General features: G+C 38.7%; 1 protein-coding gene across 2 annotated transcripts; it reads left to right on the top strand.

Moving 5' to 3' along the window:
* Positions 1 to 21042: 21042 nt before the first annotated feature.
* MCIDAS (multiciliate differentiation and DNA synthesis associated cell cycle protein) lies at positions 21043 to 46381 on the top strand. Of its 2 annotated transcripts, XM_044064500.1 has the most exons (7): positions 21043 to 21221; positions 21621 to 21693; positions 21773 to 21852; positions 29491 to 29563; positions 32428 to 32645; positions 38424 to 38534; positions 45216 to 46381. In XM_044064500.1, the coding sequence occupies exons 1-7, from the start codon at positions 21120 to 21122 to the stop codon at positions 45684 to 45686; spliced, it is 1128 nt and encodes a 375-aa protein (XP_043920435.1). In that variant the 5' UTR covers positions 21043 to 21119; the 3' UTR covers positions 45687 to 46381. The 2 variants fall into 2 exon arrangements, with proteins under 2 accessions (XP_043920435.1, XP_043920436.1); XM_044064501.1 differs by lacking the exons at positions 21043 to 21221; positions 21621 to 21693; positions 21773 to 21852 and adding an exon at positions 28542 to 29402.
* Positions 46382 to 72089: the final 25708 nt, after the last annotated feature.

Here is a 72089-nt window from a genome sequence, read left to right as displayed (position 1 = left end):
ATGGGTCTACTTAAAAACACTGAAAATCCACTTGTTCGAAAACGAACAGTGGATTCTCGGTTTTGCAAAAGTGCACTCAAGCGAACATCAGTTCAACAAACCGATAAAAACAGTATAACATGGTTTTTGCAGGGGGCAAGCCCCTCTGCACTCCCCATGTGGGGGGCTGTGCCCCCCACATCCCCCCTACTTAAATATACCAACTCCAAGATCGCACGACAGTGGGGAAACACATAAATTCCCTTTCCCCACTGTAGTGTACTTCAGCACCCATGTTCCTTAATGGTTCATTGAACCGTTCTTTGTGGAAGTGCACTTTTGTTTAAGTGCAATTTCACGAAACCGAGAATCCACTGTTCGTTTTCGAACAAGTGGATTTTCAATGTTTTTAAGTAGACCCATATATATATATATATATATATATATATATATATATATATATATATATATATATATATATATAAAACTATGATACATATTCTTTTAGAATCGTTTATTTTTAGAAAAGAAATGAGAATTTTGGCATTACAGAAATGTAGAATAGAATTTGAGTATGGGGTTATATTGTACGTATTAGGGAAAATAAGTGCAATACCACCTCCTTTTTATGAAGTCTATCTGACCTTATTGCATTGAAGCCTGGATGGAGAAATTCAGAGTCTTTTCTCAGTAGTAGCAATGATATCAGGTTGATTGCGCAACACCCAGGCATGAAAGTGAGTGATATTTTTACAAATTCATTGGAAGTTTAGTGTAACAATATTTAAGATTTATAGGAGTTAGTAGAGTTAGATGAAAATGAAGTGGGTCCTGGATTAGGATGGACATCACTGCATAAGGGTAAGTTAGAAAATATGGGAAATTAATTAGTCGGTGGTTGGTTTCTTTTTAATGTGCTAAGGAGACTCTGATGGTAGTGGGTAGTGCATTGTGAAGGAAGAATTAGTTTGGGGAAAAAGTAGTGAACTTATTTGAAATAGGGAGGGGGATATATCTAAGTAGCTGTAAGACGGGATAGACTAGAAAGACGTGATGGATGTGGGTTTAGAGAGAGAGAGGAAGTAGAGTTGAGTGCTGTATGATTTAGCAGTAGAAAGAGAAATAGGGTTAAATGAGTGAGACACAATATATTTATACTTGTGAGGGACATTAAGAGAAAGGTGGTAAGAGTTTGCTCTAGTGAGATAATTGGTTGACAATTAGATTGAAACAGCAGTCAAAGTGTAGTCGTATAAAATAGAAGAAGAAAGGGGGATGCAAATAAAGAATGTGGGCAGTGCAAGCAAATTTAGTGAAAAGATGTTGAATATGATGGAGAGATATACTTAGCTAGGGGACACTAGGTGTAGTGGATGAGAGATATGAATTGAAGAGTTGGTTTAGTTCATGTTTAAGTACATGTGAGGTAGTAGTGGGGGGTTGGTTACTTCTTCTTCTTTCGGCTGCTCCTGTTAGGGGTCACCACAAAAGATCAACTGTTTCCATTTCTTCCTGTCCTCTGCATCTTGCTCTGTCACACCAACCACCTGCATGTCCTTTCTCACCACATCCATAAACCTTATCTTAGGCCTTTCTCTTTTTCTGTTACCTGGCAGCTTCATCCTTAGCATATTTTTCCCAATATGCTCTGCATCCCTCCTCAACACATGTCCAAACCAATGTAATCTTGCTTCTCTGGCTTTGTCTCCAAACCTTCCAACCTGGGCTGATCCTCTAATATACTTATTCGTAATCCTGTCCATCCTCGTCACACCCAGTGCAAATCTTAACATCTTCACCTCTGCCACGTCAAGCTCTGACTCCTGCCTTTTTGTCAATGCCACTGTCTCCAACCTATATAACATAGCTGATGAGGGATAATTGCTGGAGAATATTAATTTATTGATAGAGTATGTGTTGCAGTAGGAGATTAAGTATAAAGGGAAGTAAAGAATGTAGTATATGAATAAAGGAAATGGAATTGGTGAAGTGGGGCTAAGAGGTACTTGTCTTTGTGGAGATTCATCAGGTTAGGAATAGTGGGAGGAGTTAGGAGTTATAAGTTTAGGAGTAGTGGGGGTGGTTGGAAATTGGGGTATGTTAGGGGAGCGGAGTGAGCCCAAGCATAGTGAAGGCAAATGAGGTGGGCAGCACCTGGGCTGGAAGAGCACCTGGGTTGGAAAAATTGACAGTGGTGAACAAACTACGAGTAAAGTATTCCATGCACTATACTTGTATGTATCAAAAATGCCTGAGGTAATGGGTGGTAAATTATTATAACGTATCAAATAGGGAGTAAGTAGATTGCACTAGTTCCAGCAATACCAAAAGGTACTGTAGAAGAACGTGATTGCTTAACGTGCACGGATAGCTAAAAGAAGGAATGGATGAGAGAAACAAGGAAAACAATGTAAAGGGGTGGTTCAACAGTTAAATGGCATTTAGTTTTAAAGGGATTAGGGGCAAGAGTACTTGGGGAGGGAGAGGAATAATGAACAGCCATGTCTGAGGAACTTGATTATGCTGTCCTGAACACAAGCACTGTACTACCCACATAATGTCATGTAGGTGAGGTACTGTGGTATTCCACTGGTATGTTTATAAGTATAAGAATATTCAGAAATACTTGTTTTAAATGTAGAACATACAAAAACTATTTTGGTACGATTTGGTCACAAACAGAGTGTGGGAGAAGGGCTCACTTTGAGTAAGACTGTGACTGCTGACTGCAGTGGGTGGGCAGGCAGTGGCGAGCATACCCAGCAGAGAGTCCTTGAGTTCTATATAAATAAGTAGAAAGCAGAAGGGTGAGACAAATAAGTCTAGATGCATGAACTAAAAGTGAGCTGAAGATGTTCACAAATAATTTGAGAGTACACTATATTACAAATAATCCAGATTTTAACTAAAATAATGTTCACAGCAAGATGTCCTGAGGCTGGTCCAAGAGACTAGAAGAGTTAAAGGGTGATGTTATGATATGCTATTAGCGTTCTTTGGTCAGGAAAGTAAATTAGGAAAAGGATGAGCTGTTCAGCGCATGTGCACACTGAATTAGTACACTATGGCGAGGTAATTTCAATGGAGAAGTGATGAGCTAATCAGCGCATGTTAGAGTCTGAGCAGGAATGGGTACAGTTAAAATATTAAAGCTGTCTATGGTTAGAAAAGGCTCTATAGATATAGGAAGGGACCACACTTTACAAAGAGAGAGGGGTCAACACAGAGCACTGGGGGTGAAGGGAGAAAACTGGACAGGTTTGCCTGTGCAGAAGAACAGAAACTTATACCATTACATCAAATCAGTGACCCACATAACATATTCTATAGTGGTTTCACTAAACCTAGCTGGAACCTGACAAACACAATAGCTAAGAAACATCAGTTTAACCTTAGTAAACTTTGTAGTACATTCGAAGAGCCAGGGAAACACATTGGTTAGCAGTCAAGTATAGGTAGAGCAATTATAATGTATTAGCAGAATTTACCACACAAACAATCATACTAGCAGATAAATTACTGAATTAAGCTAAGCAGTGTAAAAATATGTTGAAATCACAGATAAGCAGTACAGTTCAGCACCTGCAAAAGTCTAACAAATGTACATAGGTGGCATAGTGTTCCAGGAAGGGCTGTGAGAAGTAAGCAGAAGGGAAGGAGAGGCAGAATGTTGCCAAAGAGGGAACAGATACTTTTAGAATGGCACAAAGGATGGTTGGAGTGCTGGATTACAAATAAATCATATCAGTCTACTTGCATTCTGTGAGCACCTGGGCTGGGGGAAATTGCAAGTGGTAGAGAATAAACTATCAGTAAGGTATTCCGCGTACTATACTTGTTTGTATCAAAAATGTCCGAGGTAATGGGTGGTAAATGCAGGGTTTCAATAATGCATTATTCTCAAACAGTTGCAATTGTGGTCATTATAATGTATCAAATAGGGAGTACATAGATTGCACTAGTTCCAGCAAAGCCAAAAGGTATTGTAGAAGAAAGTGATTGCTTAACGTGCACTCGCAGCTAATAAAAGGAATGGATGAGATAAATGAGTTAAAGTAAAAGGGTGGTTCAACAGCTAAACGGTGTTTAGTTTTAAATGGATTCGGGATAGGATTACTTGGAGAGGGAGACGAATAATGGAAAGCCATGTCTGAGGAACTTGACTACGCTGTCCCTAACAGCAGCATTGTATGTGAGTGCTAACCCTAGAAAACAAAAATGGAGAAAAACTAAGGGTAATACTGCTCAATGCCAGAAGTCTAAACCTCAAGATGCACGCCCTCGAAGCCCTCCTCAGTATGGAGAACATCGATGTCTGTGCTGTGACTGAAACCTGGTTCAAGGCTCCTGAGAGCACCCCAGCACTATCAGGTTATACCTCATATCATGCGTTCCGGCCCCAAAATCCGGACCGAACCACAAAAGGAGGGGGAGTATCCATATTCATAAAGGATGCCCACACCTCCAGGTTAGTGGCAATGCACGAAGCATCGGAGACCATCCAGGTGCAATTAACCATAGGTAAAACTGCCCTACAGTTTGTAACATGCTACAGACCACCTTCTCATACTCAGGAAACCCACACAGCCTTCCTGAAGACACTGGAGAGTATGAATGTCTCTCCAAACACCATCATATTGGGTGACTTCAACTACCCAAACATAGACTGGGAACATTACTCAAGCCCCAACACCCTAGCCCAAAGATTCCTGGAGTTCATAAACTCAAATGCTATGGAACAACTAGTCACCATTCCCACAAGAGGAGAAAATATACTAGACCTGATCATCACAAACATGGGGACAAAATGCTCCACACCGGAAGTATATCCCTCATTGGTGAGATCAGACCATACATTAATCTCATTGGAGATCCACATCCGCCCCAACCCCAGCAAAAAGACCACAGTGAAGAACTTCTCAAAAGCAAACTTCACACTTCTTAAGACTGGAGTGGTATCCTTCAAGGCCCCGAGCCAGTGGAAACCACAACCCACGCTGCTGAAACCCTTACAAATGCCTTCTACAAGCACCTCCAGGAATGTATGGATCAAGCAATCCCTAATAAAATCAAGACCCTTTCCACCAAAGGCAGGCGCCCGGTCTGGTGGACCCCAGCCATAAACAAACTCTACAACAAGAGGAGAAAGCTACTACATGACAGAGCAAAATCCCTAAAAGGGAAGGCATCTCTGATCAATACTAGCAAAAAACTACGATCACTCATAAAATCATCCAAGGCCAACTTTGAGAGAAAAATCGCTAATGACACAAAATACAATCATAAGGCCTTCTTTAGCTATGTTAGAAACTTGGGTGTAAACTCCCAGATATGCTCAGAATTAGTCCAAAATGATAAAAAAATCACTGAACCCACAGACATTGCCAACATACTGGCAGACAGGTTCAGTGCAAATTTCTCCCCTCCCTCCCCCCCAAAAGGAGAAATATCTATCCCACCAGAGTCTAGCCTCCCAAACATCTCAGATGCCCAGGTGAGAGCTGCTCTCTCTAAAGCCAAAAACACAGCATCAATGGGACCGGACGGTGTCCCCGGCTGTGTGCTACATGAACTCAATGAGGAACTAAACCCACACATAAGGCTGCTGTTTAATCTTAGCCTTACTACAGGATACATACCCAAAGAATGGCGTACGGCAACTGTGGTCCCACTCCACAAAGGTGGTGCTTCTATGGACCCTGGAAATTACCGCCCCATAAGCTTGACAAGCCTTGTCTGCAAAGCTATGGAGAGGATCATAATGGAACTCATAAATAAAGACATTGGGGACCTACAGACACTGGATCCTACTCAATTTGGCTTTGTCAAGGGCAGATCCTGCCTCATGAACTTGGTCGACTTTTTCGAAACAGTCACTAAGGCCATTGATGAGGGTAAGGCAGTTCACACAGCCTACCTTGACCTAGCAAAAGCGTTCGACACAATTCCCCACTCGGGCATCATAGAAAAGCTCACCAGCTTAGATGTAAACCCATATGTCACAAGATGGGTTGCAAACTGGCTCAAGGACAGAACACACAGGGTTAGAGTTGCTGGTGCCATGTCAGTCTCAAAGCCGGTCACGAGCGGTGTCCCACAGGGCTCAGTCCTGGGCCCCCTCTTGTTCGGCATTTATTTTTCTGAAGTGCAGGCAAACATAGGGGGATTGTGGCTGACAAAATTTGCAGATGACTGCAAACTGGGCACCATAATTGACACTCCATCAGACACAGACATCCTCCAGAGAGGTCTCATAGAAATGGATAACTGGTGCCAGAGCCATGGCCTTAAGCTAAATGCCAAAAAATGTATAGTCATACCCTTTGGGAAAAACAAGGTAACCCCTAATTACCACATAGGTGGTAATCCATTAAACACGGAAGAAGTTATCAGGGACCTGGGGACTCAAGTTGACAGTAACCTCTCTTTTGACACTCACATTGCCAAAGTGGTTAGGAAGACCTTCTACATTGCCCACCTGATCATGAAGGGATTCACATCCGGATCAGGAGAGGTCATTGTACCCCTGTACTCTTCACTTATCAGACCAATGATTGAGTACAACGCCCCATTCGGAATGTACCTTACCCGACACCTGCAGCAGTTGGAAAGACCCCAAAAGTTCCTCACCAAAAGGATAAATAAAGGGGCTCAAACATATGTCATACGATGCCCGACTGAAGAAACTCCAGCTCTATTCAGTCGCATACCATCTGCTCAGAGGTGATCTGTGCCTGACATACAAGGCCATGTCCAACCCGGAATTAATGGACATGCTCCACCTCAAAAAATCCAAATCCACCAGAGCCATGAGAGCAAGAGACTTAAACCTCAACATGGATATAAATAGGACATGCTGGAGGGACAGATTCATCACCCAGAGACTCCCTACACTATGGAACAGAATCCCAGTCTATGTGAGGCAGAGCCCCTCACTGACTCTGTTCAAGAGAAATCTTGACGAGTGGATGGGAGATCGTAGGTTTACCCCGGGAATCATCTCTGTGTCACTGCTGGACAGAGTCACAGCAAACTAATGGGTATAGTATTCTCATCCTAAGGGGTGGTGAAAGCCACACACACTCTGGCTAGGCTTATAAATGCCCTAGGGCCGATAGCCTAGTATGAACCTATGAACCTATATCAAGAAGGTGAGGCACTGTGGTATTCTGCTGATATATTCATAAACATAAGAATATTCAGAAATACTTGTTTTAAATGTAGAACATAGAAAAACTCTTTTGGTGTGATTCGTTCATGAACAGAGCATGGTGGAAGGGCTTGCTTTGGGTAAAATTATGACCGTTGACTTCAGTGGGTGGGCAGGCAGTGATGAGAGTACCGAGCTTAGAGGCCTTGTCAAAAATTCTTTTGGTGTGATTTGCTTATGAACGGAGCATGGTGAAAGGATTCCCTTTGGGTAAGACTATGATTGCTAATGTCAGTGGATGGGCAGGCAGTAGAGAATGCACCTGGCAGAATGTCCTTGAGTCAAAAACTCTTTTAGTGTGATTCACTCATGCACAGGATGTGGTGGAAGGACTCGCTTTGGGTATGACTGGTTCCCTGGCTAAATTTGCCCTTTTCACTATGAATACTACCTCAAGTCTCTCCTGAAAAAGGCCATTGGTTTAGTGGGACTAACCCTGTCAACAAAGTGTAAACAAAAATAAGTATATCAGTGAATGAATTTGCATTATTTGTTTATTGAGAACTACTCTTATAGGTTCATGGGTAAGTAATAGGCTAGCTGCCCTTGTGGGCCATTTTAAGCCTAGCCAGTTTCCCTTTGGCTTTACCTATCCCATGATCAATAATTACATATTAACCCAATGATAATAACTGGGATTATACCAGAGATAATTTGAGGGGACCCATGCATGGAATAAAGCATTTAGGAGATGCATCGGTCCATGAATAGTACAGGAGACAGACCTGGGTAAATTTTCTGTTTCCCATCCAGAGATCTAAGTTATACTTGAAAATGGACAGGGATTAACTTTGTTTTCTGTGAATGGGGAGTCTGTTCCATAGCAGTAGTATCCTCTGAGAACTATATCTGTCCATCCAAACATTTCTGTTGATGTTTCAGAAGAGGTTTAGATTCCTAGACTGAGTGATGCTGATGCCATTTGACTTGCTGATGTGAAGTAAAATCCATCAGTAATGGGTTGAATAATGCATTGTATGGCAGACACAAGTCATCTTTGTCAACTTTTGTCAACTTTGAGCAATAAGTCCTGGACATAACTTTTACTGAAAAAGAAGTTTGAATGAAATTATTTCCTTAGATGTGATTTTGTTCAGAATATCACTGGATCTGAAGGTTGGAGAAAAAGCTCTGAAATACACTTCACAGCACCTAGAACTCCATGGCATTTTGGTTTGTACTGGTCCACTTATCCCCAGGTTATTTCAGATATTTCTTTCAGTGCTATTACAGTGTAGTCTTTGCCAATTAAGCTGTGTTGAAATGGTTGAGAAAAAAAGATGAAAAGTAAGACAAAGAATGAGAAAATAAGAAAAAAAAGTAATTTGGCTTGTGCAGTAAGGCCATGATGGGGGGAATCCATGGACAGCATGAATGTGACCTGTTGGGGAACGGTTGATGGTAGTGGGGTGCCATGGAGCCTCTACCTAGGACTCAATATCAGGAAGATGGAAGGTGCAAACGTAACTAATAATGCAAAAACATGCACCAAAACCCAGCGGTAGTGCGAAATTAGGGCTAAAAGTTTTGCTGTACTCAAAAGTTGTAGTGAGCAATAACCAGCTCAAAGCAGTAATCCAAAACACACGATTTATTAGGAATGAACCATCCAAAAACCTAACATATAATATCCACTTGTTCTCAAATCTAGGTGTCAGGACGTATTTGTTCTCCCAATAAGCCATAATAATGTTGGCGTAGGTGGGTGCATAATGTGCTCCCATAGCCACGCCCTTTATTTGCTTGTAATATTCTCCCTCAAAGACTAAGAAATTATTTTTCAGTACTATTTCCATTAAAATCAATATAGTTCTAAATTCGTTGTGAGAAATTCTTCTTAGAGGCAGTAACATTTCTTCAAACCAGGCTAAACCTGTGTCATGAGGTATACTCGTGAATAAATCAACAACCTCAAGGGTCCCAAATCCAACTGTCTCCCCATACAAATGAGGCTTTATTTTAGTTAAAAAATGCCAAGAGTCCTTCAATATATTTTCTTTTTCATTAACTATATGCTTAATTTTGAAGTCTATATACTTGGCAAGTGGTGCAGTGACCGAGCCTTCAGAAGAGACAATAAGTCTCAGGGGTGGATTTGAATAATCCTTATGAACCTTGGGGATTCCAAATATAGTTGGAATCCTAGGCTTCTCAACATGTAAAAATTTAAAAGTCTTAAGATCAATCAAACCTTCAAGCACTAAATCATTGAGTGCTGCCTGAATTTTCTTATATGTGACGTTGATCTCATTTATAGAAATGACACTATATTTACTAGTGTCATTTAATGAATTTAACATTTTTCCTTCATACATATTACGGTCCATAAAAACAACGCCCCCTCCCTTGTCAGGTTTCATAACCCGTACTTCTCCATCATTACTCAAGGTTTCTAATATATCCTCTTCATCATTAGTGAGGTTGAAATGTATATAGTCTTTCTTCAAACCATTTCTCAATTCTCTTTCTAATGATAATTCAAAATTCTTGAGTTGAGGGTGCAACGGGGGGTTGAAATGACTCTTACGTACCAATTCATTTGTTTCAGTTGTTGTTTGCTTCCCATTAAAAAATAATTCCAAGTTTTTCTTCCTGATAAACAACTTAACATCAACAAGTAACTTAAAAATGTTAGTTTTACGTTGTGGGACAAAACCAAAACCTTTAGAAAACAGGCCAAAATGGGACTTAGTGATAGTAATATGTGGATAATTGAAGATATTGAAATTTTTGTAGGTGAATTTGTGTCCTTCAATTTTAAAGTGATCTACTGGTCCACTTATCTGCCCTTCCATGTAAAGTGGTCCCCCTTCCCCCTGTAGTTTTTTGAGTTATAATTAACAGGGTTTTTAACCATCAGTCTCTCAGACCTACGTAATGGGGGAAATTCTTCATTATCCACTTCATTTATATTGTGTAAATCCGAATCCTGAACAGGAAGGCCATCATTAACTCTATAAGAGTTGTTCGGCATCTGCCTACCCCAAGACCTAGGCTTCGGGTAGTGTGTGTAAGTTTTGTATTCATGCAGGTCTCTATCAATTTTAGAAAATTTTCTGTTTTGCACTTCAACACAATGCTTCTCAACATCTTTTAATAAATTCCTATAGTGGCCTCTCTGTTCATCAATGGAGAACATAAGGTAATTTACCACAGCTTTATTCACTTCATCAATTATATTATACAATTTCTCCATTTCATGTTCATTATTCAAAATAATAGCACGCATAATGGAAAAACCACATTCATCAAATATTTGTACCAAGTTTTTATGAAAATCTGTTCCTTCAAAGACATTGTTGGGGTATTTACTAACTCTTAACCCCTTAGGAACAATCTTTAAACTAATACAATGTTTTAAGTAGGCATTGTCCATCTCTAACATTTTGTATTTGTTGAGAAAAAAATGTAATTCATCAAGCAACTGTTTGTACGAACCATGACCTTTTTTAGAAGCATTAGCATTGAGAAAATCAAACTTCGTGTTAACCACGTCTTTAAATAACTGTTCAGTACCTTTTGATAGTCTTAGTGCTTCCACAGAGTCATTATGTCCAGTGTTAGCTCGAGGTACACGAGCAGTGCGTCTCTCTTTAGCGTTGTCAAAAGAAAAATGTGGCAATTCATGTAAAATATCCAACCCAGAGCTGGCGCTCACATTGACATGGTTATCGGAAAGTTCATGTACCCTTGGCGTCCCTTCATTCGAAGCTGACCGCCTAAGGGCTTCCTGGTTGCCCGGTAAGGAAAGTGTTGTAACAGCCGTTACAATAGACTGACTCAAAGGAGTCAGCAAACACACAAGCTGCGTAAGCTGTCCAATCAGCTTACGCAATTCTCCGGTTTCGTTTTTCTTGCCCTCAATATCCGAAGCACTGTTAGCTAAGAGCTCTATGATAAGAAACTGGTAACAGGAAGATGGAAGGTGCAAACGTAACTAATAATGCAAAAACATGCACCAAAACCCAGCGGTAGTGTGAAATTAGGGCTAAAAGTTTTGCTGTACTCAAAAGTTGTAGTGAGCAATAACCAGCTCAAAGCAGTAATCCAAAACACACGATTTATTAGGAATGAACCATCCAAAAACCTAACATATAATATCCACTTGTTCTCAAATCTAGGTGTCAGGACGTATTTGTTCTCCCAGTAAGCCATAATAATGTTGGCGTAAGTGGGTGCACAATGTGCTCCCATAGCCACGCCCTTTATTTGCTTGTAATATTTTCCCTCAAAGACTAAGAAATTATTTTTCAGTACTATTTCCATTAAAATCAATATAGTTCTAAATTCGTTGTGAGAAATTCTTCTTAGAGGCAGTAACATTTCTTCAAACCAGGCTAAACCTGTGTCATGAGGTATACTCGTGAATAAATCAACAACATCAAGGGTCCCGAATCCAACTGTCTCCCCATACAAATGAGGCTTTATTTTAGTTAAAAATGCCAAGAGTCCTTCAATATATTTTCTTTTTCATTAACTATATGCTTAATTTTGAAGTCTATATACTTGGCAAGTGGTGCAGTGACCGAGCCTTCAGAAGAGACAATAAGTCTCAGGGGTGGATTTGAATAATCCTTATGAACCTTGGGGATTCCAAATATAGTTGGAATCCTAGGCTTCTCAACATGTAAAAATTTAAAAGTCTTAAGATCAATCAAACCTTCAAGCACTAAATCATTGAGTGCTGCCTGAATTTTCTTATATGTGACGTTGATCTCATTTATAGAAATGACACTATATTTACTAGTGTCATTTAATGAATTTAACATTTTTTCTTCATACATATTACGGTCCATAAAAACAATGCCCCCTCCCTTGTCAGGTTTCATAACCCGTACTTCTCCATCATTACTCAAGGTTTCTAATATATCCTCTTCATCATTAGTGAGGTTGAAATGTATATAGTCTTTCTTCAAACCATTTCTCAATTCTCTTTCTAATGATAATTCAAAATTCTTGAGTTGAGGGTGCAACGGGGGGTTGAAATGACTCTTACGTACCAATTCATTTGTTTCAGTTGTTGTTTGCTTCCCATTAAAAAATAATTCCAAGTTTTTCTTCCTGATAAACAGCTTAACATCAACAAGTAACTTAAAAATGTTAGTTTTACGTTGTGGGACAAAACCAAAACCTTTAGAAAACAGGCCAAAATGGGACTTAGTGATAGTAATATGTGAATAATTGAAGATATTGAAATTTTTGTAGGTGAATTTGTGTCCTTCAATTTTAAAGTGATCTACTGGTCCACTTATCTGCCCTTCCATGTAAAGTGGTCCCCCTTCCCCCTGTAGTTTTTTGAGTTATAATTAACAGGGTTTTTAACCATCAGTCTCTCAGACCTATGTAATGGGGAAAATTCTTCATTATCCACTTCATTTATATTGTGTAAATCCGAATCCTGAACAGGAAGGCCATCATTAACTCTATAAGAGTTGTTCGGCATCTGCCTACCCCAAGACCTAGGCTTCGGGTAGTGTGTGTAAGTTTTGTATTCATGCAGGTCTCTATCAATTTTAGAAAATGTTCTGTTTTGCACTTCAACACAATGCTTCTCAACATCTTTTAATAAATTCCTATAGTGGCCTCTCTGTTCATCAATGGAGAACATAAGGTCATTTACCACAGCTTTATTCACTTCATCAATTATATTATACAATTTCTCCATTTCATGTTCATTATTCAAAATAATAGCACGCATAATGGAAAAACCACATTCATCAAATATTTGTACCAAGTTTTTATGAAAATCTGTTCCTTCAAAGACATTGTTGGGGTATTTACTAACTCTTAACCCCTTAGGAACAATCTTTAAACTAATACAATGTTTTAAGTAGGCATTGTCCATCTCTAACATTTTGTATTTGTTGAGAAAAAAATGTAATTCATCAAGCAACTGTTTGTACGAACCATGACCTTTTTTAGAAGCATTAGCATTGAGAAAATCAAACTTCGTGTTAACCACGTCTTTAAATAACTGTTCAGTACCTTTTGATAGTCTTAGTGCTTCCACAGAGTCATTATGTCCAGTGTTAGCTCGAGGTACACGAGCAGTGCGTCTCTCTTTAGCGTTGTCAAAAGAAAAATGTGGCAATTCATGTAAAATATCCAACCCAAAGCTGGCGCTCACATTGACATGGTTATCGGAAAGTTCATGTACCCTTGGCGTCCCTTCATTCGAAGCTGACCGCCTAAGGGCTTCCTGGTTGCCCGGTAAGGAAAGTGTTGTAAAAGTGTTCTTTTGACAACGCTAAAGAGAGACGCACTGCTCGTGTACCTCGAGCTAACACTGGACATAATGACTCTGTGGAAGCACTAAGACTATCAAAAGGTACTGAACAGTTATTTAAAGACGTGGTTAACACGAAGTTTGATTTTCTCAATGCTAATGCTTCTAAAAAAGGTCATGGTTCGTACAAACAGTTGCTTGATGAATTACATTTTTTTCTCAACAAATACAAAATGTTAGAGATGGACAATGCCTACTTAAAACATTGTATTAGTTTAAAGATTGTTCCTAAGGGGTTAAGAGTTAGTAAATACCCCAACAATGTCTTTGAAGGAACAGATTTTCATAAAAACTTGGTACAAATATTTGATGAATGTGGTTTTTCCATTATGCGTGCTATTATTTTGAATAATGAACATGAAATGGAGAAATTGTATAATATAATTGATGAAGTGAATAAAGCTGTGGTAAATTACCTTATGTTCTCCATTGATGAACAGAGAGGCCACTATAGGAATTTATTAAAAGATGTTGAGAAGCATTGTGTTGAAGTGCAAAACAGAAAATTTTCTAAAATTGATAGAGACCTGCATGAATACAAAACTTACACACACTACCCGAAGCCTAGGTCTTGGGGTAGGCAGATGCCGAACAACTCTTATAGAGTTAATGATGGCCTTCCTGTTCAGGATTCGGATTTACACAATATAAATGAAGTGGATAATGAAGAATTTCCCCCATTACGTAGGTCTGAGAGACTGATGGTTAAAAACCCTGTTAATTATAACTCAAAACTACAGGGGAAGGGGACCACTTTACATGGAAGGGCAGATAAGTGGACCAGTAGATCACTTTAAAATTGAAGGACACAAATTCACCTACAAAAATTTCAATATCTTCAATTATCCACATATTACTATCACTAAGTCCCATTTTGGCCTGTTTTCTAAAGGTTTTGGTTTTGTCCCACAACGTAAAACTAACATTTTTAAGTTACTTGTTGATGTTAAGTTGTTTATCAGGAAGAAAAACTTGGAATTATTTTTTAATGGGAAGCAAACAACAACTGAAACAAATGAATTGGTACGTAAGAGTCATTTCAACCCCCCGTTGCACCCTCAACTCAAGAATTTTGAATTATCATTAGAAAGAGAATTGAGAAATGGTTTGAAGAAAGACTATATACATTTCAACCTCACTAATGATGAAGAGGATATATTATAAACCTTGAGTAATGATGGAAGCACGGTTATGAAACCTGACAAGGAGGCGTTGTTTTATGGACCGTAATATGTATGAAGGAAAATGTTAATTCATTAAATGACACTAGTAAATATAGTGTCATTTCTATAAATGAGATCAACGTCGCATATAAGAAAATTCAGGCAGCACTCAATGATTTAGTGCTTGAAGGTTTGATTGAGCTTAAGACTTTTAAATTTTTACATGTTGAAGCCTAGGATTCCAACTATATTTGGAATCCCCAAGGTTCATAAGGATTATTCAAATCCACCCCTGAGACTTATTGTCTCTTCTGAAGGCTCGGTCACTGCACCACTTGCCAAGTATATAGACTTCAAAATTAAGCATATAGTTAATGAAAAAGAAAATATATTGAAGGACTCTTGGCATTTTTTAACTAAAATAAAGCCTCATTTGTATGGGGAGACAGTTGGATTCGGGACCCTTGATGTTGTTGATTTATTCACGAGTATACCTCATGACACAGGTTTAGCCTGGTTTGAAGAAATGTTACTGCCTCTAAGAAGAATTTCTCAACGAATTTAGAACTATATTGATTTTAATGGAAATAGTACTGAAAAATAATTTCTTAGTCTTTGAGGGAGAATATTACAAGCAAATAAAGGGCGTGGCTATGGGAGCACATTGTGCACCCACCTACGCCAACATTATTATGGCTTATTGGGAGAACAAATACGTCCTGACAGCTAGATTTGAGAACAAGTGGATATTATATGTTAGGTTTTTGGATGGTTCATTCCTAATAAATCGTGTGTTTTGGATTACTGCTTTGAGCTGGTTATTGCTCACTACAACTTTTGAGTACAGCAAAACTTTTAGCCCTAATTTCGCACTACCGCTGGGTTTTGGTGCATGTTTTTGCATTATTAGGACTCAATATCACCTTAGACCAGCCCTGCTACATAACTATAGGATTGTGTATTTCTGAGTGAAAAACTCTAATGGTTGGTGCAAGATAGGGATGTCCACCCTTCCCATTGGTACTTGGTCTTGTAATTAAACCCCATTAATAAGAAAGCTGCTGAAAATCAAAGTAGGGCTTTGGGGACACATGAAGAGTTACATGTGCTTGCATGTTGATAACTGTGCATTATATTTTGTGTTCTTTAGGTATTTTTTCATGTCATGACTGTGCACAATGCATTTTCAATAGTTTTCAAGTGTAACAGGAGAATCATAAGCAGTATGTACTAAGGTCACACTGCTGCTTTCTTCTTCATGGTCATTCACCAGTTGACAGACTATTTAAGATCCTGGTGACATGGGCATCTCCTACTGTGAAAGAAATGAGAGATTTATAGCAAGAAGATATTTTTTCTCATAGAGGATCACACCAGTGAATCTGCTACCTTGAACAAACTGGAGTTATTTCAAGTTGTGATGATGCCAAAAATATTATATCCATTAATCACCCCAGTGATATTCCTGAATAGAGCTACAAACCACGGTGGTGTCCCCACTCTGGGCCAGTAATTAAGGAGCCAGAATCCTCACCACTGACACTATAGAGACATGTTCACTTGGAATACAAATTGATACACTCAATATTCCCAGATGTAGACCTCTCTGCATCAAACACAATTTCCTTTAAGAGCACACAGGGAACACAGTCAGCCTGAGGTCTAGATTTTTCTATATCTGTCTTTCCCCATGTCCCCAATAAGGTTCTCCACCGGCACAGCTGTGTTCAGCACCCTCACCATGAAACTTGTCCTTTGCGCCCCTGCTCCCTGTTGCTGACACACACACAGTCTTTGAGATTTAATTTTCACACACACACACGCACACACGCACACACACACACACACACACACACACACACACACACACACACACACACACACACACACACACACACACACGCACACACACACACACACACCTGGGAAAGGCTGGCACAGATTACTCGCTCTTCCAACTTTGCCCAGACTATAAGGTAGTTTCACTGCCACCAGTCAGTTACTATAAGGTTCTTAAAAGGGTATCCAATTATGCTGAGTGAAGTTAATATTAATACAAATGGTAATGTTGACCAAAAAGTAAGGCTTTCAGGACTGGCCAGAGTTATCACCAAATAAATATATGCAAATACTCTCAAAGCTTAAATATTTTCTAGAAGGACCAGCCACAATGGAAAGTTTAAATATATGTAATAAATAATAAAAGAACATGAAAATACTAAATATCTATTTACAGTAGACACCAGAGTTTTGGTCACAGGGAATATTAAAAATAACACAGCTGGAAAGATTCACACAGTTACAGAAAAACAATACTTAACTATTCTCATTATGTGTTCCTGACTGATTTAGAGAATTACTATCCCAGGTCACTTACTAGCACAAGGCTAGATGAAGTGGGTGAAAGGCCTTCCTCCTTTGTCAGGTTCCAAGAACAGACTGCTCCTGAGACTTCAGTCTCCTCTAATATTAAAACATCATTTCTGTACAAAATGACATCACATACATCTGGTCATTCTGGTTCCCATGCAATCCCCATTGCTAGAAGATGTCAGGATTTAACACCTGTATATTACCATACACACAGATAGAGCTTTGGTCAGATCTGCTGCTGCTCATGGAAGTCATAAAACAATTTCAAACCTCTACCCTCCCAGAGTAGCAATTAGCTCCCTGCTAGAGACAATAAAGAAGGCTTCCTAATACTTGGTTTCCCAGGCATTTTTTTTCTCTGGCTGCAACCGGAACTGTAAGATGCAACATTTATGGCCTAATTTAATTTTAACTATTTTTCAAAGTTTGCTGCAGTTGGACTGCGATTAACCTCTTCTCTTCCAGTATCTTCTGTTAAAACATATGCATTTAATGCAGTTACAATAATGCATGTATATTTCTTTTCTTTCATGCAGGCCACACTCTTGATACATTTTAACACATCAACTTCACAAATACATTTTTAAACGTAAGCAGTTGTACAAATCAGTTTGATACACAAATGACATACACTTCCTTCTTAAATTCCAGCTAGCTGTGCTGGCATATGTTGCACATCCACTACCCTACATCTCCTGGCATAGCTGTCAGTAGCTCCTATTGTCACACCCACAACTATCAGTGTGTGTTTTCATGATTTTTTGCAGAAAGTTGAATAGGAACAGATATTTGAACAAATGAAAGGGGTGGAATTCAGTTTCTGGGCATAGAAAATTATTTACTGCTGAGCACTGCAGCATTTTAGTGCTGTGGCTTTATAAGGAGATTAATGCCTCCTCAAAGGCATAGGAACAGAGGTGGCTACCTCTGTCTATTAACCCATAACAGCTAGTAGAAGCACATCTAAATAGATGAGCAATTCCAGATAGTGCTTGGCTCAAGCTAACATCTCTGCAATTTCTGAATAGGTCTGGGACAGTTAATGATACGTTTAAAGCAATTAAAAAGTATTTTTCTTTCCTTCCCTTCAAAAGCACTTTCTCTTTCACTAGTACAAAGTTTGATATGTAATTGGAAATTGATTTGACTAACCTGTGCTACAATATTATATGCATGGCTTACCTTTAGGATAACTCAAGAGTTGTTTAATGTACCTTTAGCAGACTGCTCTGCCTATAATGGCCTTCTGAACTATTTGACAAGAGTTTGATTTTTTTCCTCGAAGGGTAAGAAGATAGATTTCATGATCCCTCTGTGACAGTGACTGGAAATACAGACACATGGAATTACCTGGACTTTTGCTACATATCTTTTTGTGACCAGACCTATAGAGTTCTGACTTATTTTAAATACATTTGGAAGAATGCAATCAAGATTAACTTGCTTCTTTCAAACAAGGTGTAGTACCTTTGGCACCAATGTACTGATTGATCCAACTCTGACCATAAAAATCTTGGACAATGTTCCCTGACACTCTTAACATGTGCTGGAGATAAATTGATTCTGCACCAGGCACTTGGAAACATGTTTACTAAATCTCCACAGCTAGACATTCTAGAATGAGATATTGACAGCCTGCAGGAAAATGATGCAGCCTAATATTTTCATTACTATTGTAATTAGATTGTTGGGAATATCTTTACATACTAATCTTGCATTTGCCTCAAGGGTCACAGCTGACTCTTGCAAAGAAATGCATAACAAAATGTTGGAAACAAATTATGCCATCTAGGGTCAACAACTCACGTTTATTATTAAAGAGAAAGAGAGAGACAGCTGGATGTTCCTCTCATGACAAGTTGAAGAAATTGACTTTGTTGTGGTTTTGGCTTGCACCATATTTTGACAAACTACGCTACAATCAATACATTGAATGTAAGATAAAAACAGCAGATGTAAATGATGGCAGACCTTTCTATTTAGTCTGAATTTGTACTGGTTAATATTGTTTCCTTTTTCAGATTGTCATTGCCAAATTGGTGTTAATTTCACTGTATGTTAGGTTTGAAGGTGGTTGTTTTCAAATTGTCTGAATGTATGCCCTATGTATACATCTCAATAATCGTCTGACACTTCCTCTTTCAGAATCTCTTACAGCCACATTCTCTAATTGTTTACTTTTTCCTTCCTCCTAATTCCCCACTTTATTTTACTGTCTCTTATGCCTTTCCTACTCCACCATCACTTTTACATTTCCTAACCTCTTTCTGCCCATCCCTCTTTAGGCAACTCTGTACCTCACTATAATATTCTGTCAGTCCTTCCTTCCCAGCATAATCCCTATAGCCTTACACTTGTCTCCATTACCGCTTTCTCTTAACTCCCAGCTCTGCATTCCTAGCATAGCCTAACTCATGCTTCTTCCTTACTTCCTAATAAGTTCTTGTCTCAATTACTATTCCTCATCCAAATGACAAGTGCTATATCTACCTGATTGCTTTTCTAGACGTTTTCTGGAGGTAATATAAATTATTGCAATAAGCATATACTAATGCTTCCACAGAGATGTTCATTAATATAATTGTACATAACCTATATATCAGTATTATATGGTAATATACTACAGATCTGCTTTTGTTTTACTGTGTGTATAGTAAAATAAAAAGCAGTTGTGGGAAGCTTTTGCTGGAATTGGGCTATGTTCTGTTGGACTATCCTGCTCAAACAATACAATGCTCAAACGAATGAACGAACAGATAAATATATTTTATATTTGCACTGAGTAAGTACAAACCTAGGAATGAAACGAAAAAAACGGGAAGCCTATGATCAAGCAAAGAATGTAAAGTTAGTGGAAATCTGCAAAATTGATGATGAAAGTAGTGGTTTCTGTTTACTGTCAAGTCTCTTGTAATTGTTCTAATGGTTAGAAGGACATTTCCATGAGGTTCATGTTGTCTGATGTAATTCTAGTAGTGTTTTATATGTTGGCATTGGTGTTTCACAGTCAGTCAAAAGAAATTCGCACTCAGAAAACCAATATTTTCAATTAAATTATGCAGATATAGAGCTACAAACACAAACAAAGCCATGCATGGCAGCATTAAAAGTGGCGTACACACACACACCCCATGGCTCTCAACCTTCTTTTGCTTTCCAGAGGTGAAACGCTCCTTCTCATAATGTGGAACAAATGAACAAAATATGGAGCACTTAGTAAGAGCTTCAGTAATAACTTCATAGCGACTTCAACTAGGAAGCTCACGGTTGTTGTTATGGTTAAAATTACTCCATACTTATAAAAATTATTTGCATAAATTAATACGATTCGTTATTATTTACCTTGGATATTATCTAACTCTGAATTTCTGAAAGACCCTTCTAGTGTGGAACAGGGAAGATCGTGGAGGTTTTTTTTAATGTAAATGAGAAAAGTAATAACGAGGAAATACAAAGTTGAAGTATCACACGCGCGACCGCCAGGTATTGTAAATAGAAGTATGACTGACAGTCATGAGCATTATTTTATCGAGCCTACCTTCTATTTTACATGGCTGATCACTAAGTACGTAATTCATAATAACTGCAAAATGTGAAGTAACTGTAGGTGTAGGAGAATACACACAACACCGAAGTAAAAACTGCCTCGTTCTGCACACAGGTTTGCAGTACCGCCTACTCTAGTTTGATGGATGTGCGGATGTTAGTGTTGTGCTTACAAAGCAGGCTACTTTTGCCCACGTTTGGACCGATTTCGCGCCCCTCTTCCATAGCCCCTCTTTAAGAGGCATCACAGTTACCCGGGACGCACAGCTGCCCTGGGCAGCAGGCGCCATCTCTGCCGCTCAGCAGCAGCTACTGGGGCCAGGGCCCAGAGCTGCAATTACAGCTTCTCTTGGGGGACGCCGCTCCTTGGAAACGAAAGGAGAGCTGTGATTGGGTGATGGCCAAACTAACGGTCAAATATACAGTATAAGACAGACACTTACTTATCTGAAAGGAGGTTTATTATTGTACAGGTATAATAAGCACGTTAAGTAATTTCTAATATAGTTTGTGTGTCAGAAAATTGTTATTGGTGAATTTAGTTTCAGCTGAGGTCAGTAATATGCAAAATGCAAGAAAAGCCTTTGACAAGATCTGCCCAAACAGAGTGGCAGATTTATCCAACCGTGTGCTTACGAAAAAACAAAACAAACCGGAAAAGAAGGTAATATGTGTACTACTACTACTACTACTAATAATAATAAATCTGTGGGTAGGAAAGTGGGATTTGATTATTCAAAATCCATGTCTCAATGCATGGGTATAATGGTGTCACAGTACTGGTGTCCACTACTAAATAAGTTAAGCATTTCATGCTTGTTTTCGTTATAATATGGTTACGTCTTGCAGTTAAAGGAGAGGCTTAAGGGAACAAGTTGTTAACATGGTGCTTCCCGTAGTCAAGGGTTTGAATCCTCCTGTCACCAGTTATCTACTATATGACTCTGAGTAAGCAAGCCATTTAACCAGGCATTGCTGTCGGTTGTCCCTGAAAATGAGCGCTTTGGGTCAATTGTGCTTACCATGTTATTAAAAAAGTCACACTGTTTTCTTATCTTTGTAGCCAGTTCGAAGAGTCCTTGTCACCAACTCTCCAACAGTGTATGTTGATTCATCTACCACTTTAGGAGATGAAGGTATCAGTGCCTTTCATGACTTTGCTATTTTGTTGCTAGTATGTTTCAGCTAGTGATATATTTATTTTTTCCCTCCCAGCCTTTGCAACCATTGACTGGCAAGACTTGGCAGACTGCTCGTCAGTTCTCCAAGGAACTTCAAATGATGCTCCACATCAGGTATGGGATTATTTTAATTTTTACGCATACTGTATAATATCTGAGATAAAAGAGCAGGCACCTTCACCTATATATAGAATATGCACAGCTTTGTTGAAACCAGAAATAGTGTCAGCCATACTTCGCAACCGCTTAACGCAAGAATCTGGGGGGCGAGGGCAAAAAAAATAGGGACAGTTTTTTTTTTATAAATTTAGAAAGCTGCTAGAATAACGGGATTTGTGTTAGCATGCATTTTCTGAAGGATAAGAAGTCTGAAACTCAAATATATGTTATTACTTGGTGATGTTTTAGTGACTTCAGTCCCCCGTGATTTTCTAGAAACCCACAGATTTTATGAGGAAAATTTGGACGTTCTGCGAAAATCTGTACAGTTGAGAGGTATGTTAAACAGCTATAAAAATAGAAAATAAGGTGAACTAAATTTCTATTAATTATTTTTCTTGTTGGGGTTGTTACGTTTAGCAAATGCTACGATGATAAAACGAAGAACAGATAGAATAGTAACCGGAAAAGGCAATTCTACACAAACGCAATTTATAAACATAAAAGCATCTTACTTACTTAGCCTTGGAGTGCAACATTGTATAATAATGTATCTAACTGGGAACGAGCAGTGTTACTATGTATACTTCCCTGTAGTGAGGTTACCACCTGTCCCACTTTGCGAGGGACATTTGGGCATTTGTGTCCTGCAAAGAAATCGAAAAAATGGCAAATGTCCTGAGATTTTAGGACAAACATATTTCCTATATTTTATGTAACAGTTACATAAAACAGTTATTCTGTATCTGAAATGCCTAAAAGTGATAAGAAACAGAATAAGCAACTAAAATGTTACAAAAATAAGCTTTTATGTAGGCCAAAAAGTGAAGTTCTGTCCTTTGTATTGGCTGTGGGCATTTTTTGCCCTGTAAAATCTGACTTTTGTACCAAAAATGTCCCACTTTGGGCATTTGAAAAGGTGGCAGCCTACCCTGCAGTCATTTCAGGCTCTGGCGGGTTGTCAGTGTAAATTTAACGTAATGTTAAGCGTGCATAATTATTTTGCTGCTTAATAAGGCCGTTTACTTCTTATAAGCATAACCACCTTTTTACCAAAGTGTTATTTTTCCTGGAATTAAAAAAATATAATATTTGCATGACCAATACGGACAGAAACAAAACATACAGGTGCTATACTAATGTCACGTATGCCTTTCAAATACTTTGACTTTTACTCCTATTTTGATCTGTTCATCATACAATTTGTGTTTTTATGGCAAATTACCGAGGATTAAAGCCACTAAATAATGAGAGGTTTGAATTTCAGACTGCATAGCTTTTAGAAAAATGCATGCTAATACAAAAACACATTATCCTGTCATCTTTCTAAGTTTATAAGAGCAATATTTAAACAATTGACACTATTTTGGGCCTTTGTCTCACCATTATTTTTGGCTTTGTCCAGACGTTTTTGCACAAGTATGTCAAGTGGTTGAGAGATATGATGTCACTGTAGCACTCTGTGTAATTATTACTAATATATATATATATATATATATATATATATATATATATATATTATGGTAACTATATCGTTTGTTATTCTTAATGTGGAGCTTTTCTCCCCGGGACTCCACTGAAAAGGTGCTTGACCATCCTGGTAAACAGATGTAGAATAAATAAATTATTTTATTATTATTATTTTTATGTTTTATTTTGTTCTAACCCTAAATCCCAGATGACCTGATGTGAGGGACAACGAAAAAGGTGTTTGGCTAAACTTTATCTTTATCACAGTGCACTATGCATTCTCAAAAGACGAAATTATATTGGCCAAAAACCTTTGCATTTACATAGCTTGGCAGCACTGTTACTGTTTACTTTGAACACTTGTATACAAACTGCCTGAATATTTATTCCAGTGACAATCTGGTTTGCGTTCTTTGCACGTTTCAGACACACTGCAATAAACCGTTTTTTTTCAACTGTAAAATAATGCTTAGACTATATATATATATATATATATATATATATATATATATATATATATATATATATATATATATAGATATATAAATAGACATAGCTTAACTCCACCTTCAGTCTGTTTCTGTCATTTATCATGTTACTTTACTCTGGCAATCCCAGTTGTGGGGGGGGGGGGGGGGCAGCTGTGAATGACAGTACACAGCCAAAGAGAGTTATAAATTCCTAAACACTCGGAAATGTTAATGACTCCGTTGGGTGAGGGCTAACTCAGACATCTACAAATGCAGCAGTATGTGGTCTTTTCCCGAGTCATAAAGTGGGAAAGATGATGTAAGAGCAGTGGAGACTAATTCTTAAAGAAAATATTAAAATATGTTACTCAGGCCCCGAAATCTGTGCACTAAAGAAGCTGAACAGCATAGGCATGTAACAGAATGGGAAAAAAACCCAGAAATATTGCTTTTAAATACGTGACCAGCGTAGGAATGGTTTTATATAGAGGCAAATGGGGAAAGCCTGCTATAGTAGCAGTTGCCCTTTATAGGTAGATGGTTTTGAATACAGTGGAGGATGCAATTCATCTGTTAGACTGTTGGCTGCTTTCACAAAGCACTCTGCAGAATAGAATTGTAGCCAATATTTTTGGAATTGTGTGCAAATTTCCACGTGGTTGCTCCACCTAAATATTACATAATTCAGTAAAAACTGCAAGAAAAACCCAGCCAAACTACTCTCCACTGTGTAATAAGTCAAACCTTCAGTAGTGAAGGCTCTTTGTTTCTTTGCTTGGGATATTCCAAATGTGAAATTAGAGGTATGGCACATATAATGAAGCAATTACGTTAGAATATGTTAGCTACTAATATAACAACCCCGCATCGTCCTGGACGTATGCATTTTCCCTCATGGATCGATTGCCTGTATTCTTAAATTGATAGTATAAAGTTGGAGAATGTTGTGCTCTTGCCATGGGCAACATATCATTTCATCTGAAATGAATATGGACACTACATCTTACAATATGCACTCCTTGATAAACCCACGCTGCAGAATTAATGGATATGCTAGAAAATGTTAAATATTTAGCTGCTAATGTAATATTCGTAGACCCTATATTATCCCGGGCGCATCCATGTTATCAAGGTTTACGCCATGTAAGACATGCCATAGGTACAAACTAATTTCTTAGGGGCAATATTTTGCCAAAATCAAACTCATAAAAGTAAATTAAAATGGTAAAGGTTATTCGTAAAGGAAGATGAATGTCTGACATGCTGCAGAATTAATAGTTTAATATATACATCCAGCCGTGTGCGTTCGTCAATTTTCTTCTTATTTCCCGATTTATTCATTAATTTGTTTCGGGGTATTTTCCTGGCACACGTTTCTTTTACAGGCAACCCAGTGAAGTGACACACCTCTCAAGTCCAGAATTTTCCAGAACGTCCAGATTTTGCCTCATATTTTTGTCTGTTCCGCATAAAAGCTATGGTTTTCTGACGAATTATTTAGGATTGAAATCACTTAATAATGAGAGAGATTTTAGATTCGGACTTCATATCACTCAGAGAACGCATGCTAATGCAAAGCTGTTACTCTGTAACATTTCTGAGTTTATAAGAGTAATATTCAAAACCTAGCCCTGGTTTTGAACATTGTCCCTCCATTTTATATATATATATATATATATATATATATATATATATATATATATATATATATATATATAGTATTGTCCATAATTTTTGAGCTAAGAGTCTAGGAGGTATTCAATTGTACATTTACGCAATAAACACAAGGAGAGAATCAGTACTAGAACTCCAGGAAGCTTATCTCTCAACTGTCTTGATTTTTGCCTCATATTTTTTGTCTGCGCTTCATAAAATGTGTGATTTTCAGGAAATCATTGAGGATTGAAATAATTAAATAATGACAGACAATTGAGATTCAGACTTCATACCATTCAGAAAATCCATTCTAATGAAAACAAATGCTATTCGGTCAAGTTTCTAAGTTTAAAAAAGCAATATTTAAAAATTGTCCCAATTTTTTGGTCCTTTTATTATTTTTTGCTTTGTCCAGATTTCTTGCACTGAGGTTGAGAGGTATGCCAGGAAGGAGTACTTTTTAAATGTTGGTGCTGTGCAGCTAGACTGCTTATATGTGTGCTTATCTATCCATCCTTGCTATTTACACACACACACACACACACACACACACACACTATATATATATATATATATATATATATATATATATATTTGCTTATATAGACCAAGAACTCTGTTTGCTATCATGCACCCATTCTAGAATTTTCTGTAAGAATCATAGTACATGATTTGATTAAAGGCCAAATGCGCCAGTGTATGGTTTAAATCAGTCTTTCATGATACGTGTGTATATTATGTGAGAAATTAGACATCTTTTGATGTAGTAATCAACCTGTAAGGGGCATTTTCCGAGCTGCATTTCTTTCCACTTGATATTCCAAACTCTACATTCTGAAATATTAGTACTTTTTGGTAATGGGATGAATGGGTGGAGAACGTCAGAGCGATACTGATAAATTGGTGATTACTACCCATGCTGTAGTCCCACTGCACTCCAGTCTGGCTGTTACATTCGCATTACTGTCAACGCTACTGAGTCAGAGTGATATAATTTGCAAACAATAATTTATGAATGCTTTCTTTTCTAACTATAACTCTCAAGTAGGTGCTATGACTTGGGCCATATATACATCTCAACCTCTCAGTGGAAGAAATCTGGACAAAGCCTCAACTAATTGTGGGAGGGGGGGGGGGGCAAAGGCCCAAAAAATACGGGCAGATCTTTCAATATTGTGCCAATAAGCTTACTTGCTAGAATAACAGGTTCTGCGTTAATACGTATTTTCTGTAGGATACAAAGTTTGAAACTCAAATGTCTGTTATTATTTAGTGACCTCAATTCTCAGTGATTTGCCAGAAAACCACACATTCTACGAGGAAAAGACCAACCCCCCAAAAAAAAGTGAGGCAAAAAAATCTATTGCATTCTACGAAAAATCTGGGCATTTGAGATTCATGAAAGGAATTGGGCTACTATGATTTTGTCCCTCAGATTCGACCTTAGCAATTTTCTTTATAAAGTTAGGTCTGATTATGAGAATATGCCATATTTATTACGTAAATATAGAAATACTGCCCCTCGTTAACTATAGGTATAGTTTAGTATATGAATACATTCTATTGTGAAAAATAAGAAAAGGCTTCTCTATCTGACCGTCTGCTGTGATTTTTAAAACTCAGAGGTTTAGAGGTAGGTTTCTGACGAATTTTAGGTCTGTAGCTGGTAGTCACCCTCCCACACACAGTACAGACATAGCCGATTAGCATTTATAACAGACTTGTTAAACATTTTGCGTTTTCAAAACTGACAGTAAAATCCCTTGCTTTTGTAAACTGTCAGCGTCGTTCAGCACCTCTGAGTAGACTAGGTTTTAGAGTGACGAAAACTGAAACACCAACACCCCGCCCCCGGCACTCCCCCGCACGCGCCAGGTCTGTGTTGTGGTAACGGTCCAATATGTTACTAAAGTAACCATGGGAGACATCCTCCCGGCCAACGTTAGCCTTTGTAGGTTAGTACAGCAGACAGCAGATAGCCTTTACTGTGAGTGTGAGGTGGGATTGAGCAAAAGTGAAATAAACTTTCACGATTCGATGAATAGGCCATCATGTGTATTAAAACGAATGTCATGTATAATCCCAGTTTCTGACTTCTTTCCTCAAGAACCCGATATAAAATCAGAAAGAATGGGGAACAAATACCCAAAACAGAGACAATGTTAACATATTACCGTGAAAGGGTTAATGGAACAACGTGTTTTGCACTAGTTTGAATTTTCTGAGCAATATCAATCTGTAAAATCCGACATAATTGACTGAAATATTGATTTACCATGAAATCAAACAAATTATGAAAATCGGGGACATTTTAAACATATCAGAGAAAATTGAGAGGTAGAGGTATTTAACATGTGCTGGCAATTGGATTGAATGACCCACCAGTACGCAGAATGCTCAGTATTTCAATAGATATGCAAATAATATTGCTTTAGGCTGGAAAAGAGATACTATTTTAATACTTTGAATACCCCTGAAAACACAATTATTTATATAAGGAGTATATGAAATGAATCTGTCTTGAACCAGAAAGTAACACACACGCGCGCACACACACACACACACACACACACACACACACACCTCTCAGTGCAAGAAATCTGGACAAAGCCAAGAATAATGGGGGGAGAGAGGCAATGACGCAAAAAATGGGGGCGGATTTTAAATATTGCGCATATAAACTTCGAAAATTGCTAGAATAATAAATATGTTTTGCATTGTTATGTAAGTTATGAAGGATATGAAGTCTGAAACACAAACATCTGTCATTAGTTAGTATTATTCAGTGACCTCAGTCCTCAATGATTTGCCAGAAAACTGCAAATTTTATGAGAACTAGACCAAAAATATGAAGCGAAAATCTTGACAGTTGAGAGGCATGTCATATACCCTTAACTGTCCAGATTTTCGCATAATGTCCATATTTTTTGCCTCATATTTTTGGTCTGTTCCTCATAAAATTTGTGTTTTCTGGATTTTTGCGGCAAATCAGTGAGGATTGAATTCACAAAATAATGACAGATATTTGAGTGTCAGACTTCATACCCTTCAGAAAATGCATAGTAACCTTTTATTCTAACAACAACGTTCTAAGTTTATAAGAGCAACATTTAAACTTTGTCCCTATTTTGAAATATCTGTCTCCCCCCATTATTTTTGGCTTTGTCCAGATTTTTTTACTAAGAGGGTGAGAACTATGATTGCCCCATGTGTGGGAAGAAGTGAGTACCAGTATGTAAGCGTTTAACTTCTGCAGTCCAACCCAGCACTTCAGGTTTTGTATGTCAAGCGGCTATACGCCACCTTGTACTTACTTACTGAATTATTTTTCTTAAGAATGTTGTTTCCATTCATGTTAGCAGCTACTAGGCTTGTGACCCCGCCCATCCCAGTGAAAAGCAGCGGCAGCTCAGTTTATTTACTAAGGCTGGAACCCGCACTGTGAAGGAATGTATCTTCTGGATTATACTGGTTGGCTGTTTGCCTCGTGCTATTAGCCAATTGGAGTGCACTCGAGAAGCTATAGCTCTAGCGCCCGAGGAGTTGAGCCTGTGCCGCGTGTGCCACTCAGACTTCAGTGTTCTAAAGTTGATAAAAGAAACACGAGGTCGTAGCAACACACGCTCTCCGTCTGCCAAGATTTGGAGTTGGGTTATGAGCAAGTCAGAAGATACGTCTGTTCCACCAGTATTTATATTTTCTCAACAGATGTTCTATAGGAGAAAGTGATTTCTTTCATTACATTCAGCTTCTTCAGACTTATATATGCATAGGTTTATTACGTCCTGTCACAACTGTAGCCTTTCTAGAAAATCTGCTTCCTTTGAGAAACTAGTTTGAGTGGTTAAGTCTGAAATGGCAGTTGAAGCCTGTTACATGCAATATCCTTCGTGGGGATACGATTATCAGGTATGCATTGTAAAAACTAATTTATTCATATAAGGAGTGTATTTGTATTGGAGCAATTAAACTTAATTCCATGTGTTTTTTTTTTCAGAACCACCGATTGCAAGATGCAGCCGAATTTAGTCTTCAAGATTTTAGAGATGCAGTTGATAATTTCATTTCAGGTAAGTATGCTCGTACTGTTTGATTAATGATATAGCGACACTGTTCACTCCATACATTTACTGGAGAGGTACAAGTCAAGCAAGGGGCAGCTCGAATTATCTTGAATATATATTAAATGCGCGCTCAGACGGGCGCGCGCACTCATATAGAGCTCTGTGAGTGTCTTTTTCCACAGCATTAAGTTATCCTTAGGAGTGAAAATACACTGTACTTGGTGTGAAAACATTTTACTCCATTACGTTTAATTAGAAGACACCGCTGAATCTATAAAGGAGGGTTGGGTGGGGGTTAATACTTAACAGTTCACTCTTAGAGAACATACTCAGTAGTACGTAGTAGTAGTTTATCAGATAAGATCCATAGGCAAGAGCCCCACAGGCTGGTATGGAGCTAGACACTACACAGGTAAAGATAGTGGTACCAGACTCGTGGTAAAATGTCATTAACTGTTTTAGCTATAATCCTCTATACTAAACTTCTAGAATAACTTTCATTTGGTAATTACGCCAAAGTCCATCCTTGCCTTGCTAGCGATTTTACTAGGATCCGTTAATAATACAGTTATTTGATTTCTAGATGCCTTTAAACTTGCTACTGACATTATTGTCGTATCTCTCATCCTCTAAACGCAAGTAATCTGGATAAAGCCAAATACTACTATTACTACTGCTACTAATAATAATAAGATCAAAGGCTCAACATCAGGGGGACTTTTTAAATAGTGTCGTTATAGACTTGAACAATTGGGAGCCTGATAGGTTTTGCATTAGCATGTATTTTCTGAAGTACAGGAAGTCTGAACTCAGATGTTTGACATTGACTTCAATCCAGAATGATTTGCCAGAAAAAGTAGATTTTATGAGGAATAGTGACAACATTTGCGGCAAAAATCTGCACATTCTGAGAAAATATGGACAATTCAGATGTATGATTATTGCAGAAGGATTTTTGTTTCACACAATTAGCTTTCTCAAATAAATTATTATGCCATACTTTGTAGAATGATTTAGTTAGGAGACTAGCAATATGGGACCTTGTGGATTAAACAGCCTGTAATAATCCTAAAAGCAATGTTTTAAGTAACAGGTCTCTGTTGACTTGGAGGATGAAGGTAAATAAATATAAATTCAAATAATAATTGGTAAGAAACCAGGTTTCATCAACAAACAGATGTTTCAAAACCTTCATACTGCAACATGTTATTTTAAACAAAATTGAAGTGAGTTTGTTGCTTTTTCAGTGGCCTTGCAATTGGGACATTCAGAGGATTAAATATTCCCTTTCTTATTACTAGATGTTTTCTATTATTTGATCTAGTTACATTTTTGATAGCATAGCGTGTACAGTTATAAAACTGTAGGAATCAGATATTACCACACTTAGAGCTTTCTAGAATGATGTCTAAAGTGTCTGTTGTATTTCCATGTTGTTTGATGTTCCTAAATTGTTCTTCAGAAAATTGTATCACCTGGATGAGTTTTTAACCAATGAATGTACACCATATTCAATGCTACACTTAAAGAAACCCCAATCTCTCCAAATCACACGCTCCAGGGACCTAAACCTTGTCACCACAATAAACAGAACATGCTGGAGGGATAGATTCTTATCTCAGAGACTTCACATACTCTGGAATAAACTACCCATTCATGTCAAGCAAAGCTCCTCATTGGCCCTCTTTAAGAAAAATCTTGATGACTGGATGGGAAATAGAAAATTCACTCTGAGGATCACTTCTGCGGCATTGCTTGACAGGGGCACAGGAAAGTAATTTTCTTGGGTGGGAAAAGTCAGGGAACCTTTTTGGCTAGGCTTATATCCCAGGGCCGATAGCCTAGTTACCTACCTATGAACCTAAAAGTTTATGAGCTGTTAATGAGCAGCTTCCTTTGGTCCACTGTTTGATTCCCTCAGTTTCCATTTGCCTAACTGTGAGGCAAGGTCTGAGCTAGGTTTATGTAGGTCAGTTCTTTACCCCCCCCCCAAAAAAAAAAGAAAGAGAGAAACAAAATACTTCAATACATAATTTTGTTAGTTTTGTTAGGCTGTTAGACACCTTTTGGATGTTCTTATTATCATTTTTGGTGAGAATTAGGTAATCATCCTTGTAGGTGTTGGCATGATTGTCTTTGCCAAATCTTAATGTAGTAGCTAAGGATGAAATAAATAAGCAAATAATCCTTTTCCCAAAACAGGTTCCTTGAAGGACTATACTTATAATAATATTTGTTTAGAAACATGTCTTTTCTTTGAATTTGATTTGTTATGAGATGTTTAGTGATAAATGTGTATTCGTCATCAAATTATGGTCTACAGATTGGATGTTTTTCATTTTCTTCATAAATGAAATATTATAATATCTATTAGAAGAATTAAAATGTGATGACTGTGTGTGTGCATGTGTGGCATGTGTGTAGGGGGATCTTGGCACCTTATAAACCATTTTCTTATGTAGCTTTACAGTAGAATGCAGGAATGTTTGATATATTTCTTGTAATAGATGCCATTACAAAGTGTACTGCTAATGCTGCTGCATCCCAAGTTGCTTTAGAATATTGTTCCATGACACATACTGAAACATCTTTGTGATCCTCATGCAAGTCCCACATCTTGAACATCTGGGTATATCCTGAGGCATAGGAATACAAGATTTGTGAATGGATTGATTAATTTTCTGTTAGAGCTGTTTGTGTATTGCTGTCTAATGTTAGTCTTAGCTTTGTGTTAGAGATTGTACTTGATTGCCCTATGTCTGAAACTGTTGTGGATAGGAAGCAGTCTTATAATCAAACTATTGTTAATTTCTTGTTATACGAGATAACCTGGAACTGTAACTTTACGGACAATATTTTTGTTTGCACAGATCCCTCATCCTTGATCCATTCTGAACTTGGAGCAGTAGACCTTCCTCACTGTGCTGTATCTGACTTTGATGCCTGCCTTGCATCTTCAATCCATAGTCTAGATGGACATATTTTGCAAATGAATATCCCACCAGTCCCACCTCCAGAGCAGTACTGGAAAGATGTGGCTGACCAGAACCATAAGGCACTAGGAGATGCGTTAGAAGAAAATACTCAGGTAAATGAGTCTTGTTTAGATATTTACTTCATTACTTGTAGGTGCACAGTGCTTGTGCAAAAATAATGATGCTGACTGTCAGTTTTATCAAGGCTAACTGGGACTTGTCACATTGCTCTCCTCTTGTGAACAAACCAGGCTTATTCAATTTATTTAGGGGAATAATATGGTATAACATTGGCCAGCTGAGTTACTTCTCAGCAAACCAGAATCAGATGCATCTAGGGACAGCAGATGGTGACTTTTGCAATTTACCCCAATGTTTTGTAACATGACGTTAGTTATATTAAATAAAGAGTGCCTACTATGAATCCACTTATGTGGTTGGAGGTGTGGAGGTTCTGCCCCCATGTAAGAACCTTTTCATTGGCCTTTAATGATCTAACATGGCTTGTGTGTAATCACAATTCACCAAAAAGTGACCTGATTGGATTAATTATATCTGAATAAGACTCTCATATATAATTACATATTTTATATGTATCATACCTGATATAGCTAAAAAGTTATTCCTTTTTGAGAATAATGATAATTAGAACATATCAGTCATTTCTGAAGTTTTCTATATATCCCACATATACATGCATACACAGAAACACACGCACATGCATGCAATCACACAACACACACACACACACACACACACACACACACACACAAAATCCCATATTTAGCAGTCATTATCGGAAGTTACTTTGGTCAGTCAAGTCACTGGTGCTGCCAATTATCAAGTCATTAGGAAGCTGTAACAGAGGCCATGGCAGTAGAAGAGAAGCAGCTCCCCCATGGTTTATGTACTGTGTGAAGGGTAATCTGTACTGATTCATTCACCCTTGGACACCACACTTCAGACAATGAGTAGTCAGGCCAGACAATATTCAGAGGAGGGCAACAAATGGGATATAGAAGCCACAGTGGAACTGCTATGAGGAAAGGTAGAAATGTACCATGTTCACCTTGAACTGTATCAGAGGGAAGGCATTTGGATGAAATCTTCACATTTCTAAAGGTGATTTATGCAGCACTATAAACATTCCTCAGCAGATGCATACATAATGCAACTAAGTTTCATGAATAAAACCTGCAGATTGTGCATTTTATACAGGTGGAGGGAAGGCTTTCTTTATTATTGGAATGGCATGGAGTCAATGCGCTTTTATCAGAGATGATTAGTGTGGTTACACTGCTTAAATGCAGGTAGGGCAATGTTTTGCTTTAGCTGTATCATAGATAGGAATGTAATTTCACTTATTAACATGGAGAAGGATTCCTTTCTATAATGCATGTATTTTGAGTTTGCCTATTAAGTCAGGCACTCAAAGCTTGGCTAAGGGAACAGAACAGGTCCTGTTGTCCTTTTCCAAGAGGGAGGGTGTTAGCATGAGGTACTGTTATAGAGACTTTCAGTTGACAACAAGAAAATTATCAGTTTGCATTTTTACATAAAAGTGACTTAGACATACTGCTAAAAGGAGTAGATTTAAGCTTGTATATTTGCTTCCATTTTTGTCATCTCGTGTACACTTGTAGGATTTCTAGACTGCATAGCGATATATTGGTGCTTACTGTGACAATGGAATTAATCGTCACCCTTCCAAACTGTTACCTTGGCTGGTCTGTACATTTGCCTCATCAGCAAGGCAAGACAGTCTCTGCAGCATAGGAGGAATGAACCTGCTTGGTGACGGGACACATCACTGAGGCAAGAAAGAAACATAAGTAAAGGGACAAATGGGTTTGCTGGGGAGTGGCCTGAGAGGGTAAGCAACTCAGAGAAAGTAAGTTAAAACAAACAAACAAATAAACAAAAAACAAACAAACAAAAAAGGATTTCAATTTTGTAGGTTGTTGCTCTGTTCAAAAATGCTGAATTTTGTAGTCTGCCCATATTAACACCCTTCCTTTCTATTGTACACAAATCCTTTTAGGATAACAAACATTAATGGCCTTAAGCTGGTAAAAGATGGGTCTACTTCATAACACTGAAATTTCATAATGTTGAATTTCATAACATTGAGACCAAAACATCTAAATCCCAAAACACTGAAAACCCAAAACACTGAAAACTCTAAACATTGAAAGTGTGCTTCAGAACATTGAAAACTACAATGCATATGTAAATAACATCCTCTCCACCTTTAACAACACCTAACTAATGAATACACTTTCTACTAAGTTTTTGCAGATGGGGCAAGCCCCCCTGCACCCCCCATGCCCCCCGTAAATTAAATATACCAACTCTAAGATCGCACTACGGTGGAAAAAAGTAAATTTTCTAACCTCACTGTATCACATGTGAAGTGAAGGTAATTTAGAAAAAGATTATAAAAAATAAAATGCACAAAGAATAGAATAAAACACATGGCAAAAATATCAGAAAGGAGCACTGAAGTTTATGATATCAGATAATTATAAGAATGGGCATGTAAATATATTTTTAGGGAGCCACTGTCTATGAGGGGACTCCTTTAGCCATCTAGGCAGCATGTGCCAGAAATACCACCCATGGTAAACAAAGGTACAACTGTCGGGGGGTTCATTTGAATGTCTGGAAGTGTCAGCAGCACTTGGGTGGCCAAACACAGGGAATGGGACTGTCAGTGCCTTGCAAGAAGTCCCCACTTACACTGGTGTTGGACTGAGTAGGAAAGTCTTTGTGTAGTGTAGGCAGTAGGGTGCTGGTACACATTTTCAGCTCTGAATACTTGATTCATCATGGTGGTGATCTACCCACAGAAAAGCCAAACTGTAAAGTTTTATCAATGTTGAAAAAAAAATATACCCAAAATGAAATCATGTAAACTGGAGAAATGGGAGAAGTCAATTAACATACTGTGATGGCCTGTGTCCTCACATTACCAGTGAGATATTCCTGAACTTCAAATCAACACAGTTATCTCTGCAGTTGTATTTCTATTGAACTAGGGCACCTTCTGTCCATTCCATATATTCATTACCTGAAATACCTAAACATGATATTTATTCTCAATCCTCATTCACTGAAAAATAGAGAATATGGTTTCTAAAATGGGCTAGCAATTGGTATACCATTTCCTCTACTTCTATGGGCATTTATTCACTACTTAGAAATGAATAAATGCATATCTGAGGCACAGGTGCTGGCATTTATTATTCATCAGGTGATCTCTGATTTGTGGAGGAAGACGGCTGCCCATTCTGTGACTCATTTCTCGGAGGGAACTTAAAGAGGGCTGTCCTATTCCATGACTTAAACTTCATTTCTAATTTGGGCTGTAGATCAAAGTGGCAACAATAAAATCACACAAATTGCAAATGCAAAGGCCCAAACAAAGAACCAAAAGGTAAAACAAACCAGGCCAGCACTTGTGTGAGAGGAAAAAATGTCTTTTATTATTTTCTAATAGGTCTTGAAGTCTGACCTATATAAACTGTTGCAGACACATATATCAAACTAAAGAATTTACCAGCAAAAATACACCCTGTATATTTAGCATTAATACATTTGCAAATTGCAGTATGGATTGGGTAGTGTATTTGGCTGTGTGCACATGTTCAGCATTTTATATAGGTCAGACTTCAAGACCTATTAGATTATGCATATCTGAACATCTCAGCAACATTAGGAATAAATGCTGCACTAATTCATTGGGTCTATATCAAAACCACGAATGTTCACAACCGCGAATGCAAGAACACCGACACATAAACGCCAAAGTGCTACAACACTGAAAGAAGTGAACAGCGAAAATCAAAACACCGAACGTATTTCTGAGAACAACAGCACCATACAGGTAAGGAAAGCCTACGTAAACAAACTTCCGCAGGGGGCAAGCCCCCCTGCACCCCCATGTGGGGGGCTGCACCCACCATACCTCCCTACTTAAATATACCAACTCCGAGATCGCATTACAGTGGGGAAAAGGATATATTTCCTCTTCCCCACGATCACTCTGCTGGCCACGGAAATACATTCAGCATTCCGATTTTTGCTCTTTACGTCTTTTGCTCTTGTAGTACTTCGGCCTTTATGTGTCGCTGTCCTTGAATTCACGGTTTTGAACATTTGCGCTTTTGATATACACCCAATGCATTATATAAGCATACCATTAAACATTCAACTGCCCATTTTCAATTTATTGTCATTGACAGTGTATGTGGTATCAGGAACTTTATTTTAAATAAACAAGTAAAAGCATGGATTGTTAGACTGGTTGGGCTTTTTCCACCTGGTTTAAATGAACATCTGTGAATAATGTGCTGATTGGTTCATTTGTAAATGATATTCTAAATTTCCCTATATATATATATATATATATATATATATATATATATATATATATATATGGGGCTTGATACTGCAGTCTGTGTTATGCATTGAAAAAGGCTTTGGGCTGAAACCGGTCTGCTAACTGTTGTTTGACTTTAATAAAAGTCAAATTTTCCTCTCACACAAGTGCTGGCCTGGTTTGTTTTGCCCTGTGGATCAAAGTCACATATTTATGAACTACATAAAATCTAACATCTGGTACCTGGCAGAGTCAACTTTCGCTCTAGATGATTGTCACTGCTGAGATGACACCCCGACCCCATATGCAAAAATGGGAAAAAGGGGTTGTGGATGCAGGGAGGGATGGATGTGGCACATGCTTTAGGATTAGAAATGAGCAGATACCAGTAGAAAGTAATAGTATGGATTTGTGATGTGATAACTAGGTTCTGGTTATTAAAAGTTTTTTTTTATTGAAGTATACATTGGTATGCAGAACAATGCTTAAAAATCTCCTAGAGTGTATGTGCTGATGCATCCCAAAATGCATGCTCATTGATGGGGTTTCCGTGCTTTAGCATATCAGAACATTTACTGGGACGTTCCGTCTTTCTAGATTTTTTCTGGGAGATTTTTATCTTTTATATGTTCTGTAATATGTAATGTGTTTTGTATAGTTAAAGCTAATTGTTTTACCAAGGTACTTAATTGTTTTCAGAACAAAGGTTTAAACTGTCTTCTTTATAGGACAGTGTCCTTAAACCATTTAACTTGTGGCTAGTTGTGGCCATACCATAGCTGGGTGGAAAAAAGATATTTTCTTTATAGAGGATGGGCAGTGATTTCTTCTCGGTTCCTATTGTGATATATTTCCCAGTAGAAGCTTATGGAGCTTACAAGGGGATTTTCAACAATTAAATCTTGTTTTGCTCTAAACCTGAACACTTCCTATCAGATAAACCCTTAAAATGACCTGTTCTGAAGTAGCCTGTTGAGAATGAGGGCAGTTTCTATCTGAAATACCAATAAGAAGGGAAACTGTGTGTCATGCTGGTGCTTTTGCATTACAAGGAACCCCTTCCTCTTTGAAGCGACTACCTATAGCACTGAGGAGATTTAAGGGGGACTGTGAATAAGTTATTTGATACTCAGTGTGACTGCTATAAAATCACAAGGTAAAGAAACGGATCATGATTTTGGCGATTCATAATAAGTTTTATGCTTAGTTTTCCAGATATGCAATGAACTTTGTGCATATATAAAATGAAAATCCATTATTATAGGCTGGTTTTCAGAACATGATCACATGAGATGGAGTAATGTAACTGAACTTACATTTCTGGTAATACTTATTGCAGTGTGCTATTAAATGTTTATTAAATATGCCAGAGTTACGTATCTCATGAATTATTTAGAGCATTTATTATAAAGTATTGTGGTTTCTCATTTCATAATAAGTTAAGACATCTAATACACTTTTTATTCATATAATTTAATTTATAACTTGTTTTTTCTACTACTGTTTATAGCTGCATGTTACACTGACCAGGAAACAAGAAGAGATTGCTTCCCTGAAGGAAAGAAATATTCAGCTGAAGGAACTTGCAGGGCAGGCAAAACATTTGGCTTCAGTACTTGATGTAAGCTTTACTGTATGATATCCTGGCATTAATTGGTTGCAATAATTTAAACAATTTTAAATTGTAGCTTAGCATGTACATACCATGTGACTAGTTAACAAGGAGCTTCAATAAATCTAAGTAGTTGAGACTACTTAGTTATTGATATATGCTATGCTATAATAATGTGATTTTATTTTGCTATTCTTTTAAGTATCCCTAGTGTTATTGCATATCTAATAAAGATCTGTGAAGAGCTTAACAGATTCATTCTGACAGACATTTTTAAATGAATAAGTAACACTACCTGCCAGGATTGAAACTGTGCAGAAGCAGTAAGTACCCCATGAGCTCCAAGAACACTATTAAATTTGACTAGCCACAGTGCTTCATATTTTTTTCTTGCAAGGCATTGGTTCACAAAAGTTTTTTCTGTCTTAATCACCCTGAAATCTGATTGACATTTTTCACTTCTTCTTGACTTTCACCACCACCTTTATATTATCTGAGATAATGTCCTCAAGTTCCTTTCTATTTCTTGTTAATATTATCTAACTACTATTATATAGTCTTGTCCTGGAAATTTGCTAATAAGATGCTATAACCTGCCTGTCTTTGCATTGAATCCAACCTGACATACAGCTAACCATTTGTTTAAATTTGCAAAGTTCATTCTCATTCATTCCACTTCACTGCATACAATGGTTCTGTTGCAGAAGTGCATGGTAGCTGTATACAGGCTCATGTTTTCCACCAGTTCCTTTGTAGTGATGGTTGCAGATAAATTATTAACCCTGTGTATACCACTTTTAAGTAAGTCCCTTGTTTCATCATGTATTCCTTTCCTTCCCTTTCATTGTGGATTCAATTTAGAAATACTATTTGTGCCACAGTACCCTCCATGTCCTTATGGCAGGGTCCTATTCTTGGACCCACTCCAGTATTAGCAAACGTGAACATAATTCTTGGGTGGAACTGTGCTCTGCATCAGAATTCTTTATAGATTCCATCTGCAGCTCCCCTCTCATGCTATCATGTAGTTATTTGATATTTGTTAACCAACATAGTGAAAAAAAGTCATAAAATAACTCATTCCAGCCTTGGCTTAGGTCAAATGCAAGCACAGTTATAGATATAGGCCTTCTTACAACATTTAGGCTTCTGTACAAACAAGAGGTCCATCCACCCACCCAGCCAGCAATTTTCTAAATCACTCATCCTGGTAACGGTCAGGATGCTATTAAACTGATCAAGGTAGGTCAGACTTCCCTATCCTCAGCAATAGTCACCTGCTCATTACCAGGAAAACTAAGAAATAATCACTCTGGTGTGTCCTGGGTCTACCCTGGGGTCTCCTTTCAGACCCATATATCTCATAAAGGGGGACCATGGGAGTAGGCATTCTTACAGTCTGTTCAGACCACATCAGGTAACACCTGTCAACATGGAGAAGCAGTAAGTGTTGTCTGATATCTTCTCGGATTTCTTGAGACTTTTATTCTGTCTTAGAGAGGGAGCCAGCTGCCTTGCAAAGGAACTTTATCTGCAGTCTATTCCTTTCAGTTAATGCCCAAAGCTCATAACCATAGCTGAGGATGGACACATAGGCTGACAGGTGCATTTATTTATTTTTCTATCTATCTATCTATCTATCTATCTATCTATCTATCTATCTATCTATCTATCTATCTCTCTATTTTATTTACTGGGTTGCCCCTGTTGGGGTTATGCACATTTATTTTTTTAGTTCTTTTCCACACTCCCCACTTCATCCTGCAGTCTCTACTCCAGTACTCATGTACAGCACTGGGTCTACCAGCCACCCCATGCATCCTGGACTATCTCTGTATACATGTTGGGGCTGACATAGATTCTAAGGGTGTCCTGGGTGTCTGGCGCTGACCATTTGCCTGAGTGGTGCCACTTATGACCTATCCCTGCCTCCTAATACCTTGCTGACATGTACCCTAACAACCCTGCCAGTTCATGCTGCAGGCTGACTGGACTGAACTGCTCTCTACTTCTGCACAGAACTGACACTGGTGAGTTGTCCCACCCATCATCTGAAGAGCATTCTGATTTGGGTTCCTGGTCTCCTGCAGGTTGCTCCACATGCCACCTACTCCTCTGGGATATGACTGCACACATCCTCTTTGTCAGCACCTGAGCCTGAGCTGCCAATCAAACTTGGGCTGTCTGGGATGTAGTAACAGCTTTGTCCCCCAGTGCCACTGTGATGATCATGCTCATTTTTAGAGTGGACCTAGCAACTTAACATAATGCATTTTGAAAAAAAAAAATCAGATGTATTTGAAATGAACAGGTACTGGCATCACTGTATCTATCTGCTGGTGAGAATCCCAGTCTCTTCTACCTTCACTTATGAATAAGACTCAAAGATACTTAAATTTCTCTGCCCATTTCCCATCTGAGCTGCAGAGGGCAATGCACTATTTCCTAGGAAAGAATAATGTGTCAAGTTATATAGACACATACATAAATAAAGTAAATAGATAGATAGATAGATGTTTGTGTATGTATATCTATATAATATAATTTAAATGGACTTTTATGAACTGGATACCTCAGACTTGTATGCTTAAAGCTAACGACATAGTACAGGGTAGCCGAATAAACACCTACTGAAGACCTGAAATTCATGCTGAAAATCACTGACATCCCCTCCTTTGATGAACAAAGTGAGTAAAACAAGAAGTACGGCACCAGCATCTTTTTCAGATAAAGCTGAGATAGCGAGAGCTTAATAACTTAATTCCAAGATGTTAAATGTTGACCCAGTTGTTATTGGGAACCAGTGTGGATCCCATGGCATACAGCTGGCGTGACCATAATGAGATTTTTGTTCAGCACTGCAGCTGCTGAATTCCCCAACTACTGAACGTGACACTGGTCAGTAGCATGGAGCCCAAGGTAGCCAAGATGAGACCACCGTATAAATCATTGCTGCTATATAACTGTAAGGAATTGGGTCTTTCATGTATGAGAATTTTCTCTGTCTTCATTACATGCAGATGACAGGTACATAAACTTTGTCATTTCTCTCAGTTTTACTGCTCACCTTCAGTGTGCACTTCTGACAGATTAAAGTACAACACGATACTTATTTCTATAAGAAACCCTAACTATGTATGTATTAGTAACTTACTGAAGCAGCAACAGCCAGGCATGTTCCATATACTGCATGCAAGAACTGATTCGGCTAAAATGTTAAACAAGAATATTGGCTGGCTTAGAAGTAATATATATAGATAACTGAGACATTTGTAAGGCAAAATGAATAAATAAACTACAGAGGAATCCTAAGATTGGGTCATGACATCACAGAGGAATCCGAAGACTGGGTCATGACATCACAGAGGAATCATAAGACTGGGTCATGACATCACAGAGGAATCATAAGACTGGGTCATGACATCAGCTGTTGGTGGATCTAGGAAGGAACCAAGTAGTTGCAGGCCTTTTTATCTTCCATTCCAGTTAAGGTTATGGCAGATGTGTGTGTGTGTGTGTGTGTGTGTGTGTGTGTGCACATGTTTGTGTGTGGGTTGTATGTTATTCAAGCTAACCGGGTTACCTAATGGTAAATATCTTAATTTTATGCAGATAGACAGCATTATGCCTTTGGTTCATAGGTTTATAGGTTCATAGGTTGGTACTAGGCTATCGGAGAAGGATTTCCTGACTGTTGTGGCAATGTGGCTATCAAAGGTGAGACCACTGTCCACCTGTGTCCCTAAGTCTCTTATCACACTTTCGGTGTTTAGTGTACTGCCACCTATGTGGTAATTCATGGATACATGGTTTTTCCCAAAGGGGATAACTATACATTTCTTGGCATTAAGCTTGAGCCCATGGCTCTGGCACCAAGCATCTGTTTCTGTAAGGCCCTTTTGTAGAATATCCACATCATTTGGGGATTCAGTAATGGCTCCCAGTTTGCAGTCATCTGCGAACTTTGTTAGCCAGAGTCCCTTAGTGTTGGCCTGTACTTCAGAGAAGTAGATGTCAAACAAGAGAGTTCCCAGGACTGAACCCTGAGGTACTCCACTTGTCACTTGTCTGGAGCTGGATTGGAGTCGGCTACTTTTACAGTCTGGTTTCTGTCAGTAAGCCAGTTGGCAACCCATAGAGTGACGTATGGATTTATGCCCAGCTTAGTAAGTTTATCTATGATTCCAGAGTGGGGGGTGGTGTCAAAGGCCTTGGCAAGGTCCAGATAGGCTGTGTGGACTGCCTTACCCTCATCCACAGCTCTGGAGACTGATTTGAAGAAATCAATCAGGTTCAGGAGACAAGATCGTCCGTTCACGAACCCAAACTGGGTGGGGTCCAGTGTTTGAAGGTTGCCAATGTCTTTGTTTATAAGTTCCATGATAATGTGTTCCATGCCCTTGCAGATCAAAATTTGTTGCATAGCAAAAGAACTGTCAGCCCATCTTGATTCATTTGTGTTACTGGTTTAACTCATGGGTAGCTTCTGAAATATATGGATCCGGATGTCAGTAAAGTCTGTAACTTTGTTTGGGGAAGAGTGGTGGAAAAGTAGAACAGGAACCAACATGATGGGACAGCCAGGTAACTGGATGGATAGTTAACTAGAAGGAGATGGTATTTTGATGAGAGGGAGTCTACCTAGGCAAATTACAGTAAATAGAGCACTGCTAGAATGTTTAGCTTTAGTAATGTCTCTGTTTACGTTATCATGTTTACTACTGATCAAGATGGTCCAGTGGTTAGAAATAGAAAGACCAGCCTTTAGTGGACCTTGGTGCTACTGTCAGAGTGGACAGATAGGTGGTAGCTGGAATTAAAGAGAAAAACATATAAGTTTATACACCTTCATGGGAAAGGAAGAGTGATGCTATGGGTTCTAGACTAAGAAGAGGATCCGGTAATTGTCTGCGTGCAGAATTGTACAGTACAGTGTGAAAGGAGAATGACAGTGGCCTGAAACATAGTGGATTATGGACCTGAGTGACATAAGAAAGGCAGTTGTCAATTTTTATTTTAAATAGCACTGATGAGACTGCATTTAGAGAAATATATCTATTTCTGATGGCCATAAATATAAGAAGAGATTTTTCAATGACAAATTAAACGGTATGAAGACTACGAGGTTTGGAATATAAGGAGACAATGATAAGAAGGGAAGCAAAGGGGTGATAAGAAATGTATAAAAACTCAGTGGACATGTGAAAGGATATAAATGACAATGAAGAACAGATGGTGAATAACTTGGCAGGTAGAAATGAACAGTTGATGACTGACTTAAGGAAATAATATTTCACAGAGAAGTTTGTGGAGTCCTGTCCTCATAATAACTTAACTTACCAAAAAAAAAATAACCAAAAGTTGTTTTTCTGCATAACTTTATAGCAGCTGCAATTAAGGAAGAAGTTCAGAATATCATTCTAGATTCTAGAAGCATTCTTTGAGTTGCATTCCAGGAGATGCTGAGAACCTGAAGCTTGTCTGAAGTCTGACCCTTAAATTATCTTGTGATTATTTCATTTAACATTGAGGAATCTGTAAAGATGAGTGAATTTAGTGAAATGAGGCAGAATGCATAACATTCTGGTAGAATATTGGCATTTTTGTTATGTCAAAGATCTTGAAATATACGTATACATACACATATACATATACATAGACATAAACACACACACACACACATATATATATATATATATATATATATATATATATATATATATATATATATATATATATATATATATATATATATATATATATATATATATATATATATATATATATATATATATATATATATATACACACATATACATGTACATACACATATACTTTTGCCACCCAGGAGCATGTGTAACTACCTCATTTATACCCCTACTTGGGTATGTGATTGTGTATCTGTCTTGTCTGTTTTTCTGCTGAGAATTATATTGTGATGTGTGGCATTTAGTGTAGAGAACACAATGGATTTGAGCATGCCTGGCAGACATGCCTGGTATGTCACATTCCAAAGTGTGTCAAATAATGAAGGCAGGAAAGCATAAGAAAGATGTAAGATGCCACTCTGGTAGTTGCTAAAGAAGATATCAACTGATGCCAAAGAAAGAGATATAGATGAAATGGAAAAGCAAATAAGCATAAATTATAGAAAAGAAGGAACTGAAGCTATGACTATGTAATTATTCTGTAGCCTGGCACAGTTTGTATTGCATCATAGCATTGTTTTTCACATTACAGGTTGCATTATAAATGCATACCAGTTTCTGAAACATGTGGACTGCCTCATGAGTCTTTAACTGCATTGTTAGACAAACATATACAGCAGCATTATTTAAAGAAAGTGTGGATGCAGACTGCATTGACAAAGTAGTCTGTAATTTAATATTTAAATGTTTATGGCGTACAATTTGACAAATAATACATAGTGTCTGTGTAAGGGTAAGGCTAATGCCTCTTCTGGCTACAATGATAATAGTGCAATGAGCAGGAATGAAATATTATTGATTTGTTAGCTTTTCTGTCTGTCAGAAAAAAAATGTTGTATCAATCTGAATGCAATTTTTGTTCAATGCTATAGATGGCGTTGCTGACTGACTAACAGTTGAGTAAATCGTCAGGCAGTATCTTGGCAGTATCTTGATAGTAACCGTAGTACCAGTACTAATATAACTTTGTGTTTTTAAACAGAAGCTGATGAAACAGCAGGCAAAGGGCAATAGTGATGTTGCTTCAGAACCTTTTCCTCTGAGAGGTGCTGGGAAAAGAAAAAGGCTGGAAGACGTATATGAAAATGAGCAGGAATGCAAAGAAGTGGATGCAGTTTTGAGAGAGATCTCTGAGAGATGCAATGCAGCTTTACAGCCATTGGACAATATAAACTTTAAGTGCCCTAAACTACATTCAGAGATGGAGCTCTCTAGTGAGTGTGTTGAAGGCCAAGAGAAGATTCGCATGTATGGCTCCTTTAATGGAATACAAACTCGCACAGTATGCAGTTCCCTTAGTCTAAATGACAGTGAGATGGATGAGGAAGACATGGTCTTCAGAACTTCCATTAGGGAACATTGCACTATTCGAACTTTGGCATTTCCTCAGGGTAATGCATTTACCACCAGGACACCTGGTGGGGGCTACAAATTCCGATGGGTTCCCAACTAGGCACATGGATCAGCTAACTACACTGACCGGTTGAACCATGCATACAGCTGGATTCTTATCATGCATGTTTGCACTGCCTGCATTTCGCAGACTCTTTTTTTTTTTTTTTGTAATGTAGCTCTTAGTATTTTACCTCATAAATCAGGGGCAGCAGTTAAAGTCAGGAACAAATGCCAAAATTAGAAAGAAGCTCTTAAATGCAAGGTAATGACCATTAAGTCATTGCAGTGCAGAATGTAGTTTGAAAATATGTAAAAAAAAAAAAAACTTACAACTTCTAACATTATATGATTTGGCTCATAAAAATCAGAGTCAGTCATATCTTCTTCTGAAGGAACATTTCCTTTTTCAAGTACCTGACAGTGTAGAAACTGACACTACAACTTGAAGGTAGGAGCTGAGTATTTCATACATGAAAGAGAATCCCAGCTCAGGTCAGTTATACTCAGACAGGTGGCAGCTGTATTTATTATTTTTAAGTTATTGTGTATATGATTTTATATTTTGACAGATATTTAATATTGTACATTCTCCATTGAATGAATCCTAAGGTGCATAATATATACAGTATTCTGAATGATGTCACACTATATGCATGTCTGGCCTTGCTAATTTCACTTGAATTTGTAATCACACAGGATGATCTAACCAGACGTGTTGTAAAGGGATTGATTAATTTTTAATTGAATGTAATATGTCTAAAGGATTTTTATAAAGCAGTTTTATACTAAAATTAAAATACTTTATAAATTTTTTTGGACCTTGTGTGTGTGTGTGTGTGTGTGTGTGTGTGTGTGTGTGTGTGTGTGTGTGTGTGTGTGTGTGTGAGTGAGTGTGTGTGTGTGTGTGTGTGTGTGTGTGTGTGTGTGTGTGTGTGTGTGTGTGTGTGTGTGTGTGTGTGTGTGTGTGTGTGTGTGTGTGTGTGTGTGTGTGTGTGTGTGTGTGTGTGTGTGTGTGTGTGTGTGTGTGTGTGTGTGTGTGTGTGTGTGTGTGTGTGTGTGTGAGTGAGTGTGTGTGTGTGTGTGTGTGTGTGTGTGTGTGTGTGTGTGTGTGTGTGTGTGTGTGTGTGTGAGTGAGTGAGTGTGTGTGTGTGTGTGTGTGTGTGTGTGTGTGTGTGTGTGTGTGTGTGTGTGTGTGTGTGTGTGTGTGTGTGTGTGTGTGTGTGTGTGAGTGTGTGTGTGTGTGTGTGTGTGTGTGTGTGTGTGTGTGTGTGTGTGTGAGTGAGTGTACGCCCTTTTCTCTTTTCTTGCATCTGACTTAGTAAATATCTCTATCTTTGCAATTTTTAAATTAACATTTCTCATTTAGGAAAATTCTCTACATTTTAGCTCATTTCAATCCATAGCAGAAGGAGCATTGGAAGATGAGGGTCTCGGGTACACAAAGTGAACATGGACCTTGGTAACTGGAAGAACATAACATTAGAGGGCAAACTGTGTGTGTGTGTGTGTGTGTGTGTGTGTGTGTGTGTGTGTGTGTTGATCTGTGCTTGGTGGAGAGGGTGTAGTTTGGAAAAAAATTAAGTTTTATCTTTGTTCTGTTATGATTTTATTGTTTTACTTATTAACTAATTAAGTGCACTGGCCCTTCTTGCACCACATGGGCAAAGGTAACTATTACACACACACACACACACACACACACACACACACACACACACACACACACACACACGTATATTTGGACAGTCTCATGAAGGCAGTATGTTTTCCGGAGGTGGAAGGAAACTGGAATACCTAGTGAAAACTCTCATAGACACAGCGGGATCATGGAAGACTCCTCACATAGAATTAAAAGAGATCAGGATAGAACCCTAGGCCCTAGAGCTGCCAGCTTTCAAAACTAAAGTATGCTACAGGATGAACAGCAAGCTGTTGAGATAATGAATGCAACAAAGAACTCTAACATAATTTTTGAAATAAATGTATCTGAGATGTATCTTGAAGGTCTTTCAGCTCTATAATCCATGACTGGCCATTTTAAATGATTTGTCATACAGATATTGTACTCCTGTCCAGAGAACAGAAGGAAATTAAAATAAAATTTAAGCTCATACTGTTGGCCAACATCTCTTAAAATACAAACTGAAAAACAGACATACTTTCATTCAGCTGTTAGGGTTTTATTGAGTAATAGTAACTGCACAGTCATACTAGTATAAACAGAACTTACCACTTCTACGATGGATTAAAGCCATGGTCAGTCTGGGAACAAAGGAACTGGCTTGGAATGAGCTAAAAGCAATGCAAGAAGAGTATGCAAAACTGAGGAGAGACCTTAACAGCATACACCAGTGGTTTGTCTTGTTCATAGCATGGGTTAGGTTAGACTGTTGTGCATACCAGGTTTCAACATTTGGATGAATGGGAAGAGAGTACAGAAATGTGTCATCACTTCATGCTGGAGACCAATCTTTTGGAATGGAAGTCATTGCTAGCATATGTCTGGTAGGGGACCCATAATCCTAAGTGGTTTAAGTGCTTCATCAGTAAGTGTTTAAACTAGCTAAGAGTGAGCTCAGAAAAGCAGCAGGGATACTGTAGTGTCTCACCTTTAATTTCTGGAGTAGTTAGTGATTGTTGTGTCACTGGGGGGGGGAGTGTAAGCAGTTCCATATTAAATCAACATGCATGAATAAAAAAGGGAAAAACAGTTGACAAATGGAAGGATATAACTAACAATGCCACAGTATGGGTAAAAAAGCTTCCTGATTGTGTGCTGTTGAAGAACAATGTGGTTTTTTTTGTGTCGCTTGCTCCTGCCTCCTGCCAATCATTAGCCCCATCTTGGCCAGTTGAACCATTCCTTCCCTCATCACCAAGGGTGAGAGCTGGCTGAGAGGGGCCATCATTAAGGCAGCTGTCAGGAATGGTTTGAGGATTTTTTCTTATGTGGACCTTCATCCCTATGGATATTCAGCTAAGCAGAGGGAAGTGGTCATACATTTAGCTGATCATGCCGGCCATGCCTCACTTCCATGAGGCATGTTACCAACAAGCAGCCCCACCCTCCAAACTTAGAGCACGGGTGGTGGTTTTCCTGGTCTGCACCATAGAACCTAGTCTACCTCAGTGTGTTCCCCAAGCACATCTTGACCCTCCTTTCTCCCTGTGAGAGGTGAGTAGGCTACACACCTTCACTCCTCTCCCTGTGAGAATGTAAAACGTGGTAGAGAGAGTCAAGATGCAGCAGTTCTTTCACAAAGGAAATGATCATGAAAAAACTTTAGAAGCTAAAATTTGACAGAATACTGAGCTGTGATGGGATTCACATCAGATATCTTAAACAAATTGTAGGAGAACTAATACTACCTCCACTCTTTTCAACAAATCACAGGAAGAAAAAGACAGCAGATCTTCACAAAGCTGTAAACGAGACAGGGCTTAAAATAGTGACTTGTTATTGTAAAATCATGGAATCTCTGTTCAAAAAGATAATTTTGGCATAACTACAAGCCAAATACTAGTCCCAAGGAAGCCTGACTTTACTGTAGGAAAGCAATAAAAGCTAAATCAGGGAGTTTTCTTTGACTGGGTTACCTGGATAGTCAACAAGATAAGTGTTGTAATGTAACTGACTTAGATTTCACTAACACGTTTGACACAGTACTGCATAAAAGTCAGTGAACAAATCACACAGCACTGGAGAAGTTCCTAGAACAGCAACATGGGTAAAACACAGGCAGGACAAAAGGCAGGGCAAAATAACATCTAGGTTCAGACCCCACTCTGATGGACTTCCTGCATGTCCACAAAACAAACAGCACCAGAATTACCTGTTCTAGACTTCAACATTGCCAGTGATATAAATAGGACCTGCTGAAGAGATATGTATGTATCCTAGAGACTACCCTGCCTGTGAAACATGCTCCCCATCCACGTGAAGCCAAGTTCCTCCCTAAAACAATTCAAGTGTAACTTGGACAATTGGATGGGAAACAGGAAATTCATCCTTGGTTCGACACCTATTTCTCTAATGGACACAGGCAACCTATTAATGGTTCATCTCCCAGGCTCCTGCTTTTAAATGTTTCATCTCCCAAACTCCTGCTTATACTTATCAAGGGTATCAGAACTTGTCAGAGATTTGGGATACATGGCTAGGCTTAAAAAGGTCCTTGTGGTCTTTAGCCTATATAACACATATGATCCTATGAACCTATGAAATGGATTTCAGTTTATGGAAGGGATGGATATCAGTGGAGTATATCATGGGTCAATGCTGGGGTCATGGGTCAGTACAGGGGTATGGCCCCATTTAATGTCAATATCATTCCTTCCTTCCGTCCCTGTCTTTCTCTAGCAAGGTGCAAGGGAGTTACAGGGTTCACTGGAAACTTAAGTATACACACAGCAGGCTCATCCAAATAGGCAGTCTGAGTCCATTCAATCCAACCACCATGTAATTAGGACAAACTGTGCACCACCTTTGGCCTTGTGCTTTAAGTTCACTGGAAACTGAAGTATACACACAGCAGGATCATCTAAATAGGCAGACTGAGTCCATTCAATCCAACCACCATTTAATTAGGACAGACTGTGTACCACTACCTCTGGCTTTGTGCTTTAAGTGTTAGAGGCATCCGGTCTTCTGCATATATTTTAGCCTGCATAGTGACTAGTCTGAAGACAAATGCTTCAGTGTCCTAGTTTGTAAGTAATAGCCTTATAGTCTGTAAGCACTCCTGCACTGACATCATGCTGGTCAGCTTTTACTCTCTCCTTCCTAACAAACACTGACATTTACTCTTACTACTCAAACTATTTATTTATCTTATATTTTCTTCACTTCTAGACTTGTTACTCCCACTATTTACATGCTCCTGTCTTTATTTAGTGAGACTTCATGCCTTTAAAGAAGTCACCCTTGGTCTGCCTTCCTTTCTTATTTCTCCTTGCCTGAGACAGTTAGTAAAACAATTTCAGCTCTGAGCTAGTATATGTGCACAGTCAACATCAATTTGATACACTCAGCTGTATCTTTAGTGTGTTTTTAATTTCCTATAGAAGTAGCCCTGCAAGCAAATAGATATGCACATGACAGTGAAGTCTGCATGTTGAACGCCTGTCTTTGGGCTATATTTGTGTGTAAATTACAAATATTATGGCAGCCTAAAATAACGAATTTTGCCCACCATAATAGTTCCATTTTCTTAGACCACAGCAGTCCTACTGGTACTTTCTCTGTGCTCAATTCATCATTTTAGAAGTCCACTGTCTCCTTTTCTTAAGTTTGTTTCTCTTCTTGTGTACCCACTTTTGAGTTCTCAGACAGTATTTTTCCACAGCTGAACTACTGCATTCTGGTTTACTTTTTCTTATTGTTTTGCTGGTTTGTGGGGGGTGAGGCAGGCTTTTGGACTTTGCATTGCAAAGTCCATAGAAATCTCCTTACATTACAGAGTTTTTCAAACAGTCAAGTGTAGTTTTTTACTGTTATCACCATTAGTCAGGTCAAGGTGATATTGGACTAACTCTCTTACTAAAACTGTGTCCAAGAGCAACATTCATCTATCAGCACAGCGGCTTTTTAACCTGCATTGTTCCTTTTCCTTGTCTCTCAGCAGCTTTGTGGCTGTATACATTAAGTCATTGATTGTTTCCTCTGTCTCTTCACAAGTTTTCAACCCGTTTTGCTCACCTTGCTAACACCTGGGCTTACTCAGCTCCCAAATTCCACCCACTCCCTCTCACTCTACATTTATACTTCCATAGCACCACCAACATAGGATCATAGGATCATAGGAAGTTACTAGGCTATTGGCCCTGAGGCCCATATAAGCCTAGCCAAGAGTTTAACCCATGTTTAGACAAGTCAGCACCCAAAGCCCCTGTCCAGCAGGGACACAGGTGGAATCCCAGGGGTGTATTTTCTGTTTCCCATCCAGTTGTACAGGTTGTGCTTGAAAAGGGATAATGAGGTACTCTGCTTGACGTGAAGAGGGAGTCTATTCTACAGATGGGGGAGTCTCTGGGACACAAATCTGTCCTGCCAACAAGTCCTATTGATGTTACAGACCAGGTTGAGGTCACGCATGTGGGTTACTCGAGTGGAACTTGACTTGCGGATATGCAGCAGTCCAATGGAGCCCACAGGATTTTTTGCAGGGGGTTGCAAACCCAGAGCCCCGCCCACACAGCTCCCCCCACTCACACAGCCCCACCCACACAGCCATTCCAGTGTCCCATTACTTGGCTATTTCTCCCAATTTGCCATAGATACTGTTCAAATCTCTTAGTGTGCATACTGTTTTATGCTTTACTTCTACAATGATTACAGATATTTGGATTTAATTTACAACTTTTATTTCAAATGTTACAGCACAAACACTGATAGACATTTATTAAATCTAAACAAAGCAATAGTCTTACAATGAAAACAGACTTAGCATTAAAACGTCTCTACCTTTGAAACCCACATTCACTGAAACAGCAATGAAACCCACATTCAAAGAAAATGCATCTAGCCAGTGGCAGGGTAAGTTTACCTTTGGGCTGTTTTCAAATCATAGGCTCCTTGCACACATTTTTAGAACCATGCAAAAGTTCTTTGATTCACCTTCCTGATTGTATTAATTATACTATATAATAATTGAATTATATCCCTTGTATAATACAGCACCACTTGTTAGAGTGTGTTTTAAATTTATAGTTCTAAACATTTTTCCTTTAAGCAATGAAACAAATCATATGAACCAATAATGGCAAACTGCCCCATTCAAAACATTTCAACCATAAAGGGCCACTCAAACTTCTGTCATGCAATCCACCGATATCAGTCAATATGCAGAATCTCTGCAGAAGTAAAAGTCATCTGAATAATTCCACTTTAAAGAGATCTGAAACCAATGAAGAGGTTGTTGCTAGAAAGCAACTTTATATTTCAGTGTTTCATTTACAAATTCAGTGCCTGTTGCCCTTGAAGAATAAATTGCCTATATTACATTAAAAGAAATGGTAAGCTGGTAAATTGCAATAGGGAATGGGTAGCAAGCTGAAAAACAGGTTCATACTTATTAGGTATCTCATCCAAAGGAGGACATACTCAGGACTGCAGCACCCACCCCCTTCAAATATAAATCTATATGCCGTGGGAGTAGAACCTACAGCTCTCTGCATCAAAATGCATGTTTTCTACCTGCTGTGCTACTAACACTGCTTTAAAACTGTCTACCACAACAGTGTTACCATTTGCTAAACAAAACAGTTGCACATTTTAAGCAAACTTAGCATGAGCAGCAGTAAACTTCTCCTCCCTTGAAGCTCACATTTCCTTGAAAACGCACTTGAAAATAATTTCCACCTGCTAACTCTGCATTTCACTCTCTCTCTCACACACACCTCAACCTTTTAGTTCAAGAAATCTGGACAAAGCCTAAAATAAATAGGGACAGATTATGAACTTAGAAAATTGCTATAATAACAGGATTTGTGTTAAGATACTTCACAAGACTGGATGAAGGGTCTACAAAATAGGTGGCATGAATCTCTGTAAAATAAAACTGTATCTGACAAGCAAAAGAGAAATATGACTGGAAAGAAAGCAAAGGCAATGACAAAGGAAGAATTGGTTAGATGATTTACAGGTAATCAAGCACATGACGTGACAAAACAGATGGGTTAGTGATATGCACAGTAATAGGTGACACCAACAGAAAAGAAGAATATATTGCTCCTTGCTGTTGACAGCCTTTGAGCACTATCTAAAACAAGGATGTAGCGTCCTTCACCGTTGACATCTTGTGTGCATTACTTAAGGCAAAAGCACACTGTTCCTTGTTGTAGACAGTTTGTTAGCACCACCTAAAGTATTGTCTGCATTTTTGTAAATCTCATTTCTGTAAGGGCATAGAATATAAGTAATGCAATTGTGACTGGTATTTACAAGACACCATGTAAAGAAGTATTGCAAGATCAACGCAATCTATAATGAAGTCCCAATAACCTGGAACAGAATATTCAGGACATTGCAGGAAACTTATGTCAGCAGTATGCAGAAGCCACACTCCTAATCAATTAATTAGTTTAAGCGATGCAATGCAATACTTATTAACTAATTATACACACAATGAAACAATTATACGTGGGTACAGAAAAAACAATAAACTTCTTCCAAAGCAGAGGACTTTAATGGTTACCAATGAAGTCCACTGCTTTGGAAGAAGTTTATTGTTTTTTTGCAGTTCCTAGTTTGTTTTATCGGCTGGTGTGAGTTATACGTGGGTGCCTAAATGCTATGCAATGAGCGACAGAGAAATCAATAAATGGAAACTCAAAGGAAGTTTCAAAACAAAAGTAATGATGAGCACAAAGAAGCATAACACTGTTGGGTTCAACACTTGCCTGCAGATTGTGACTATGGCTCTCCCACAGAATTCCACGTCTTACAGATCTCCTAACACCAATTTCTATAGCCTGCATAAATCTGCAATCCATGGGCGCCATCTGCTGCAAGTAAATTACACAAATCCTGCCCAGGATGAAAGAAAAGGAAACTTTTACTTGCGGTTATACACACACAACAGAATGTCATCTTGTATTTAAAATTTTACGCGCGAGCGGAAAGGAATAACAGACTGTGCGACAATGCATGACTTGACAGGTGTGTGAGACTGGAACGCTGTTAAAGAAGAACACCCATATAAACAAAAGCAGTATATATTTTTTTTAATTAAAAAGCTAATGTGACAGACTCTCGGCAAACAAGTCAAAATCCAGGGGGGTGCAAGTGCACCCCCTTGCACCTGCCTGCGGGCGCCCTTGCAACAGTCCCATCAAGGTGGGTCTGACATTGCTTTGTATGCCAGACAGAGGTCACCTCTGAGGAGTCTGTATGAAACTGAGTAGATGGACAAGGCTTTTAGCCTATCTGTGTAGGGTAGATGTTTGCAGCCCTGGATTCTTCTGGTGAGGAACCTCTGTGGTCTCTCCAGCTGCTGCATGTGCTTTGTGAGGTACATGCCCAAATCCCTCATGACTGATTGAGTGCTTAGGATGTTATTAATGTGATAATATGTGGGGACATCACTCTCCCCAAAGGGGAAGATGATGCATTTTTTGGCATTCAGCTTGAGGTCATGTTTCTGGCACTAGTCATTTGTTTGAGGGAGATCCTCTTGGAGGACGTCCACATCACTTGGAGAATTGATGACCATGCCCAGCTTGCACTCCTCTGCAAACTTGGTCAGCCATAGAGCACTGGTTTTGGCCTGTACCTCAGAGAAGTATATCCTGAATAACAGGAGCCCCAAGACCGATCCCTGGGGTACGCTACTTGTTATGGGTCTACTGCTTGAGGTGGCTTCCCCTATTTTGATTAGGTGGGTTCTATCAGTGATCCAGTTTGCTACCCATCTGGTAACATATGGATTGATGCCTATTTGAGAGAGTTTATCTGTTATGCCCAAGTGGGGAATAGTGTTGAATACTTTGGCCAGGTCAATGGCTTTGGTGACTGTCTCAAAGAAGTCGACCAGATTTAACAGACATGACCTCCCCTTGGCAAAGCCAAACTGTGTGGGGTCAAGTGTTTGGAGGTTGCCAATGTCCCTGTTAATGATGTCCATGATAATCCATTCCATGGCCTTGCAGATCAGGCTATTTAGGCTGATGGGCCTATAATTTCCCGGATCGGTGGATGCTCCACCTTTGTGTAAAGGGATGACAGTGACTGTTCTCCACTCAGCTGGGGCAAAGCCAGTACTCAGGCTTTGGATGAATTGGTGTCTAGTGATGCTGCAAGTTCATGCCTGAGTTCATGTAGGATGCATCCTGAGATGTTATCGGGTCCCATGGAGGCTGTATTTTTTGCCTTTGAGAGGGCAGTGATGACCTGTTCCCTAGAGATAAAGGAAGGGGGACAGGTACAGGGGATGTCCTGATTTACTGATGAGGGGACAGAGAGGTGAAGTTTTCACTGAATCTGTCAACCAGTAGGTTGGCTATATCTACAGCATTTGTGTATGTGGTGTCCTTAACCACCAGTTCTGAACAGATCTGGGTGCTTCCTTTGAGATTGCAGACATATGTGAAGAAGGCCTTATGACTGTCTCTAGTAGACGTGGCCAATTTGGACTAGAAGTTGGCTTTAGAGGATTTCACTAGTGCTCTTATTTGCTTGTTCAGGCTAAGGAGAGATTGCTTCCAATTGGGTACCTCCTCCTTCTTGGTCCTGGTCAGCAATTTATTTCCTTTTGTTATATAGTTTATTTATTGCAGATGTCCACCAGATGGCTTACTCTTCCTTGTGGAGGATGATTTTGTCCTGTCAGGTATTCCTGATTCAATGCATCTATATAAATGCTCATATAGCACTTTGGTGTAGTTTTGGATAATGGTGGCAGTTCCTAAAGAGGGGGAGGGAGCTGTCAAGCTGTTTGTACCATTCCTCAGGAAGATGTAATCAGCTTTGGAGACGTTTTCCTCTCACCAATACCATCAGTTTTCTCCAGTAGGAAACAATCAGTCCAATTACTCACAACAGCAACACCCACTCTCGTTTACCACCCAAGACATTATCTCAACTTGTCTTAATACTTCCCCCTATAACTATTAAATTACATCTCTACAACCAACCCACTACCCTCCTAACCCTATAACTATTAAATGGCATCTCTACAACCAACCCACTACCCTCCTAACCCTATAACTATTAAATGACATCTCTACAACCAATCCACTACCCTCCTAACCCTATAACTATTAAATTACATATCTACAACCAACCCACTACCCTCCTAACCCTATAACTATTAAATGACATCTCTACAACCAACCCACTACCCTCCTAACCCTATAACTATTAAATTACATCTCTACAACCAACCCACTACCCTCCTAACCTTATAACTATTAAATGACATCTCTACAACCAACCCACTACCCTCCTAACACTATAACTATTAAATTACATCTCTACAACCAACCCACTACCCTCCTAACCTTATAACTATTAAATTACATCTCTACAACCAACCCACTACCCTCCTAACCTTATAACTATTAAATTACATCTCTACAACCAACCCACTACCCTCCTAACCCTATAACTATTAAATTACATCTCTACAACCAACCCACTACCCTCCTAACCCTATAACTATTAAATTACATCTCTACAACCAACCCACTACCCTCCTAACCTTATAACTATTAAATGACATCTCTACAACCAACCCACTACCCTCCTAACCCTATAACTATTAAATTACATCTCTACAACCAACCCACTACCCTCCTAACCCTATAACTATTAAATGACATCTCTACAACCAACCCACTACCCTCCTAACCCTATAACTATTAAATGACATCTCTACAACCAACCCACTACCCTCCTAACCATATAACTATTAAATGACATCTCTACAACCAACCCACTACCCTCCTAACCCTATAACTATTAAATGACATCTCTACAACCAACCCACTACCCTCCTAACCTTATAACTATTAAATTACATCTCTACAACCTACCCACTACACTCCTAACCTTATAACTATTAAATTACATCTCTACAACCAACCCACTACCCTCCTAACCCTATAACTATTAAATTACATCTCTACAACCAACCCACTACCCTCCTAACCCTATAACTATTAAATGACATCTCTACAACCAACCCACTACCCTCCTAACCTTATAACTATTAAATGACATCTCTACAACCAACCCACTACCCTCCTAACCTTATAACTATTAAATTACATCTCTACAACCTACCCACTACACTCCTAACCTTATAACTATTAAATTACATCTCTACAACCAACCCACTACCCTCCTAACCCTATAACTATTAAATTACATCTCTACAGCCAACCCACTACCCTCCTAACCCTATAACTATTAAATTATATCTCTACAACCAACCCACTACCCTCCTAACCTTATAACTATTAAATTACATCTCTACAACCAACCCACTACCCTCCTAACCTTATAACTATTAAATTACATCTCTACAACCAACCCACTACCCTCCTAACCCTATAACTATTAAATTACATCTCTACAACCAACCCACTACCCTCCTAACCCTATAACTATTAAATTACATCTCTACAACCAACCCACTACCCTCCTAACCTTATAACTATTAAATGACATTTCTACAACCAACCCACTACTCTCCTAACCCTATAACTATTAAATTACATCTCTACAACCAACCCACTACCTTCCTAACCCTATAACTATTAAATGACATCTCTACAACCAACCCACTACCCTCCTAACCCTATAACTATTAAATGACATCTCTACAACCAACCCACTACCCTCCTAACATTTTATTATCCTAATTTACAACAAAGATAAAGCACAAGTTAAATAAGATGCTTCTAAATCGGATTATTATACTATTTCTCCTTACTCAACTAGCCTTCATCACTAATAATCAAATCCACCTCCCTCATATACTTAGGACATCAACCAGTGCTTACAAAGAATATTAACATCTACAAAACCAAGCCACTTGTGGAGGAAATAAGGCGCCAAAGTCTTCTTTTGAATATTTAATAATCCACAACACCACAGCAACACAGCAATACACCAACCAGGACCACAGCAAACAGTTCAAAAACTCATAAACGCTAATTCCCACCACTGCGTTTTCGTTTGGATCACTTCCTCGGATGTGACAGAATACAAACTAAGCTTACTTTGCACATTAAATACATACCCAAACCACAATAATTAGATAATTGAACAATCAGTTACCTAATTAAAAAATTGATCAAATCAAATAGAAAACTTGAATTAAAAAGCTAGCTTTGCCGTGTTCTTTTTATCAAATTACTTAAGCTTTAAAAAACCTTGTTTTATTAAATTGTAATAGTGATAAACAAATTGATATGTATGTTTAAAAATGTATGTTTAAAAACTTTCATGTATATCCTAATCTCAAAACTATCTTAAACAACAAATGGAAAGAAATAAATTTGGTAGTCTCTTGCCTATGTATTCCTTAAGTCCAACAGTGCCATCTACTGACTAGAATAGGAATATTTTCTGTATGTATACTTGATGAGGTAAAACACCTTAATACTTTAATAGCCTGAACATTTCATATATAAATAAATAAATAAATATAAATATTCTTATTCAACATTTAAAGTGCATGTATGCATAAAAAACAAGCTATAAAAATACAAATAAATATAAAAATATTACACATTTTCATTTTAAAATTTTAAAACCTAAAGATCAAAAAGGGAATAGAGGGATGGAAGGTTATAGCTTGGCTGCTCTCATCTTTAATACTGGGGCAATGGAAAGGCAGTCATTCAGCCCAGGGGTTCTGTTGGCTTCTAAATATATTTGCCATAACAATTCCTTGTATTCAATTGATGTTTCCCATGGGCCTCCCCTCAAATCTTTGTCAACTACTTCCAGGACAAAAAAAGTGAAATAGGCTTGCTCGCAGTTCACTTTATGTCTAAAAAGAGCATTGTTGATACACTGTGTCTTTATATCATAATAGTGCTCATACATTCTATTTTTTAGCTTTCTCTCGGATTTTCCTACATAGAATGCTTCGCACTTTTTACACATAGCTAAATAGACAATTCCACTAGTTTGACAGTTTGCAAAGTGTTTACTTTGAATCAACAAATCTCTACTCTTTAAATAGATAGTGTCCCTGGATACCACATAAGTGCATTGATTACACCTCCCACATTTAAATGTGCCTACCCTTCCTTCTTTAAAATTTCCGTTATTTCTTTTTCTTTCAAAAAAAATTTTTAAACTTTTACCTTTTCTGAATGTACATTTTAAGGGGGAAGAAAATAGACTAGTCAGGTCTGAAATTTCCCCAAATTTGGTCCATTCGTTCTCAAACATGTTCCTTATTTTTTGTGCTTCTCCACTAAAATCCATTACCAAGTTGCTACAGTCATTATATTGTTCAACTTTACGTTGTTCTATTTGCCAGTTCATTAAGCCTAAAATTGGCTTAAATTTATAATTTCTTCCTATCTTTACCTCATCCTCTATTTCTTTTATTAGTTTATAGGGGTACCCTCTAGCTAAAAACATTCCCCTGAGTTTATCACATTCGTCCATAAAGTCTGCCTCTCTAGAAGACATTTGGCTCCCCCTCACATACTGTCCTTTTATAATGCCTTTCTTTTGGTGATGGGGGTGTCCACTATCATAGGCTAAGAATGAATTAGAATAAGTCTCTTTTCTATAAACTTTGGAGAAGAAATTGTCATCACCCTTTCCTATAAATATATCCAGGTACTTTAGGGAGATTTTATCAATCACATATGTAAATTTCAGAAAGCTAGTGGACTGGCTAATATATTCAAAAAATGATGAAAATTCCATCTCAGTCCCAATCCACAAAAAACACATGTCATCAAGGTAGTGTTTGTACAACTTCCAATACTTTTTGTACGGGGAGTTCAATATAAATTTATCCTCCCAAGCTGAAAGGATAATATTAGTATATACAGGGGCACATCTTGCCCCCATTGCGATACCTTTAGTTTGCTTAAAAAATTCTCCCTCATAATATAGGTAGTTGTTACTTAAAACCAATTCCATCAAGGTTAAGATCAAGTGGAAATCGTTGTTGCTGAATTTTCCAAAATTAACCAGAGCTTCCTCAAACCACTGTAATCCTTCCTTAAAAGGAATAGAGGAGAAGAGGTCAACTATATCCATAGTAATAAAAGTAATTTCTTTATCAAAAATATCTTTGTTGAGATTTTGTAATAAATCCCAAGAGTCCTTCACTATCCCAGCCCCTTCCTGTACTACTTTTTTTAATTTTTCATCCAACCATTTAGCTAGGGGTGCCGTTACAGAGCCTTCAGAGGCCACTATGGGTCTCATTGGTGGATTATTAACATCTTTGTGGACTTTGGGCACTCCAAATATAGTGGGGACTCTTGGTTTATTCACATTAAGATATTTGAACATATTTAAATCAATTGAACCCTCAAGCAATAAGTCATTCAGAGCCAACCAAATTTTCTTATTTCCAATATTGGTTTCATTTACTGATGCTCTTACATATCTGTCATCGTGTTCCAAAATTTCCATCATTTTGGTTTCATAAAATAACTGATCCATTATTACTGTTCCCCCACCCTTATCAGGTTTAGTTATCCTTATGTCAGGGTCATTTGATAGGTTATATAATAAATCAATTTCATCTTTGGACAAATTAGGGGCTACCCAGTTCTTCGAGAGCTCAGTCCTGATTTTCCTTTCCATCAATACCTCAAAATTTTTTAGTTGTGGGTTCAAAGGAGGGTTAAAGGTACTTTTTCTCCTCAATACATCTGTATTAGTTCTATCCATTTTATCACTATGAAAGATGAGATCCAGATTTTTCTTTCTAAGGAAAAGTTTCAAATCTATAATAACTTTCCTTAAATCTGCTTTCCTATTCGGGACAAATTTCAACCCTTTTGTGAATAGTTTGAAATGGGTTTCGTTGATATCCAAGCTACTATAATTGTAGATGTTGTATTCATTTTGCGTCCAAACATGACCATCCTTTCTAATATCACTAGCTACTGTTGCTATTGTCGTAATTCTATCAAATTACTTAATAATTCCCGTTCCTGTTGTACACAACCCCCTTCCCCCCATAATGGTAGTTTTTATTTAATATTAACATCTACCCAGCCTGTCTTTCTCCATAACACCCTATCGGTACAAACAAACCACATATGATTTATTTTTTTATAAATATCTTAATTCATTAACTCTGAGTACTGTCACATGGCCCCTCTGTGCTTAAACCAGAGTGCTGTCTGAGGCTCTAGGAATTGTATGCTGTTCCACCCAAGTGCCTTCCACAAGAGTGAATAACTTTATACTCATATTTTAGCTCCACTGTTAAAAAATAAGTTGGAAAAAGTACCTGAACTTTGTCAGTTACTTTCTAAACTTATTTTTCAGTGTGGAGTTACTAGATGGTCATATTTGAAGTTTTTGAGAAAATTGGCTTGCCGTGCACCTTGTATCATTTTGTGATCACAGCAAGCCGATTCTGTATCCATATATGTCTGCATGTGTGAGTGAATGCATGTATGAAAGCAGAAGAGACTGTGTGTGTGAGAGATCGAGAGACAGAGTGAGAGTGATCTTGTGTGAGTGAATGCATGTATGAAAGCAGTAGAGACTGTGTGTGTGAGAGATTGAGAGAGTGAGAGCAATCGAGCAATCTTCTGTGAGTGAATGTGTGCATGAAAGCAGAAGAGACTGTGTGTGAGAGAGAGTGAAGAGTGAGAACGAACGAGCGATCCCTTGGCAGCAGTTAACATGGGAAATGTCTTTGAAGCTCAGAGGTCTGTTTTATGAGACTAGTCCCACAGACTTTCACACAGCTTTTTTAGTTTTTGGTGTTGATATAGCAGGATAGTGGTTGCAGGATATTCCCTGGAAGAGGTGAAACTGGCTTGATGAGCGACACACTCACACATATTGTGGTTTGTACCATATTCAGCAGATTATTTACCTAGACTGACGGATGATCACAGGATATATTGCTTGTAATTTATTATATGGGCTCAGAGAGATAAATGTTATTACTTGTACATTAATTCTGGCTTGGATCAGCCATATGTTTTGGACAATATTTCTTACATTACACCTACATCAGGAATGTAATGAATGTCTGCTCAACAGTACAATATGTGCAGGTGTAGTATAACACTGAGTCATTATCACTTGTCACATAAAACCCTCATGCAGCTGCCACTGTTGTTCACATTACTGTACTCATATGTACATGCTATGACTCGGTATGAAAACTATGACAGTTTTCATATTTTGTTGAATAAGTTTGTTAGGGAACTTGTCAACATGCTGAGTACAACCTCATTTTAAGCTGGTAAATGAACTATATCTATATGCTGTATACATGCGGAGATGTGACAGTTTGTTTATGACTTAGGTAATGAAATTTATTTATTTTTTTCATATTTGGTGAATAACTGTGGTAGGGAACATGTCAACATGCTGAGTAAGACCCCATTTTGAAGACAATATTAGTACTTACAGGATGGTAAAAGAACTGTATCTGTATGTTGTACACATGTATGGATATCACAGTTTATTTATAACTTAGGTTATGAAATTTATTATATATTTTTTCATATTTTGGTGAATACCTTTGTTAGGGAACATGCTGAATAAGACCTCATTTTGAAGACAGTATTAGTACTTACAACATGGTAAAAGAACTGTTTCTGTATGCTGTACACATGTACAGATATCACAGTTTGTTTATGATAGGTTATGAAAATTATGATATTTTTTCCTATTTTGGTAAATAACTCTGCTAGGAGAGAATGCAAGGTGATGAATGAGGTATTCTTTTTTAAGCCATTATCAAAATATACAACTTGATGTAATAATATGAATTGTGAGTATCATACAGAAACAGATATCACAGTTTGTTTGCTTGCAGGATTATAGATTATAAAAATTAATATTTTTGCCATATTTCTGTTAATATGTGTACATGGAAGTAAGATAAGGTCAGGGGTGAAATGTAATACTCACAACAGAACAAACAAACATCAATTTTTGCAAAAAAATAATGCTCATCTATTGACGAGGACAGAAATCAAATACTTAGCGTATTTATCTCATTATGAAAATTAGGATATTTCTCATTATTATGCCCATATCTTTGCAAGGTAGTATGGTGATGATACACGTGATGTATTGTTTTGAAGCTGACATTGAACTACACAACTGATATGTAGTCTCTGTCTGTTACAGGTGATGAGATATTATGCTTTGTTTAATTATCAGATTATGAGAAATATAATATTAATCATATTTCTGAGAATATCTCAGTAAAGGAGCATCACACAATAATGGTTAAAGTATCATTTTAAAGCTGATGATCACACAAACAAATTACTTACAAATTACATGGGTGTACATGGTACTTTCACCAAGATATAATTAGTTTTACCAAAAAGGGAAAAATATGCATAACATCAGCATTCCTTGGCAAATATTTAATAATGACTTAGATAAACACTGTCACCATTTACAACAATGGAAAGATCGGTGTCTACTGAGTAACTTTCGCCTTTACATTTTTAGTCTAGCTCTTATTGGTAAAAGAGTTATAACCATTTGTTTTCTGTATGGTATTACAAATTAATTATCTGAAAAAGAGCTCAGGCTGCAGCGTTTTTCCTATAGTAGAAGTAAGCAGGCAGCATTTTCTGAGCTGCTTTGGAGTGAATGAAGTGTGAATGAGTTAAACTTAGCATCCAAATTTCCAATCGAATATCCAACCAAGACCAAAATATAACTGGCTGCAATCTTCCTTCAGTAGTACAGTCTGTGGCAGAGTTGAAAATGGACCATGCCATTTCTGAACTTGTAAAATACAGAGTGAAAGGTGTGACATATGTCAACTAGGATTTAGCTGTGTTGTATGGTGAGTTGCTATTTCCATTACAGTGCACTTTGGTGACCCCATACCTAACAAGATGAAGCTAAGAATTACAGGGGACCTCTTTGCAATATTCCCACACCTGAGCATATGCAATGAGCCTCACAGGTGTTCAGGCATGTACAAGATGCCACAAAGAACTTTGCACTTGAGTTTGCTCATAGATGCAATATGTAGATTGACTGATTTATAGACATTCATTTTCTGGGCCCTCATTTGCATGCTCATTGTGCTCAGAGGCCCAGATCTGACCAATATAAATGTAGGCAGCTATAATGAGACTGATTGTGCTATGGAATATGATGGAAAGCTCCAGAAGCAGAACAAGCTTCCCTATTGTTGACAGACATTACTGTGGTTCATAGATTAGTCCTAAGCTAACTGCCCTTGCGAGCCATTTTAAACATAGCCAATTGTCTCTTGTGAGACTCAAACCCTGCACCTTATGTTTGCAAGGCAAACACCTTAACCATTAGGCCACCCCCCCAACCCCATAAACTCCCTCTGCAAGGCTCAAACCCAAAACCCTGCACACCATAGCCAAAGTGATTTACCACTACACCATCTCAGATATGAAGCTGAATTTCTACTTGCTTAAGGTTTGTGCAGCATTTTCTAACTGGTAGTTGCAAGTAGATGTACATAATTGTTTTTATTGGGAAATGCATGATTTGGGAAGCTATGCAGTTGCTGTTAGGTGTTTGGGCAAGGGGAAATAATAGTCAATGAAGCGCACAGAGTGGTATACACAAGAGCTATCAAAATTAATGGGAAGTACATCCAACACCAATTGTAAAGTGTAGCTCTTAAAGGGGATAAGCCAACATTATGTTGCAATGGGACTGTCCACAGCTATATCTGTCTATAGCTTACGTTTATTGCACATATTGCTGGATATAACAATAGCATGGAATTGCCACACTCACAGTATACTAGTCGAGAGGCACCAAAAATAGTAATGTGTGTGTGTGTGTGTGTGTGTGTGTGTGTGTGTGTGTGTGTGTGTGTGTGTGTGTGTATGTATCAATGGTGAGCACAGCAGGAAGTCTCCTGTGATGCCCCTATAGAAGGGCATGTGCCAAAGTGTACACAAGACAGTACTGTGATGAACAATGTCACACTGTTTACCTGTGAGTTGTACACTTGTTTGTGTGCAGTGATGTAAGAAGGGAGGCAAATGTTTGCACTGGTGAATGAGGGCCTGTTACTGTTGGAAGGTTATGAAGTGTATTTCTGTGCACAAGATTAATACTCCCTTTGGAGCTTCCTGAAAGGAATGTGTACTATAATAGAGTAAGCGGACAGGCAGTCCGTGTTGGCATACTGATATGGTGACAAGGAGAAGTAGGGGAAGGCAAAGTCTCTGCTAAGAGGTTGAGTAGAAAGAATAAGGCCATCATTTGGTCACTGCTACAGTAGCCTTAACTATATGGGTTATATCTGAAGTTTACAAGCATCTTCCATGCACCAAGACACTTGACAGCTTGATCAAAACTTTCGAATATCATCAGCCTGGGTGCTAATCCCATCAGAGCTTTCCTGCTCCAAAAGAGTGTTCCTCTTGTAGGCTTTTGAGAATTGACATTTGGCTAGCATTTCTCCATTGCTGGGCAGATAAGTTCCCTTTGGAGGAAAAAAAAACTTCCATGTTTTATTTTATGTCAGAAACATTACTTTTTTCTTTGAAATACATTTTTGTTACTAGGAATTTTATGTTTATTGGACTGTCATGTGACTTTCAGTCAGTTAATGTATGTGGTTGTGTTTTTTACTTTTATGTAAAAAAACTTGTTCAAATAAAACTCTAGACCCCAATTATCCTTTGAAATTTTAGGAATTATTCTAAGGCAAACTTCCTACTATTAAGTGAAACCTTTGGAAAATTTAAAGCCCCCCACCAAAAAAACAAAACAAAAAAAAAAACTGAAAATAGTGCTGCCTTTGTGTAATTGTTCACAAAAATCCCTGTGTAATCATGTTAATGGCTGCATAGAGACAGCTGTACCATCCTGGAGTAAGCAAAAGACAAACAAAACACAAACCACCCTGGTGGAATCTCAACATCAACAGTTTGTATAACAAAAGGTAGAAAACCATGGCAAAAATTAGGAAGTGTAATAGCCAGCAAGGCAAAAACTCCCTCATCAGTCTAAACAAGCATCTCAGGGGGTTAACCAAGTTTACCCAAGCCCAATCTGAAATAAAACCAGCCTCCCAGACCAAGGACAATCATAAGGCATTCTTCAGTTATGTCCACAGCTTCAAAGTCTGTACACAACAATGTTCTGAACCACTTGTAAATAGATTCATGTATACTGAGCTAGAAGATACAGCAAATCTACTGGACAGCAAATGTAGCTCCTGTTTTACTCCCTGTCCCCCCAGAAAACACCCTCAACCATAACTCTCCCAACTATCACTAGGGAACAGATCCTCAATGCACTCTACAAGGCCAAGAACACTACAACAATAGGCCCCAATAATATCACAGGATACCTGCTTAATATCATGAAATACTACCTGTCAGTACCACTAGAATCAGTATTTAACTATAGCCTTTAGACAGACTTCGTGCCAAGCAAAGGGAGTACTGAAACTGTCATCCCTTTGCACAAGGGTGGGACATGTATGAAACTGGCTAACTGCAAACCCATAAATCTAACTAGTCTCATATGCAAAGCTGTGGAAAGAATTATCATTAAAATGATAAACAATGACATAGGAAACCTTCAGACACTGAATCCAACCCATGCTGTTTTCATCAAGGGCATATCATGCCTACTCAACCTGATGGACTTTTAGAAGGTCACCAAAGCAATCGTCATCATTGTCAATCACTTTTTCCATTTTCTACATGGGGTTGGGGTGTTGTGTCAACTGCCACCATGTCTCTCTCAATTCAGTGCAACTCTCCATACTGCCTGTCTGTCACAGGTCTTCTCTTACACAATCCATCAGTCTCTTTGCTGGATGCCCTCACTTCCTCTTACCTTCTTCCTGTCTTTTCCAAATCTTATAGGTTCATAGGTGTTTACTAGGCTAATGACCACAAGGGACTTTTTAAGCCTAGCCATGCATCCCAAATCTCTGACAAGTTTTGTTACCTTTGATAAGTGTAAGCATGGGCTTAGGAGATGAACCATTTACAGGTTACCTGTGTCCATTAGAGACATAGGTGCCAAACCAAGGATGATTTTCCAGTTTCCCATCCAACTGTCCAAGTTGCACTTGAATTGGGTTAGGGAGGAACTCTGCTTCACATGGATGGGGAGCCTGTTCCATAGATGGGGTAGTCTCTGGGATACATACCTATCTCTCCAGCAGGTCCTATTTATATCACAGGCAAGTTTTAAGTCTTTAGAACAGGTAATTCTGGTGCTGTTTGTTTTGTGGATATGCAGGAGGTCCATCAGAGTGGGGTCTGACAATGCCCTGTATACCAGGCATGGATCTCCCCTCAAAAGCCTGTAGGAGACAGAATACAGGGATAGGGCCTTGAGGCGGTCTGCGAAGGACATATTACTTACACCTTGTATTCTTTTAATGAGGAACCTCTGTGGATGTTCCAGTTGTTGGATATGCCTGGTTATGTACATACCAAAGGAGGCATTGTACTCAATGACCGGTCTGATGAATGCCGAATATAGTGGAACAATGACTTCCTTGGACTTAGGTGCCATACCTTTGTTTATAAGTTGTGCAACATACAATGATTTCCTCACCACTGCAGACACATGATGATCAAAGGCTAGATTACTATATATGTGTGTTCCAAGTCCCTGACTACTGGGTCAACTCTAAGGGGTATGTTGTCAATATGATAGTTACCAGGGATGGATGACTTCCCAAAGGATACTATTATGCATTTCTTGGCATTTAGTTTTAGTCCATGGCTCTGACACCAGTTGTTGTCTGTGTCATCCCCTCCCTTAGAACATTTGTGTCAGTGTGAGTTTCAATGACAGCTCCTGATTTGCAATCATCTGCACATTTAGTCAGCCAGAAACCACTGACATTGGCCTTGACTTCTGAGAAGTAAATTCCAAAAAGGAGTGGTCCAAGGACTGATGCCTGAGGGACACCACTTGTGACTGGCCTCTTTGTAGAGGTGGACTCTCCAATTCTAACTTCCTGGGTCCTGTCTGTGATGCAGTTGGCTATCCACCGGGTGACATACGGGTTTTTACCTAACCTCTTGAGTTTGTCAACAATGCCCGAGTGGGGTATTGTGTCAAATGCCTTGGCCAGGTCAAGGTAGGCAGTGTGAATGATTTTGCCCCCCTCCATTGCTTTGGTGACCTTCTCAAAAAAGTCCACCAGGTTGAGTAGGCATGATCTGCTCTTGACAAAACCAAACTGGGTTGGGTCCAGTGTCTGGAGGTTTACTATATCTCTGTTGATCATCTCCATGATAATTCTTTCCATGGCTGTACATATAAGACTAGTGAGACTTATGGGTCTGTAGTTTCTAGGGTCTGTAGATGGCCCACCTTTGTGCAGAGGGATGACTGTTGCCTTTCTCCATTCATGAGGCATGAAGCCTGTTTGGAGGCTACAGTTAAATAGTAATTCCAGAGGCCCTGATAGGTCATGTTTCATGCTATTTAGAAGGCATCCTGGGATATTGTCTGGGCCTATTGATGCAGTGTTCTTGGTCTTAGAGAAAGCATTAAGGACCTGTTCCCTAATGATTGTAGGGGGGAGTTATATTTGATGAGATTTCTTGAGGGAAGGTTGAGGGGGAAAGAGGAGTAAGGAGTAATCTTCACCAGATTGTCTTCTGCAATTCTGCACATGTGCCCGCCCCGAACCAGCATGATCTGTAGTCTTTGATCTTCCCTGCAATTGGAGCTATTTTGGCTTCTGCTCTGATTTCTTCATTTCTTTGTTTATCCCACAGTGTGCATCCTACTACCTGTCTCAGCACTTCATCTCTATCACCTCTAGCTTCTTCAACTGCTCTGCTTTTAATGCCCAGGTTTCTGTATAATACAGTAGCACTGGTCACACCACTATTTTGTACACCTTAGTTTTCAGCTTCTTTGTCATTCTTCTGTCATAAACTACTTCTGACACTCTGTGCCAGTTGGCCACAGCCCCTCAAATTCTAGTTTTGACCTCCTCATTCAGACTTCTCTTCTCCTCAACCACCCCTCCCAGATGCTTGAAGCTATGAACCTGTTCCACTATTTCCCCTTCTGTCTCAGTTCTCAGCTTCTGATTTCCCCCATTTGCTGCCATTACAACTGTCTTATCTGTACTCAGTTTAAATCCATGTGCCTTCAGTTTTGCAATCCATTTCCCATTTCTTTGCTGAAGTTCTTGCTCAGAATCTGCCTGTAATGGCACATCATCTACAAATAGCAACTTTGTTGATCTATCCCCACAAACCTGTTTGCTAATGTAGTCCATCACTAGTATAGGGTTACCAACTATCCCACTTTGCGAGGGACAGTACCTCTTTTGGCAGTTGTGTGCTGCATAAAAATTGAAAAAATGGCAAATGCCCTGAGATTTTAGGACAAACACATTTCCTATATTTTACATAATACTTGCATAACACAGTTATTCTGTATCTGAAACACCTAAATGTTCTAAGAAACAGAATAAGCAACTAGAATGCTACACGAATAAGATTTTATTTAGGCAGAAAAGTGAATTTCTGTCCTTTGTACTGGCCGTGGGTATGTTTTGCCCTGCAAAATCTGACGTTTGTATCAAAAATGTCCCACTTTGGGCATTTGAAAAGGTGGCAACCCTACACTAGTATGAACAGCAGTGGGCTCAGAGCTGAAACCTAATATACACCCACTCCTACTGGGAACCCTCACAGTGAGATTTAACACTGTTCGTACTTGAGTCATTGGGTCCTTGTACATAGCCTGCTCTAAGTCTTCCAGTGTTTCTGGGACTTTGAACCACCGCAGGACTGCCCAATCATCTTTCTTAGGACTTTGTCATATGATTTCTCCAAGTCTAAGAATGCCCAGTTGGACTCTTTCCTCATCTCCAGCTTCTTCTCAACTATCTGTCTCACTGCAAACATTGGGTCAGTTGTGCTGCATCCTGATCTGAATCTAAACAGCTCATCTCCCATCTTACTTTCTATTACTCTGAGTATTCATTTATCAATAACCCTCTCCAGAACTTTCCTGCAACGTGATATGAATTTGATGGTTTACATTAATATGGTCGAGCTCAAATTGCTCGACCATACATTTTACTGACTTTTCTCTGTGAATCCCATAATGCTGAAAGGTCAGAATGTCATAATAACACTGAATTCGACATTTCTGACCACTCTACACCCTAAAATGAGTGCTAACATGAGTAAAAAAGGGGATGGGATTTTGCGATTCGCAACACTTGCAATCGCATTTTTGAGATGTTGCTGCACTCCTTTCGGTCATACCTGCTTGACCATCCACCGGTCGATAATATCCATGTACACTGAATTTGATACTTCAATACTCCCTCAATTGTGAATGCCCCCTTTGTTCTTGGACAGTGGACTAGTATGCTTATTCTCCAGTCATCTGGGATATGCCTTTCTCTCTATACTGCTTTGAGTACCCTCAGGAGCCGTTCCTCCCCCATCTCACCAACATCTTTGTCATATCTGCTGTGACCTCGTCTGAGCCTACTGCTCTCCCTGACTTCATTTAATTTAGTGCTGTTCTTACTTCTTCTAGGATGGGCTTCTTCCTCCTCTTTCATTGTAGGCTTATGAAGAGTTTCTGACTATCTTCTTTATCTTTCTGTTTTTGCCTTGCAAGCTGATAGAGCTTCTTTGTGCCATCTACTGATTCACGTTCCAGAAGCTGGTAGAGTGACCCTGATGCTTTATTCTTTGCTTTTGCAACTCCTGTCTTAGCCTTTTTTTTTAGCAACCCAGTATTCCTTTCTAGCCTGGTCCATCTTTTCTGTTTCCTACTTTTTCCTGCATGCCTTTCTTTTGATGACTTCCTGGATTTCTGCATTCCACCACTAGCTGTCCTTAAATACCTTATTTCCATACCTGGCTCAGCTGCATATCCGTTCTACAGTCCTCACACATGCATTTTTGAGGTGCTGCCATTCTTCTTCATTTCCGCCTACTTCCTATTCCTTCTGAGGTGCTAGACCCCTGAATAATTCCTTGAACTTATTGTGCTTTCTCTACAGTCAAATTCCAAGTCTTCAGCATAGTATATGTTGACCTTAGAGCCTTCTCTGACCAGTGCTTGCAGATGATTGAGACAACCAGTGGTTTATGCTGTGGGCCAACTGTTTCACTGGGGATGACATTGCAATCACTGATTCTACCCCAGTACCCTTTCCTTACTAGGAGGAAGTCTGCCAGAGTTGCATATTGGCCTCTCCTGTATGTGATCTTATAGGTTCATAGGTTCATAGGTTCATACTAGGCTATCTGCCCGAGGGCATTTACAAGCCTAGCCCATAGTTTTGTGGCTTACGCCACCCCTTTAGTATGGGGAACTATACCCATTATTTTGCTGTGCCTCTGTTGAGCAGTGACACTGAGGTAATCCCTGGGGTATATCTGCGATCTCCCATCCATTGGTCAAGATTTCTCTTGAACAAGGCCAGCGAGGTGCTCTGCCTCACATATACCGGGATTTTATTCCACAGCATAGGGAGTCTTTGGGTGATGAATCTATCCCTCCAGCATGTCCTATTAATAGCCGTGTCGAGGTTTAAGTCTCCGCCCTTGTGGCTCTGACGGATCTAGATTTTTGAGGTGAAGCATATTCATCAAATCTGGGTTTGACATGGCCTTGTATGTTAGGCAAAGGTCACCTCTGAGCAAGCGGTGGCGACTGAATAGAGCTGGAGTTCTTTCAGTCGGGCAGCATAGGACAGATGTTTGAGACCCTTTATCCTTTTGGTGAGGAACTTTGTGGCCTCTCCAGCTGCTGCAAGTGTCGGGTCAGATACATTCCGAATGGGGCATTGTA

Source organism: Protopterus annectens, chromosome 2.part2 (assembly GCF_019279795.1).
Source record: "Protopterus annectens isolate FY-2018-M chromosome 2.part2, PAN1.0, whole genome shotgun sequence".
Taxonomy (NCBI): domain Eukaryota; kingdom Metazoa; phylum Chordata; order Ceratodontiformes; family Protopteridae; genus Protopterus; species Protopterus annectens.
Note: the sequence above shows the minus strand (reverse complement) of the source record. Positions and strands in the feature narration are given on the sequence as shown.

Excerpts from the sequence above, each read along its gene's own strand:
- MCIDAS (XM_044064500.1), top strand. The coding sequence starts at position 21,120 with ATGCAAAATGCAAGAAAAGCCTTTGACAAGATCTGCCCAAACAGAGTG. Across the intron at positions 32,646-38,423 it reads CGTTAGAAGAAAATACTCAG|CTGCATGTTACACTGACCAG; the intron begins GTAAATGAGTCT and ends TACTGTTTATAG. Across the intron at positions 38,535-45,215 it reads ATTTGGCTTCAGTACTTGAT|AAGCTGATGAAACAGCAGGC; the intron begins GTAAGCTTTACT and ends GTTTTTAAACAG.